We start from the raw sequence: 56,940 nt of genomic DNA, 5'->3' as shown, positions 1-56,940 counted from the left end.
CAAGACTGACACTTCTGAATGACTTAGCATATGTAATTGCTCAGTACATAAGTATATGTAATTGCTCAGTACATAAGCATATGTAATTGCTCAGTACATATAAGGGAATTCCTAGGTGGTTCTGTGTTTTGAACTTTGCACTTCCACTGCAGAGGGCACAGGTTTGATTCCTGGCCGGGGTACTAAGATCCTGTATGCTGCCTATGGCACGGCCAAATAAAAAAGGAAAAAGAAAGACACTTAGGGCTAAAAGAAGCCTTACACAAGACAGTATGTACTCTACTATCCCTTTATATAAAGTTCTAAAACAGCTAATCTATAGGAAAAAATTTTCAAAACAGTGGTTGCCTGTGGGAGGTGTCACAGAGATTAACTGGGAAAGAGCATGAGGAAAATTTGTTGTGTGATGATCTATATCTTGAAAAGAGAGTTACACAGGTGTATACATTTTCCCAAACTCAGCAGATGTATACTTAATGTTTGTGCATTTCACTGAAAGTAAATTTTGCCTAAAATATTGTAAACAAATATCGAACTTTATTTAATGGATATGTATGCTTGAGTTTTTGAAATGCATTGGTCTATGCAGCTTATTTTCTAGTTTTCAGCATACAGATGTTGCACATATTTGTTACATTTATCTCTTAAGATTGCATGTTTTAATGCCATTGTAAATAATATTGTTTTCTTAAGATCAAATTAAAATTCTTTAATACCATATAGAAATGCTATTTAATTTTGTATATTGGCCTTGTATCCTGCAACCTTGCCAAACTCACTTTTCTTGGTAGATTTTAAAAGATTTTCTACAGAAACAATCATGTCATCTGCAAATATAAATGATTTTGTCTTCATTTCCACTGTGTATGGCTTTTCTAGGAGAAGGGGTCCTATTGCACTCCCTAAGACCTTCAATACAGTGGTTAGTAGAAGTGGTGAGATCAGATACTGTTGCTTTGTTCCCAATTTTTTATTATTAAGTTTGATGTTAACTGTAGATTTTTTTGGTAGATGCCTTATAACAGGTTGAAAATATTCCCTTTTATTCCTAGTTTATTGTGATAGCTTTTATCAGAGTGGATGTTGGATTTGTTTATTCAATTACTTTTTCTGTATCTATGGAGATGATCATATAGTTTTTTTCTTTTAATCAATTGATATAGTGAATTACAGTGATTGATTTTTAAAATATTTATTATTTATTTGGCTGCATTGGGTCTTAGTTGCAGCATGCAGGATCATCTGTTGTGGCACTTGGGCTCTTCCTTGTGGTGCTTGGCCTTCTCTCTAGTTTTGGTGCAGGCTCAGTAGCTGTGGCACATGGGCTTAGTTGCCCTAAGGCATGTGATATCTTAGTGCCCTGACCAGGAATTGAACTCCCGTCCTCTGCATTGGAAGGCAGATTCTTAACCACTGCCCCACCAGGGAAGTCCTACATTGATTGATTTTTGAAACAAGAACTAGCCTAGCATTGCCAGAATAAATCCCACTTGGTTATGACATCTTAACCTTTTTATATGTTACCAGATTTGGTTTGCTAATAGTTTGTTAAGGTTTTTTGTTTGTTTATGTATTGATGTTTCAGGGATTTTAGTCTATAGTTTTCTCATGATGTCCTCATCTGGTTTACATATCTAGGTATTGACCTTACCAAAACAGTTGGGAAATGTTTTCTTCTCTCCTATTTTCAAGAAGAGTTTGTATAGAATTGGCTTTTTCTTTTTTCCTTGCGTGTTTGTTAGAATTCATCATTGAAGCTGTGTGTACCTAGAGTTTTCTTTGTGGAAAGATTTTTAATGACAACGTCAATTTATTTAATAGATACAGAGTTATTTGGGCTATCTATTTCTTCTTGAATGAGCTTTGGTAGTTTGCCTTTCAAGGAATTTGTTGATTTCATTTAAGTTTTCAAATGTATGGGGTAAAGTACTTTGAAATGCATAAAGAATTTAAGATGAATTTGTGGATGGATAATGGAACAAATAGATATGTGATAGGGTAAATATAGTAAAATACTAATTGTAGAATCTATACAATGGTGGATATATAGATATTCATTGTAAACTTGTTCATCTTTTCTATATGTTGGGAAATATTCATAATGAAATGTAGGGGGGAAAAGGAGAGGAAATATAAAATAGTGGTTTAAGGACATGATGGTAGAACCAGACTACCTGGGTTTGAATTCTTAAGCATTCCCATCTAAAAAATGGGAATAATAATAGTACCTATTTCGTACATTGGTTGAGAGGATTAAATGATGTAACATATACAAGGCACTTAGAACAGTGACTGCTAGATAGTAATTATCTTTTAAGGGTGAGTTATTATCTTTTAAAATAAAGGGAGATTTGGGCTTACCTTGAGAAATTTTTGCCAAAAGAAGGATCTGCATGTAGACAGTGGAGGAAAAGGGTTAATGTTCGGAGTGGGATAAGCATAAGATGGTTGCAGAATTGTCAGCCACTAACTCCATGAAGGAAAGCAGTGAAAATTGCACTTTGTAGTAGCTGGCAGCAGCAATACAGGTGTGCCTGTGCCCATGCATGCCTCTTCTTTTATATTCTGAGGGAAGGACATATTGGCCTCCTAATGTCTGTTAGATGAGCTAAGTAGGTCTGCTTAGATGCTAGGCTTTTAGACATGTGGACGGCCATCCACGAGGCACTTTGTGCCCATTTCTACCCCTGCCAGCTGAACTCACCTTCCCCTCAGACATGGGAAAAACTTTTAGCATGGGTTAGGATTCCCCAGCTCAGCTGGCTAAGCAGTTGTGATGGTGGCTATCTGAAATAGGGTTGAGATCCTGCTCATTATGCCCCCTGGAAGTGGTTGGGAAGCTAACTGGCTCCTATTTGGTGCTGTTAAGAAAACTGAAATCAGCACACATCTAAATCTTTAATGCTTCATGCCAGTTAGTTCTGCATATATATATATATAAAACTATTTCATTTAGCAATTATATGAGATATGTTATAATAGGACCCCATTTTCCAGCTAAGAAAGCTGAGGTCACACATCCTTCAAGTGGTGAGGCCAGGATTTGAACATAATGATTACCAACATTTGAGTGTCTACTGTGTGCCAGGTGCTGTTCTAGGTGCTTTACATGTATCAACTCACATGGTTGTCAAAGCAATCAACAAATAGATACTGTTATTATTATGATCACTATTAAATAGCTTGAGAAAATGAGCTAAGATAAACTGCTAGGTAGTCTGCCTGAGGTCACACACAGTGTGTGATTTGAATCCATGTAGTGTAGCCTCCTGGAGAAGGCAATGGCACTCCACTCCAGTACTCTTGCCTGGAAAATCCCATGGATGGAGGAGCCTGGTGGACTGCGGTCCATGGGGTCGCTAAGAGTTGGACACGACTGAGCGACTTCACTTTCACTTTTCACTTTCATGCAATTGGAGAAGGAAATGGCAACCCACTCCAGTGTTCTGGAGAATCCCAGGGACGGGGGAGCCTGGTGGGCTGCAGTCCATGGGGTCGCATAGAGTCGGACATGACTGAAGCGACTTAGCAGCAGCAGCAGCAGCAATGTAGCCTCTGAGGCCAGGCTCCAAGTTGTGCTACATTGCCTCTCCATAAGCTGATTGCAAAGCCCATGCCCTCTCCAGTCTGGCAGGATGCCTTCTAGCAGTATAACTTCACTCAGGCACCAAGTTCCTACCATAATCAATCCTCATCCTCAACAAGTTGTGGAGATAACTGCCTCTTTGATTTGAAGAGTGCATACAATTTACAGCAACCTAAGTGGCTCGGCAGGGAAAATAATGTAAGGTGACACTGGGGACTTGGGGAGATTGAGAGTTGGGACAGGACTTTGTTTGCTTTGGACACTGCTATTTACTGAGCACTCCCCATAGGGCTAGACAGGGAATGGACAGGAAATCCTGGCTCCCACTGTGGCTGAATGAGTAATACTGTCTTTGAAAGCAGGGACATCTCACAAGGGCGTCAGGCACAATCTGAAGTTGAACAAGTGGTTTTTGCTGCTCTAACTTGACAGGTACAAGCAGCGAGACTGTTCTGGTTATATGAAAGCTGTGAAACCTCATCTATTCTATGGCCACTAAGATCCCTAGCCTCCTACATGCCAAGTGCTGTACTAGGCATTCTCTGCACACATCCCATTTTATCCTCACTCCTGGGAACCCAGCAAGGCTAGGTAGCACAGTCCTTATTTTCCAGATAGGAAGTTTGAGGTCCTGGGAGGTGACATAGCTGCTCTCAAATAAAAAATATCTTAACCAGAGTGACTGACAACCACATCTTACCTACAAAAGGTAGTAAAGTGTTTTGTTTTTTTTTTTTTTTACTGAGGCAAAGGTTTAGAAAAAATTGAGGTTTAGAAAAAATTGCATTCCCAATGGACTAAGTTCTGAGTCTCTAGGTAGAAGGTATGCAATGCTGAAATCAGAGAGTATGTCAAAGGCAAATTTTCATTAGGCTTGGAGGTAGGATAGAAGGCAGGGACATTTCTGCAAGTGGCATATGCAGCTTGGGCTGCAGGGAAAGAATGCTTGGGCAAAGCCCTTATGGATAAAATGCCCAGGGTGAAAAGTCTGCTCCTGTAATATGGGGACTGTGGCACCCAGCACACATGTTCCCCAGAAATGAGCCCACCTCAGCCCCTTTCAGCAGATCTGGGAGGAGGAGGAAGGGCCCCTACAGTACTGGGGTTGGCTGGTGTGCATGTTCACTAGCTGCCTCCCCAGGACAGGGTTGCAGCAGCAGGAGTTCTCAAAGTCATCTCAAGGGCTGCAACGTCCAAGAAAATGCTTTCTATGGTGGAAAAGGCTAGAAGAATGAGCAGGTCCACTGGGCAGAGCAAATAAAAAGATCTTTGCAAGAGCCAGAACAAACAGCAAACATGCTAAACTGGTTTTTAACATGGTTTGGGAGGGGAGTAGAGAAAAAGGGTAATTCAGAGTTTCTAGACCACACTGCTGAGGTCCTGAGTGCTATCTTAGACTCTGCATGGTCCCAGCAGTGCAGAAGGCCTCCTGACAGAAAGGTAGCCCTCTAGGTACATAGTTCTCTACCCTGCATAGGAGAGTAAAAGGAATCAGCTGGGGGCACAGGGGTGGCACCTGGCCTTGGACAGGCTCCTGACCGGTTCACAGTTTTGAAGCCGTCTAGATTACCTGGCTGCTCAGAGCTCCCTAACTTATCAGAATTTTGCTTTGCAGGAATTTCCTGGGGACAAATGGAAACCAATAACAGGAAACAGGAAGACCAGCCAGTCAGGGAGGTAAGTTGACCACTCATGGAGTTGGGTAAGTTAGTAACTCTGAGGTTCTGTGGAAATTGATAAGGTTTTCTATTTGCTCTGCTTCGTTTGAGGAACCTGGTCTGGTGTCAATACCAAGGGGTTGACGTATAGATGGAATCCAGCCTGCCCCCCAGGCAGCTGGGCTATAGACCAAACTGACTGGTAGCACATTTTGGGATACATCATAGTCAGAAGTGTTGCAGGACATTATGCTTATCAGCTCGGAGGCCTGAGGCAAGTGCCCAGGCACAAGGACATGGGGACTAGATCATGCTGAAACAGAGATGGGAAGGCATAAAAAACTATGCTTACCTTCCCAGTGGCCACTGGGTGATTGGAGGGGCCAGAGAGGAGGCAAGGCTGTCCAGCTACTGCTGTGCCTTTGTTTCAGAGTGTTTCTTGTGTTCTGCCACCTTTCTTTTTATAGGACTCATTGAGAGCTTCAGGTCTGCTCACTAAAAATCCAAGGCAGAGCATGCTAACAATAGGTTAGAATTCCTGAAGAAGGTAGAAACATTTTTACAAATAGTATATGTAGCTTGGACTGGAGGGGAAAGAGTTGCTTGGGCAGAGCCCTTAATAATACCTTTAATAGTTTATACTAATTTAATAAAAGGCAGAGCCCTTAATAATGCCCAGAGTGGAGACTGCTCCTATAATGTGGGGAACATGGCACCTGGCACTCATGCTCCAAAGAGATGAGCCCACCTATCATAGTGATCACGACGAGGAGATAATTACCTCCTCCAGGGTCCTCTCCATCAGCCTGGTTGGAACCCCTCTTTTGTGACATTTCTCTTTTATCCAGTGATATACTTTTCAGCCAGTTCTTCTCCAGGACAGTATTAGATATTCAACACAACCCCTTTCCTCAAAGAGCTCACAGTCTAGTAAGGGTGCTCAGTCACATCTGACTCTTAGTGACGCCATAGACTGTAGCCCACCAGGCTCCTCTGTCCAAGGGATTCTCCAGGCAAGAATACTGGAGTGGGTTGCCATTTCCTTCTCCAAGGTATCTTCCCAACCCAAGGATCGAACCCACGTCTCCTGTATCTCCTGCATTGCAGGCGTATTCTTTACCTGCTGAGCCACTGGGGAAGCCAAAATTGTACTGATTCTTTTACTCAAACTCCACAAATGAAGGACAGGCAGGGAAGATGGCTTTTAGCTGTGCCTCTGTGGGGGCACCTAGGGAGAGGACTAGAATCTGGGTCTCTTGATCTCTGAAAATCCCAGGGTTCTTTCCAGGGCTCCACATTGTCCCCTGTGATTTGGTAGTCAGGCAGAAATAATTTTGGTTTTCTTCTGACTCCAAAGTCTGGGAAACCTGTGTTTTCCAGTTGGCAATGGAAAGAGAGGAAGCCAGCATTTATTGATCATCTACTAAGTGTCATTCATTGGGTTGGATCTTCTTATACCCATAATCTCGTTTTCCACAACAGTTAATTGTACTACCTATTTTATAGATGAGGTCTAAAGAGGTTATATAACTTAGCTGAGGTCACATATCTAGTTAAGTGATGGAGCCAGGATTCAGACCCAGGTTGGTCTGGTCCCAAAGTTCATGCTTTTTCCATTATAACTGCTTCAATCAAGATCCCAGAGGAAACCCTTCAAATGGACCCCTCATCATAATTTCTCAGGAATCTAAGGCCTGGGTGGGAATACTATGGGATTCTGTGGCTGGTCTTGATTCCCCACTATAGGCTGACTTGTACCATGTTCTTGGAGAACTTTCACCATGTTCTGGTGGGTCTGCTGAGTTTCCCATATTAGACTGAGACTGCTGAGAAAGGAGACCACACCTTGGTCATAGATGCCTCCATGCCTAGCACAGTGCCTGACACAGAAAAGCTGCTTGAGATATTGTTGTCATTTGCTTACCAAATGAAGAAGCAGAGCCTCTTCCACCATTGAATGGGTGAAATGACACAAAAATAATAATGCTGACTTAACATTTCTTGAGCACAGTGCTCGATTCTAGGCAGCATTCAAAGCACTTTGGAAATATTAAATATCACCATAACCTTAAGGGGTATATACTATTAATTGGAGAGCCAATTGACAGAAGAAACTGAAGCACACACAGATAAATTTATTTGCCTAATGTCCCAAAGCTAGACCACAGTTGTTTTTATTCGCTAAGTCATGTCTGACTCTTTGTGACCTCATGGACTGCAGCACACCAGGCTTTCCTGTCTTTCACTCTCACCCAGAGTTTGCTCAAACTCATGTCCATTGAGTTGGTGATGCCATCCAGCCATCTCATTCTCTGTCTCCCCATTCTCCTCCTGCCTTCAATCTTTCCCAGCTTGAGGGTGTCTTCCAATATGTTGGCTCTTCGCATCAGGTGGCCAAAGTATTGGAGCTTCAGACCAGGTATTCTAACTTCAGAGACACTATACTATGCTATGGTGCTTCTCCAAAATGGCTCTCTTACTAATCAGCCAGACAAATAGGAGGATTTTATTTAAAACCTGGTGTGTATAATGCCTATTTTGAAGCAAGCAGGGAAATATTAGAGAAAAGCATCAGGAAGCATAATGCCTGCCCATCCCTAGCTTGAGCAAGGAAGACTAATCTATACAAAGTTAAGTAGCAGTAATGATAAATTACCATTTGCAAGACAACCTAGGTGCCACCAGCTAAGTTATACATACTCTGTTTTATCTTCCCCAAAACTGTCAGATAGGCATTGTTATAGGCATTGGTTCTCAAACTTGTGTGCATTAGAAACACCTGGAGGACTTGTTAAAAAAAACTGGGATAGATGGTAGTTCCCACCCCACCCCCCAGGGAGTGTGATTCAGTAGGTATGGAGCATGGCTCAAAATGTGCATTTCTAACAAGCTCCCCAGGTGATGCTGATGCAGCTGGTTCTGGGATCACATTTTGAGAACCATTGACTCAGATAAAGACTCTGAGGTTCAGTGGAGCTAAGTAACTTATTCAAGGTCTCACAGCTATTAAAGGGACAGGCCAGGTCTTCAACTCAAGCCAGTAGCTATAAGGTGAAAAGTGGTTTAAACAAACAAGAAAAGCCTGACGCATGATAACAGGCCAATACATGTTAAGTATCATTGTGCCCTATTTAAGTTCACTGGGGGTTAAGAAAACTGAAGGCTGGAGTCTAAAGAAGGAAAGGACCAGAGAGGACACTAAGCAGGCTGTATTGCAGGAATAAAGCCTGCTGGTTGTTAAGTGTTCTGGCCTTGAAGTCAGTCTGTGTGCTAAGTTGCTTCAGTCTGACTGAAGTTGCCTCATATCTGACCCTTTGGGACCCCCTGGACTGTAGCCCACCAGGCTCCTCTGTCCATGGGACTTCCCAGGCAAGAATACTGAAGTGGGTTGCCATTTCCTTCTCCAGGGGATCTTCCTGACCCAGGGATTGAACCTGTGTCTCTTATGTCTCCTGCATTGGCAGGCAGGTTCTTAACCTGGGAAGCCACCTGGGAAGCCCTTTGAAGTCAGTCTGCATGGGTTCAAATCCAGGCGTTCTGTTCTCTAGCTCTGTGAACTTCGCATGTGGCTTTCTCTCCATGCTGCCCCCCACACACACACACACCCCTTTCACTCCATCCCATTGGTTTCCTTATTTCTGAAATGGGCTAAGAGTACTTACCTTCTATGACTGTTGTGTGGATTAACTGAGTTAATATATGTAAAGCATTTAGGACAAAATATGGCACCATAAACCTTCAGTAAGTGTTAGTTGTAAAGAGGAGGAGGATGAGGAGCAGCAGCAGCAACAGTAACAGTAGAGAAAATGGGTCAAGAGTGAAGTATTGCATCCGGATAGTTAGGCCTTGAAAACTAGATAGGATGGCAAATATGGAGGCGATTGAAGATTATTGGTCAGGTAAGTGACATGGTAAATATGGCACTTTAGATAATTTGGCAGCATTTGCAGCCTAGATAGGTTGGAAGGAGACCAGGTTGGGGCAGTGATCCAGACATGAAAGAGTGTGCCCCTGTATTGGGAAGGTAGGGTACAATAGAAGTGGAGAAGAAGGGACAGATAAATATGTGTGATATTTGGGGGGGGGATGTTTATTGTGAAAGCAATATTACAGGAAATTAAAAACAGAATAAAAGGTATCCTAATTCTTACCACCCTAACACCCTGATTGTTTTCATTTCCCTGCCAATCTTTATCTATAGGTATAAAGGATTGGCAGGGGTCTCATGATTATAATAACTGTGTAGATATAATTTTGTGTGTCCTGTTTCTCTTTTTCCACTAGACATTTCTTGGTAAACAGTTTTTCCTGTTGCCATAAAGGCTTCCTCAGTAGTTATAAATTTTAATGGCTGCATAATATTTCACCAGCTTAATGTGCTCTAATTTGCTTAATCATTCCCAAATTAGTGGATAATTAGGTTTTTTCCAATTTCTTGCTGTTATAAAGTAATGCTGCTGAAAAATTTTGAGCAGCTATAACCTTTTTCTAATTTTGAATTATCTCATTAAAAACAATTATACAGAGTTGTGATTACTAGTTAAAAGAAAATGAACATTCTTATTGTTCTTGATTTATTTCCTAAACTGCTTTCCCTGGAGGTGTTTTACTCTGCCATTAGCAGTATATGAGAATACCAGTTTCCCCTAAAATTTGCCATCATAGAAAATTTTCTAATGAAGTAGGTTTAAATGGTACCTATTTTAATTTTAATTTGCTTACTTTGATTATTCTGTTTTGAAATTTTTCATGTATTTAATATTTGCATTGCTTTCTATGTGAATTGTTGGTTCAGATTATTTGCTCACAAATACATAACAACTTTTGAGGAAAAAAAAAAGTAGAAAGAACTCAGTGATTAGAACTTGGGAAGAAAGGAGTTAAGCTAAAAAATAATTCTGAGCCCCAGTGACTTGGAGAAAATTATTGACATATTGGGGACAGTTGAGAAGGGTACCTGATTTGGTAGAGATGGTAAGTTTGAGTTGGGATATGTTGAATTTAAAGTTAGCGAGGAGGACAGGGAAATGCTTTTGAGCAGGCTTGTTGATCACCTAGCCAACGAGAGTAGGATGAAGAAGAACAGCCAGCAAAGGAGATTGAAGGAGCAGGCATCTGGAGTGGTAAGAAAGAGAAGTATGCCAGGGCACCATCACAGAAGATAAGGAGAGGACTGCTCTTGAATTTGACAGTTTGGACTCACAAGTGAGCTTCAAGAAAGCAAACTTAGTAAAATGATGGGCATAGAAAGTAGAAGGCATGACGGTCTGTAAAGGGAATGCATGGAGAAGAAATGCACACAGCTTTACACATCCTAAATTCACCCGTTTTGAGTGTACAATTCAGTGAATTTTGGTTAATTTGAAAATGGAAGTGTTAGTCGTTCAGTCGTGTCCAACTCTTGCAACCCCATGGCTCCTCTGTCCACGGAATTTTCCAAGCAAGAATACTAGAGGGTATAGCCATTCCCTTCTCCAGCAGATGTTCCTGACCCAGGGATCAAACACTATGTAACCATCAGCACAATCCAATTTTAGAACATGCCCATCTCCCTAAAAAGATCCCTTTTGCTCATTTCTGAAGTAAAAGTGAAGTGTTAGTCACTCAGTTGTGTCTGACTCTTTGCAACCCCATGGACTGTAGCCCACCAGGCTCCTCTGTCCATGGAATTCTACAGGCAACAATACTAGAGTGCATAGCCATTCCCTTCTCTAGAGGATCTTCCTGACCCAGGGATTGAACCCAGGTCTTCTGCATTTAAGGCAGATTTCTTACCATCTGAGCCACCAGGAAAACCCCTTGCTCATTTCTAGTGACTCTCTATTCCCAACCTCAGCCTCAAGAAACCACTAATGATTCCATTTATATGAAATGTACAGGATAGGCAAATTCATAGAGATACAAAGTAGATTAGTGGTTGCTTGAGCCTGAGGTTAGAAATAGAGAGTGATTGCTCATTTCTAGTCACTGTCTATTCCCAACCTCAGCATCAAGCAACCACTAATCTACTTTCAGTCTCTATTAATTTGCTTATCCTGTACATTTCATATAAATGGAATCATATAATATATGGGCTTTTGTGTCTGGCTTCTTTCACCTAGCATGCATTAGAAGTTCATCTTTAGTGTAGAATGTAACAGTATTTCATACTCTATTTTTTTCCAAATATTTCATTGTATGGACATACCACATTTTATTTATCCATTCATCCATTAATGGACATTGGATTGTTTCCACTTTTTAGCTATTGTGAATAATGCTGCCATGACTGTTCACACACAAATTTCTATGTGGACCTCTGTTTTAAATTCTCTTGAGTATTTAGGAGTAGAATTTCTGGGCCATATGATAACGCTGTTAACTTTTTAAGGAACTGCCTGTTTTCCAAAGTAGCTGTACCATTTTATACTTCCAACAACAAAATAGGAGGGTTTCAGTTTCTTTTCATTAATTTTAATGAAATGATTATATATTACTGTTTGATTTGGAAAATAGTTTAAAATAAGATGCTTGAAAAGATATATCTTCATGTGAGAAATATCAGTAACTTCAGATAGGCAGATGACACCACCCTTATGGCAGAAAGCAAAGAGGAACTAAAGAGCCTCTTGATGAAAGGGAGAGGAGAGTGAAAAAGCTGGCTTAAAACTCAACATTCTGAAAACTAAGATCATGGCATCCAGTCCCATCACTTAATGGCAAATAGATGGGCAAACAATGGAAACAGTGACAGACTTTATTTTCTTGTGCTCCAACATCACTATAGATGGTGACTGCAGCCATGAAATTAAAAGACACTTATTCCTTGGAAAGAAAGTTATGACCAACCTAGAGAGCATATTAAAAAGCAGAGACATTACTTTACCAACAAAGTCTGTCTAGTCAAAGCTATGGTTTTTCCATTAGTTATGTATAGATGTGAGAGTCGGACCATAAAGAAAGCTGATTGCCGAAGAATTGATGCTTTTGAACGGTGGTGTTGGAGAAGACTCTTGAGAGTCCCTTGGACTGCAAGGAGATCAAATCAGTCAATCCTAAAGGAAATCAATCCTGAATATTCATTGGAAGAACTGATGCTGAAGTTGAAGCTCCAATACTTTGGCCACCTGATGCAAAGAGCTGACTCATTAGAAAAGACCCTGATGCTGGGGAGGATTGAAGGCAGGAGAAGTGGACGACAGAGGATGAGATGGCTGGATGGCATCACGAACTCAATAGAGTTTGAACAAGCTCCGGGAGTTGGTGATGGACAGGAAAGCCTGGCATGCTGCAGTCCATGGGGTCACAAAGAGTTGGACATAACTGAGCGACTGAACTGAACTGAAAAGACATTTATACATTTAAAACTGTCTAAAAAGTTGGCTAAGAAAAGGAAGGAGAGAAATGGGGCGGTGGTTAGAGAGGGAAGAAAGGTTTAAGTTAGTGATTCTCAAAATGTAGTCCTAGGGCTTCCCTGGTGGTCTAGTGGTTAAGAATCTGCCTGCCAACGCAGGGGACATGGGTTCTATCCCTGATCCTGGAGGATCCCACATGCCACAGAGCAACCGAGCCCATGTGCCACAGGTACTGAGCCCATATTCCCTACAGCCTGTGCCCTGCAACAAGAGAAGCTACTGCAATGAGAAGCCTGCCCAATGCAACTAGAGAGTAGCCCCCCTCACCATAAGGAGAGAAAGCCCTCAGGCAGCAACAAAGACCCAGCACAGCCAAAAGTAAATTAATTAACTAAAATATGTAGTCCTAGGACCAACACCCTCAGTATCACCTAAGAACTGAAGTAGAACTGAAAATTATTGGCCCCTACCCAGATCAACTGAATCAGAAACTGGGGCAACATGGCCCAGAGATGTGTGTTTTACAAGCCCTCCAGGCAATTCTGATATAAGCTAAATATGAGAACTTCTGGTTTAAGTGAACTTTTGATCAGGATTTGGGAAATTGGCTTAAGTTTAAAAACAGAAAGGGGAGGTCAATGGAAAGGTCATATTGATGCTGAATATGGAGCTGGCAGATCATAGTTTATGATCTCCAAGGAAGATGAGAAGGCCTAAGAAAGGTCAAGGGCAAAGATGACATTTAAAGAGATATTCTGATGGAGCGAGCTTCCACTTACCTTCCTCAGACTACACACACATTTTTAACTTTTCTTATGTCCCTTCTACCCCACTCCAGTACTCTTGCCTGGAAAATCCCATGGACAGAAGAGCCTGGTAAGCTGTAGTCCATGGGGTCGCTAAGAGTCAGACACGACTGAGCGACTTCACTTTCACTTTTCACTTTCATGCGTTGGAGAAGGCAATGGCAACCCACTCCAGTGTTCTTGGCTGGAGAATCCCAGGGACGGAGGAGCCTGGTGGGCTGCGGTCTATGGGGTCGCACAGAGTCAGACACAACTGAAGCGACTTAGCAGCAGCAGTAGCAGCATGTCACTTCTATCACAAGTAGAATGATGAGTATAGGTGGGAAAATTAAATGTATATTCTTGAGCCACTCTGCCTGGAAGCCTGCAACAAAATTTAATTCCAGGTAGTTGTGCTCTTGGTTGTCTCCCTCCACTGTTATTTGGTTTGTGTACAGAGAATACAAATGCATTTTAATATTAGTAGGAGGGGAAAAAATTGGCGAGTAGCTCTGCTGGGAGGAAAAGGTACATAAATGTGACATATTTAATAGTTCAAAGAAATTATTTTATGGATTATCTCTCTTGGTTTTCTGTACTTAAAATTGCCTCCTGTGGTCTTTTCCATTTTTCCACTTTGCACAGACCTTTAAAATGTGTGGGGGGTATATACACATATATAGCCACAGTTAATCCTCACAGCAACTCTGTGTGGTTAAGCCTTATTTTCCCGATTTGACCGATAAGGAAGCTAAGACTCAGGAAATGTATTGCTATACTATTATTAATAACAACAACAAAATGTATAATATCTAACATTTGCTAAGTGTTTATTGTATATCAGGCACTCCTATAAGCATTTTCATGTGAATTATTTTATTTATTACTAATCATGACCCTATAAGATAGTTACCCTTTACTGACACAGTTTTAAAGGTGAAACTTATTCTCAGATAGATTAAAGTCACTTGCCTAAGTTCAAACAAGCATCTGACTCCAGAGCCCATTACTTCTTGAATTATACAGCAAGTACATGACAAAGTTGGAGCATTACCCAGGTTTTTCAGTTCTAGGCCTAGGGCTCTCTTCCTTCTTTTTATCATACCACATCACAAGCAGAGTGCGGACCATCCAGTACACATTTCCTGTTTGCCAATTGAGTGAAAGAAAATGGATAATTGAGAATTGAATCTCATTTCATTAGGTAGAGTACACTTTTCAGGAAGGCTTATGAAACCTTCAGAGGCAAGAAAGGATTTGTCAAAGAGCATGACAAAGTGAATTTAAATACTTGGGTATTAATTTAATCCTGGCCACACAAAACTTATTCAAGGAAAATTAAGAAACTCTAATAGGAGAAATAAAGACATGAATAAATGCATAGCTATTCTCTGTTTCAATTTGGGAAGACTAATACAGTAATGATTACTCCCTAAGTTAATGTATAGATTTAATATACTACCGATTAGAGTCACTGTGGGATACTTTATAGAACTTGTCAAATTCATAGTGAAATTTATCTGAAAGAAAAAGTGGGCAGGAAGACCAAAGAATACATTTATTTAAAGAGGTAATGGTGGTAGACTTACCCTATCAGATTTTAAAGTTTGCCATAAAGTGACAATTATTAAAACCATATGATAGTGGGTTGAAAAAATGTCAAACAGTGAAATTAAATAAAAAAGAGAGATTCTAGGAACAGATTCTAAGACTACAGAGCACACTGGAGGCAACTGTGAACTGCAGAAAGCAATCATCTTTCTTCAATAAATGTTGGGAACTGTAGGTATCAATATGGAGAATAATTACCTTAGAGGCGCAGCACATACAATACTCTATAGTATAAATTTCAGAAAGCAGACCAGTGGAATAGCATATTCATTCCAGCTATGGATGAAAGATAAATTTGTGCCTATTAAATGGAGGATATCATCAGAGACAAGATGGATGATTGTTATACAAAAGTTGGGGAAAGAAACTTTTGTACAACAAAATGTAATAAAAAGCTAAATAAGAGAATGAGAAAAATGTCTGGGGTCAGCATCACAGATAACAGTTGACTGTCCAAAAAATATAAAGAATGGATACAGATTATAGAAGGTCAACTTTCAGATTCAGCTTCATAAAGGACAAAGAAAATAAACAGCCAATTTACACATGAGGAAATAAAGACAGTAAAATCATTGCGTGGAAAAGTACAACCTCGCTACCAATTAAATAAGTACAAATAAAAACAACTTCAGGGTGTCACAATCAGCTTATTAAATTATCAACAGTTGATTGAAATTATAAATAGAAATTACAAAACCCTATCTTGACAAGACTTGAGGAAACAGTATGTGTTTCATGGAGCAGTATAAATTAGTTCAGTTTTCTTAAAAGACAATCTAGAAATATGTGACAAGAGTTATAAAACTGTACATACTCCTTGATCTAGCATGCCCCCCAAGGACGTAACCTAAAAAGGGAAAAGTAAGTTGTTTAAAGATATTTATAGTAGTGCTATTTATAATCATGGAAAAGATTTACCAATCTAATATATCATCATGTTGGTATAGTATATAGCCATTAACTATGATGGGTATACAAACATTGGGTCTTGCACAGATTTGAATGTTTGTAATAATATTAACAACAAAAAAGGCTAAATTGTAAACCACATGTTAAATCTGGTAGTAGCCGTGTACAAAGAAGATTCAGAAAGGCATCTGGTAAAATGTAAACAGCTGGAGCTGAATGCATGTGGTGTTCTTTGGGTACATGTCAACTTGCTGGAATTCATAACAAAAAAGAAAATCTGAAGAAGAGGCAACCCACATCGATTTGATGTAGGCCTGCAAAAGTTAAAGATCAAGGGCTTTGGAAAAATCCCTGTACCAATGACAGACAGTGTTACTTAGCAGCCATGCTTGATCTCTCTGTTAGCTAGAATTTGTTTTGCTAGAATTCTCCATCAACTAGCATTTCTGCTTATCTGTCTTGACTTTTCTGAGGTGGTACATCACCAGACCTCTGTGAATCTTCAAATTTGTCACCATCACTACAACATAGAACCTCTCCCTCCACTCCCACTAATGAACATTTTATTATCTGACTTAGAGCCATTACTTTCTCAAGACCTTTACATTGCTCTTCACTCCATCATCAGCGCTAGTTGGCAAGTAGTTTGCATTACAGAGAAGCACTTTTTCTCTCTCCCAGGGTTACTGTGCACCTGTGTACCTTGACCCCAAATAGAGACCCATCAAGCCACATTGACATGCGAGTGCCAAGTGGTTGACTAGCCTCCCTCCTTTGCTTGGTGACTTGCCCTGCAAACCAGTATTATAATACCTTGCAAGTCAAATTCATACCCTTTGCATAATGATAAGTTACTACACTTCATGGACCTTTAGGGTTACTCTTAAAGGGTTAAAACCTCAAATGGTATATACATGCATGCTGAAGAACTACTCTATAATGATAATTGCCATTCATAACTCAGCACCCAGATTGCCTTTTAAACTATTTGAGATTAAATTATGTTCTTTGTAACTTTGGTATTAAATCTATTCCCCTGTCTTTGAAATTCAGTACCTTAATACCTGGTATCGGAGAAGGCAATGGCACCCCACTCCAGTACTCTTGCCTGGGAAATCCCATGGATGGAGGAGCCTGGTAGGCTACAGTCCATGGGGTTGTGAAGAGTCGAACACAACTGAGCGACTTCACTTTCACTTTTCACTTTCATGCATTGGAGAAGGAAATGGCAAGCCACTCCAGTGTTCTTGCCTGGAGAATCCCAGGGACAGTGGAGCCTGCTGGGCTGCCGTCTATGGGGTCACACAGAGTCGGACACAACTGACACGACTTAGCAGCAGCAGCGGCAGCAACACCTGGTATACATGGGGATTCAAATATACAAAAATTGCTCTCTCCCTCTAGCACATCCATTGTTTAACAGTGGTGGGGCACTGAATTTCCTTAAATAGCATCAAGATTCCCAGAGCTATGTGCACTTCCAGTATACTCATTTTATTTTGTAAATCTTCATCCCACTTGTCACATGGGTGGTATGTATATAGTTAATTAAAATTCCTTTTTAAGAGTTTTTTAAAATGGGTTTAGACCTGTTAAGATACCCTAGTAAGTTGGGAACCTGGAAGATAATGACTGATTAAAGCAGTGTATCTCAAAGTCTGATTTGGGAGCAGCAGTACCATCATCATTCTGAAAATTGTTAAAAATAAAATTTCTACACCTTGCCCCAGATTTACCAAATCAGAAATTCTGGGGATAGGACTGAGCCACCTCTGTTTTAATAAGCCTTCCAGGTGATTCTGATGCATGTTTAAGTGTCAGAACTACTGGCTATTAGAGAATAGAGCCTCAATAACCTCAGGCAGCCTAGTCCTCTGTTAAATTGTGCTGGTGGATATCAAACCCTCCTGACCTCTCAATGATACATTATGTGCACTTAAAATGTCTTTTATTAAATCTCTTGAGAAGGTTATGAGAATGCTGAAGAGTCAGCATGTTGTGCGGGCATAAACCATGGGCATTGGAGTCAGATGGACCTTGGTTGTAACTTCTCCTGGCTGCTTACGTTGTTTAAGCTCCCTGAGTCTCATTTCTAACATGCGCAAGATAATGCTCAAGCCGCAAGATTGTCTCAAGGATGAAATGAGATTGAGTCTGTTAACTGTCCAGCCCTGTGCCTGACACATGATGGACTTTGAGTAAACAAGAGCGATCACTACCCTCCTTTAGCACCATGTTTGTGACACTACATAGAATTCAGAGGAATAATGGGAAAACCTTCTTGAAAACTCCAAGCTGGGGTCATTGGAGAGAGGGATCTAAGCTTCACCCAAGATAGCCACAATAAAGCAAGGACTTCTCAGATCTCTTCAAAGGACACTTTGCACCAGACTCCTGGGGGCTCTGTAAGGCTCAGGGCAAATCGTGCCACTTGTGTTTGCTGTTGCCAGACTAATTGTTCCTTACTTGAAGTTCTGTGGCCCCAGAGGCAGAGAAGGGTGGCAACAATAAGCGTTTTGGGCCCTTCTCCCTCCCTGTGTAGCCTCCTTGTGTCTCACTTCCTGGATCTTGCAAATATTTCCTTCAGCAATAAGCTGGGAGTGGCTGTTTCTTTTGGAGCAGTCGTATCTTTTGGCTGCTGAGAAAGGGGGAAGGGGAGATGGAGCTGGAACTGTGCCATCTTGCTGCTGAGATCCTGGAATGCCAAGCTATTGTGGTGAGGTTAAAAATAAAAATCCCAAACAAGAAAGCTTCAAAAGGCCAAAGGAGGCAGGCGGAGATATTTCAGCCTCTGCAAATATTGGTTTTCATTTTCAATTACTATGAACCCCTCCCCAAAAAAGATTGTAACAAAAGGGGAAAATCTATTTATCAGAAGCACAGTCTACCTGTGCCAAGAGGAAAAGAGAATAACAGCCCAGGACTTGGCACATGATTTGCTTTTGTTTTTGAGATGTAGTCTCCTTGGCTGGTGTCAGCAAAGCCCTTTCTCAGACTTAGCTTTCATGCTTCCTCCGCTCTCTTCAGCAAGGAGCCAAAGTCTTTGAGAACACCTTGTGATGAATGTAGTGCGAGTACCTTTTGCCTCACTCCAGGAGTCCTTGCTTCAATGTGATTGTCCCTTGGAGCCAAATAAGGCAAGTTCCAGTCTAGACACTACTACTACTTAGTAGCTGGTAAAATTAATTACCCTCTTTAAGCTTCAGGATCCTCATTTTCAAACCCACAGTAATGGTATAGTTACTTCAGTGAGCTTGTGTGAAAAGTAATAGAAATACATAGGCAGAAGTGCCTACAACAGTACCTGACACATAGTAAGTAATAAGTAAGAAACCATAGTTCTTTTTCCTTAATGAAGTTCCTTATCCTCCACTCTAGGAAAGAATCCTTACTTGGTCTCAAAGAAAACTGTAGATTTCTATGCATATAGGGCCTCTAGAGAACACTGTTCTTGGCTTGAACCTGACACACTTCAGTGGAAGCCTCCCATTCACCAGTCTAGGGCTTCCCAGGTGGCACTAGTGGTAAAGAACTCACTTGCCAAAGCAGGAGATGTAAGAGACTCAGATCATGATCAAACCCATGTTCGATCCCTGGGTCAGGAAGATCCCCTGGAGAAGGGAATGGCAACCCACTCCAGTATTCTTGCCTGGAGCATCCTATGGACAGAGGAGCCTGGCGGGCTATGGTTCATGGGGTCGCAAAGAGTCGGGCAGGACTGATGTGACTTAGCATACATGCATTCACCAGTCCACTTCCGTTGTTAGTGCCTGGAAAGCAAGGACTATGGGTTTTGCTCCCCTTAGATCTGGTCATCTTGCACAGTGTAATACTGAATGACAGCTTGGAATGACGTATATACACATTGGCCCAGCTGATCTCTTTGAGGGCAGTCTTTCCCCTTTTCTAGAGTCTTGCCTATTTCTGCTCCCCTCATGTAAGTGACTCTGAAAAGTTTAGGCTACCCTTACACAGGCCATGTTGGCAGGAGGGATGTGCTTTTCAAATTAGAATTTATGCAGAGGATAGCAATGTCCAGGTTGCCTTGCTGGAGCCCTGTGCCACAGATAGTGTTATAGTGCCATGGATTGTGTCACTGAATGTCCCTACAAGAGTGTGCTCTTTTCTTCCAACTGGTTCTGGAGTTGGCTACTTAGAGTTAAATTCTGTAAGGCTGACATAACTGATTAATACCTAAACAAAAAACAACTTAGAATATCTAGTCTTCTTGATCTTCACACTGCTTTTAAGCCGAAACTTGGCTTTTTTTCTCTCTCCTTTTTAAGTAGTTGAGAAGAGTGAGTAAATGAACCTATGGTTAAAATCCTTGGTAATCTAGGGCCTCCTGGCTCAGCAACCATGTATCTGAGCTAAGACCCAAGGTCTCTTGGTTTCTTGGCTATTGAATAGGGCTGAACATTAACCAGAGGATGGTGCAATTCAACTCTCTTGATGAGAACAAGGAGTAGGGCTGAAGCATACAGCAGTGAAGGTTGTACATTGCAGTTTGTATAACCATATGCAGGGACCCTGAGTTAGTGACTTCACTCTAACAATAACTAGCCTAGTGTTATTCGCTCAGTCATACCCGACTCTTTGCTACCCCATAGACTGTTCCCCGCTAGGCTCCTCTGTTCATGGAATTCTCCAGGCAAGAATAGCTTTCAGTTCAGTTCAGTTGCTCACTTGTGGCCGACTCTTTGTGAACCCATAAACCACAGCACGCCAGGCCTCCCTGTCCATCACCAACTCCTGGAGTTCACTCAGATTCACGTCCATTGAGTCCGTGATGCCATCCAGCCATCTCATCCTCTGTCGTCCCCTTCTCCTCCTGCCCCCAATCCCGCCCAGCATCAGAGTCTTTTCTAATGAGTCAACTCTTCGCATGAGGTGGCCAAAGTACTGGAGTTTCAGCTTGAGCATCATTCCTTCCAAAGAAATCACAGGGCTGATCTCCTTCAGAATGGACTGGTTGGATCTCCTTGCAGTCCAAGGGACTCTCAAGAGTCTTCTCCAACACCACAGTTCAAAAGCATCAATTCTTCAATGCTCAGCTTTCTTTACAGTCCAACTCTCACATCCATACATGACTATTGGAAAAACCATAGCCTTGACTAAATGGACCTTTGTTGGCAAAGTAATGTCTCTGCTTTTGAATGTTATCTAGGTTGGTCATAACTTTCCTTCCAAGGAGTAAGCATCTTTTGATTTATGGCTGCAATCACCATCTGCAGTGATTTTGGAGCCCCCCAAAATAAAGTCTGACACTGTTTCCACATCTATTTTCCATGAAGTGATGGGACTGGATGCCGTGATCTTCGTTTTCTGAATGTTGAGCTTTAAGGCAACTTTTTCACTCTCCTCTTTCACTTTCATCAACAGGCTTTTTAGTTCCTCTTCACTCTTTGCCATAAGCGTGGTGTCATCTGCATATCTGAGGTTATTGATATTTCTCCCAGCAATCTTGATTCCAGCTTCTGCTTCTTTCAGCCCAGTGTTTTTCATGATGTACTCTGCATATAAGTTAAATAAGCAGAGTGACAGTATACAGTCTTGACGTACTCCTTTTTCTATTTGGAACCAGTCTGTTGTTCCATGTCCAGTTCTAACTGTTGCTTCCTGACCTGCATACAGGTTTCTCAAGAGGCAGGTCAGGTGGTCTGGTATTCCCGTCTCTTTCAGAATTTTCCACAGTTTTTTGTGATCCACACAGTCAAAGGCTTTGGCATAGTCAATAAAGCAGAAATAGATGTTTTTCTGGAACTCTCTTGCTTTTTCCATGATCCAGTGGATGTTGGCAGTTTGATCTCTGGTTCCTCTCCCTTTTCTAAATCCAGCTTGAACATCAGGAAGTTCACAGTTCACGTATTGCTGAAGCCTGGCTTGGAGAATTTTGAGCATTACTTTACTAGCATGTGAGATGAGTGCAATTGTGCGGTAGTTTGAGCATTCTTTGGCATTGCCTTTCTTTGGGATTGGAATGAAAACTGACCTTTTCCAGTCCTGTGGCCACTGCTGAGTTTTCCAAATTTGCTGGCATATTGAGTGCAGCACTTACACAGCATCATCTTTGAGGATTTGAATTAGCTCAACTGGATTTCCACCACCTCCGCTAGCTTTGTTGGTAGTGGTGGTTTCTAAGGCCCACTTGACTTCACATTCCAGGATGTCTGGCTCTAGGTGAGTGATCACACCATCATGATTATCTGGGTCGTGAAGATCTTTTTTGTACAGTTCTTCTGTGTATTCTTGCCATCTCTTCTTAATATCTTCTGCTTCTGTTAGGTCTATACCATTTCTGTCCTTTATCGAGCCCATCTTTGCATGAAATGTTCGTAGTTCTGTCATTTATGAATCACCTTTGCATGTACCTAGCATCATTGCTAGGTCCTTCTTATATGGTTAATCCTCACAGCAGCTTTGTAAGATAAATATTTTACTAAAACTGAGATAAATAAACTTTGCTCGAGGTCACAAAACTTTTAGGTTCTGGAGACAGATTTTTAAATTTTACTGGAAGTCAGACTCAAGTCTTTCTAAACACTGTGTTCTTTCCACTCTGCTTTGTTGTCTTCCCTGTGCCCTGGGAAGGAAAGAATGATAAATTTAGTGACTGTCACAGAGCAGGGTTATTTCTCACCACAGCTTCAGGACACTGACCCCACCAGAGCCTTTGGTGATGTTGCTTTCACCACCTGCATCTCATAAGATCTAGATTGGAGATGAAGGTGGGGAAAAGTGGGAGAGGCAAGGACAGAGGGTAGGAATGTGTGTGCTGAGGGTTGGGGCACGTACTATAAATGGGAAGCCAACCTAACTGAAACTAGTAACTCTATCCCCAAACCTCTTCCCCCAAACCACAACACTCTCATCTTTTTCATGCTGGATCTTTGTAGAAACAAAGATACTATAGAAATAGTATGACCCCTGAACTATTGATATTAGAATCTCGTGGGACAGTTGTTTATAGATTCCTGAGGTATTAAATCTCAATTTTTAGAGGTGGAACCAAAGAATTTGCATGTTAAACAGCATCTTCAGGTAATTCCAATTAAGTGCTACTTTGATTAGGAGCAACTTCCCCAGACCAATGGTTTCCAACTTTTTGGATCATGCACCCTTCTCAGAAAGGGTCTTTAGAACCTTTAATATATGTTGGTAGTTTATTAATAAATTCCTTATATCTACTAATGTTCTAATATTTCTGTTTTACATGCAAAATGATGAGTTTTGCATTAGTATTCTTCAATGAAAATAATCTCTGGTTTTCCTTTATGTATGTTCTAGTCGCTGGGTTTTGGTGTTGACGTTATACAGCACTCATTTCATCTCCCTTTTTTCTCTAGATTCCAAAATCTAGAAAGGGTAAATAGCATATGGGTTGTCTGATGCTTAAGGTTGATAGAATTAACACTGATGGCTCAGACAGTAAAGAATCTGCCTGCAATGCAGGAGACCTGGGTTCAATCTCTGGGTCAAGAAGATCCCCTGGGAAAGGGAATGACTACCCACTCCAGTATTGTATTGTTGCCTGGAGAATTCCATGGACAGAGGAGCCTGGTGGGCTACAGTCCATGGGGTTGCAAAGAGCTGGGCACGACTGAGTGACTAGCACTTTTACTTTCTTTCAGAATTAACACAAGACCATGGGAGTATAGGGCTTCCCTTGTGGCTCAGCTGGTAAAGAATCCGCCTGCAGTGTGGGAGACCTGGGTTCAATTCCTGGGGTGGGAAGATCCCCTAGAGAAGGGAAAGTCTACACAGTCCAGTATTCTGGCCTAGAGAATTTCATGGAATGTACAGTCCATGGGGTCACAAAGAGTCAGACATAACTGAGAGACTTTCACTTCACTCACATGGGAGTATGCTATTTTTTGGTCAAATTTATCAATTTTTTTTTCCTATGGTAACTGGTGGTTTAGATATTTTCATTTTTCTGCAATCAGTTTTGGTAATTTTTGTTTTTCTAGAAAACTATTCTAAGTTTTCAAATTTGTTTTCATAAAGTAGATCAAAGTGTTCTCTTACTCTTTTCATTTAGTCTGTAGCTGTGGTTATTTGTCCATTTCTAATTTTGTGCATTTAGGGTTTTTAATTAGCAAATGGATAATCTGTTTTATGTTTTTTTTCTTTTAAAGAAAGTTGTTGGCTTTAATTATTAGTTCTAACATTTGTTTTCTAGTGTATTAATTTCTGCCACTAGATTTATTTGCTTAGTTCTATTTTTGTGTCTCTTAACCTTCTTTTGTTGAAAGCATAATTCATTTATTTTGTTTTTATGTATTAATGTAAGTATTAAAGACTATCATTTTTTTCACCATTGCTTTAATCATCCGTATTCTCTCACTTCTGATATTTTCATTATTGTTATTTTCTAGGTAGTCTACAATTTTAGATTGTCTCCTTTTTGACTAGAGTGGAGGATATTTTCTCCCTTTCATTTTCTATGTGCTAGAAATATTTGTTTTTCATTAATTTTTAATGTTATTGTATTGTGACTAGATACAAGTCTGTGTGTATTAGTTGCTCAGTCGTGTCTGACTCTTTGTGACCCCATGGACTGTAGCCCGCCAGGCTTCTCTATCCATGGGATTCTCCAGGCAAGAATACTGGAGTGGGTTGCCATTTCCTTCTCCAGGGGATCTTTCCTCCTCAGGGATAGAAATCGGGTCTCCTGCATTGCAGGCGAATTCTCTCCTGCATTGCAGGCTGCATTGCAGCCTAAGCTACAGTAGTAGCTCTTCTGCTTCTACTTTTTGGTTTAACATGTAGTCAATAAAAAAATTTTAATGGGCCCTTGAAAAGAAAGTAGAGTCTGTTTTTGGTATATGAAGAAATTTAGAATTTTTTTACATTATCTTTTGACTATCATGTCTGTCATCAGCTGAAACAGTCTCATATTTTGTTTCTGCTTTTTGTACCTAGAAATTTTCTATATTTTTGCTTTATGAATTTTAATGCTATATTACTTGGTACAGGATAATTAGATCTTGTCTTTTTAAATTGTTAATATTATAGTGTCCTTCTTTGTCTTATTTATTACTTTTTGCCTTTAATTCAACATTTTAAAAATTATATGAGTATCAGGGCCCCTGGAATTTTTTAAATTACCTCATTTATTAAATATTTACGAATGCCTACTATGTGCCAGGCACTAGGTATCAGATGAATGACACACACAAGATCTCTGCCCTTGTGTGAATTTATGCTCTGAGAAAAACAAAACAGAAAAAGAATAATTAAGGATAAGTTGTCTCTATTTTAGATTAGGTGGTCAGGAAAGGCCTGTCTGCCTGATAGCATTTATCATCCTATTGCTTCCCACTCACCGTCTTGTTTGTTTGCTTCCTGACCAGGGGAAATGGCAGGTGGAACAGTTTGTACACAAGGAATTTTTATAATCTTAAGAAGCTAGAGATGGGCTAAGGTCCAAATGAGAAGAGAATGGGGAATGTGTGGCTGTGAATTTCTGATCCACATGAGGGATGAGCTAGCCAGGATGGGGACTGGGAATGAGGGGAGTGAAGGAGATTTTGCTTTCCATTCTATCTCATTTTGGCCACCATTATGTGTATTATTATTTTTAAGGAAATATTTTCAGGCTCCAACATGACTACTGAATGGGTATTCTGTCTGACGGTTTAATTCAACTGCTGGAATTTCCTGTCAGGAGGCAGTACTTAGCATGATGCTGATTGCTCACAGGCTAAAGCAGGAAACCAGATTTTCTGGCTTAGAGAGTTTAACTCTTCAAACTCTGAGACTAAAGAGATGTCCTTTGCTTTGGTCATTCTTTATTATACCGAAGTTTGACTTTTTAACATATTTAAGTAAACCTGGACTTCTTTTCCTTGGATATACTCTTCTATTACAAGATTAGAATTTCTTATTTCACTTCACAAGTGGCAGCTTTTAAGTTTTCTGATAGTTTTTTTCTTATAAGTATATAATATATACATATATAACACATATATTAAAATTTTACACACATACACACACCCTTAACTCTTGAATCTGGAATTTATTTTGATATATAATATATGGCACAGCTTCATATAACACTGCTCCTCTGCTATTGTCTCAAAAATATATTAATACATCTTTATCTTCTTGTTATGGAAGGTGAATTACACATTTTTATAGTTTGATATTAAATATGCTCTGGACTTTCAATTCCATTCTATTAATCAGTAAAGCACTGTTTTAATTACAATTGCTTTATATTATGCTTAATGCTTTACTTAGCTCCCATGTCTTCTGTAGCAAAGTATACATTTTGTTATACAGTAGTCCCTCCTTATCTGTGGGGGATGCATTCCAAGACCCTCAGTGGATACCTGAAAACATGGATAGTGCTGAGCCCTATATATACTATGTTTTTTTCCTATACATATATACCTATGATAAAGTTTAATTGGGTGGTATGTGTTAGTCACTCAATTGTGTCCAACTCTTAGAGACTCCCACTGTAGCCTGCCAGGCTCCTCCATCCATGGAACTCTCCAGGCAAGAATACTGGAGTGGGTAGCCATTTCCTTCTCCAAGGGGAATTAGGCAGAGTAAGGGATTGACAATAATAATTAATAATACAATAGAACGTTATAGAAATATTCTACAATAAAAGTTATGTGAATTCTGTCTCTTGATCAACTTCTCAACTCTGCCAGAAACATGGCAGTGGCTTCTTCATTGGCAGATGCAGCCTTTCCAGTAACTTTTATGTTTTTCAATACAAACCTATTCCTGAGTCTTTATAACCATCCCTTACTTACAGTAGTCACTTATTTCAGGGAATTCCTTGCTGAAGTCTTCACATAGGCTTCCTGTTTTCTGGTGCAACACGTTGCTGTCAGCCAGAACATGTTTTCCATTCATGTCTTGCATCCACAAATTTAATGCCTTTTCATCTTAACTAAACCCTTCTCATGCACTGTGGCCACAACTTTTGCACTTTGAGTTATGATAGCAGAATTAGCACAATTTTTTTTCCCCTTTTTCATAATTTGACAGATAGAAGATTCATTCTTACCATAGATCTTAGCAACCTCAGCATATGATTTGTTCCCTTTCTTTATTAGGTCAAGAACTTTCACCTTTTCACTTAAAGGAAGATCTTTATGGTTTCTCTTTGGCAGATCTCAATTGCCAGCATCACTACTCTTGGGCCTTAGGGCCATTGTTAAGTAGAATAAGAGTTACTTCTACACAAGCACTGTGATACTGTGACAGTCCATCTGATAACCTAGATAGCTACTAAGTGGCTAATGGGTGGGATCCACTGGACAAAGGGATGATTTACATCCTGGACAGGATGGAGCAGGACAGATAGAGATTTCATCACACTACTCAGAATAGCACACAATTTAAAAGTTTTGAGTTGTTTATTTCGGGAATTTTACATTTACTATTTTTTGGACCGTGGTTGAATATAGGTAACTGAAACCATGGAAAGTAAAACAGTGGATAAACGGGGATTGTTGTATCCTTCTTTATTTTGCAAGTTAACAAAAAAAAATTCTACAGTTAAAAATTCCTGTTGAAAATTCTGTTTGGAATTGCATTAGAAGGGTATATTTAAAGTCCAAAATAGCAGATATTTCTGAATGGCCTGCTTGATGTTTTTTGGCACGAGAACATGGACAGAAAGTATACATGCCAAATTCAGGATATAGCTTGCATGTAGAGAGGCAGCAGGGTTATAGAAGTAGGGGGTGAAACAAAGGGGTATTATTTATTTATTTTAAAAATTCACGAGGAATTCCCTGGTGGTCCAGTGGTTAAGACTCTGCCTTCCAATGCAAGGGACATGAGTTTAATCCCTGGTCAGGGAACTGAGATTCCATATGCTGCACTGTATGGTCAAAGCAATAAATAAATAAAATTTAAAAACTAAAAGTCGTGAAACATAGATGGCAATGTATTAAAATATCTTAATTCTGGGCAGTAGGTGGGGATATTTATTATAGCAATCTCTGTATGTTTTAAAACATTTGAAATGTTTCACAGTTAAAACAAAAACAACAAATATAGCAGGATAACTACACTTGCAAGCCCCAGAACACAGCACATTCAGTCTGAGTGAGTGGGATAGTGTGTATATCCAGACTTTGGAGCAAGACTCTCCATGTTTAAATCCTAGTTCTGCCACTTACTGCTAATGGCTCTGTGACCCAGAGCAACGACTGGGTTATAATTATAATAGCTACTTCCTAGGCTTGTTGTGAGGATTAAAGAAGTTAAGACATGGAAATCGCTTAAAACCATGTCTGGCACCTAGATGTTAGCTATCAATGTTATATATCATATATTAGTATTACTAATATTATTACATTTACTACCTATATTGTATTGGTTTTTTTTTTTGCCATTTTAAAATTTACATAAATGAGGTTATCTAAAGTTATGGGACCATCTGCAGTGTGCTTGTTTTATCCAGCCTTCATCTGCTGTTTTGCAGGGAAATGGCTCATTCCAAGGCTAGCTTTTCATGGGCAACCGCATTCCATCCTTGCCTTGAGAACCCAGCACTGGACTTGTCAAACTACCGAGCAGTCTCTTCTCTTGACCTCCTTGGAGACTTTGAGCACTCCTCCAAAAAAGCAGAGGAAACCTCCGTTCATGAGGGGGAGAGCTCCCTCGCCTCCATGCCTCGCCCGCTGCGCAGCCGTGCCTTCTCGGAAAGCCACATCACCCTGGATCCTCAGAGCTCCCCGGCCTGGGAGCAGCACAGGAAGGAGCTCTTCAACAAAGTTGATGAGACCCAGCCAGACGCTCTGGGGGCCAGGAAGAAGGCCTTTCCTCCTCCTCGCCCTCCTCCTCCCAACTGGGAGAAATACAGGCTCTTCCGTGCAGCCCAGCAACAGCAACAGCAGCAAAAGCAGCAGCAAGAGGAGGAAGAAGAGGAGGAGGAGGAAGAGGAAGAAGAAGAGGAGGAAGGGGTAGAGGAGGAGGAGGAAGAAGAGGAGGAAGCGGGGGAGGAGGAGGAGCTGCCACCCCAGTATTTCAGTTCAGAAACCACTGGTTCTGGTGCCCTCCATCCTGAGGAGGTTCTGGAGCAGCCCCAGCTTCCAGCCTTTGGCCACCTGGAGGCCCCGAGGCAGGGCTCACAAAGCCTCCCAGCAGAGCCAGAATCCTTTGCTCTGCGATCCAGTGATTTCCTGCCTCCAGTAAGGGGCCACTTGGGATCTCAAGCTGAAAAGGCTCAACCCCCTTGTTACTACGGCATTGGTGGGCTTTGGAGGACATCAGAGCAGGAGACCACTGATTCCAAGTAAGTGCTTATGAAAGACGTTAGGTCCCTGAAGAGGGGGCAGCATGAGTTTGAATTCCATCTCCACCATTTGCCAGCTATATGACCTTCGACTGGTCAATTAAACTATTCCCAGTCTCATTTTTTCTCACCTGGAAAATGGCCATGATTCTACCTATTTCACGTGGTTCTTGTGAGAATGAGGATAATCCACATAAAGGACATAGCCCCATGCTTAGCACATAGTAGATGCTCAGTAGGTGGCTCAGACAGTAAAGAATCTGCCTGCAATGCAGGAGACCCAGGTTTGATCTCTGTGTCAGGAAGATTCCCCGAAGAAGGGCATGGCTACCCACTCCAGTATTCTTGTGTGGAGAATCCCATGGGGTCACAAAGAGTCAGAGTGACTAACTGAGCGACTAACCCTATCCCTAAATAACACTATTGAGATACTGTATTTATTGTTTCTAGTTTGTCTTTAAGGTACTCATCAGTTTCTGGCCCCTGAAGGAGAAGGCATTAACCCTTTGTTGCCTTTTCCAGAAGCCTGGTTCAAGTCCTCTTCTGCCTTTTCTTTTGCTTGTTCTCTAGAATAAATTGCCAGCTCACAACCTGACTGCCTGGGCTTCTAAACTCTTCCCCTGTGCCCAGTATCAAAGATGTTCCTGGAGTTGACCATTCCTTACAACAGCCAAAGGCATTCTTTTCACCTTCCACTTTATTCATCACCCCACCCTTATTTCCTCTGCCTCTTTCCTCTGAAGCATTTGCTTCAGTGAGCAAATGGTACTACCAAAAGCGGTAGTTGACAGAGTTCGCTGTCTGGGCAGAGAGGCTGAAGCAGGAGTAGTCTGACTGGAGAACTGTTCTCTTCACCGTGCCAGTGCTCAGCAGCATGCCCCACACCGTGTGGTTGTCCTCTGTGCTCCAAAACAAAAGAGCTTTGACTTTCAGTTCTGCCAGTCCTCCTGCAGAGAGCTGCACCCACTCTCTGCTGCGGGTGGGGATAAGGGGCAGGTGAACCAATACAATATTGTAAAGTAAAAAATAATAATAATAATAATAAAGTGCTTTCCTTAAACAACATTATAGAAGGAACTTGCCTGAGTTTTGTTGCTATTAGAAGTACCTTGTTATCGTGTCTTTTACTGATGGACAAATCCATTAATTGATTATCTGGAGCTGCTGCTGCTGCTAAGTTGTTTCAGTCGTGTCTGACTCTGTGCAACCCCATAGACAGCAGCCCACCAGGCTCCCCCGTCCCTGGGATTCTCCAGGCAAGAACACTGGAGTGGGTTGCCATTTCCTTCTCCAATGCATGAAAGTGAAAAGTGAAAGTGAAGTCGCTCAGTCGTGTCCGACTCTTAGCGACCCCATGGACTGCAGCCTACCAGGCTCCTCCGTCCATGGGATTTTCCAGGCAAGAGTACTGGAGTGGGGTGCCATTGCCTTCTCCATCTCTGGAGCTAGCTAAGAAGTTTTCCAGCCGCACATGCCACAAGCTCAGCACTTACAGGGCCTGGCTCCCAGACATGGAGATCTCTTATCAGATCTCTAAAGGCTCTTTCTCAAGCTGCCCATCTATCTGAAAGCATTGTTACTGTAATTAGAGAGCATCATGGAGTTTCCATGATCTATAGTGAACTTTGTAGGAGTAAGAAATAAGGTTTTATCATTTTAACCCAATGAGATTTCTAGGTTGTTTATTTATTGCAACAGTGATGTAGCCCAAAGTTAATAATACAACACAGATGGGGTTTTGATCCTGAACCCAAGTTCTAGTATTGACCACTTGATTCTCCATCTCACTGATTATGGTAGAAATTGCAGCTCCTTGAATAGCTAAGGCTACTCTAAAATCGTGTGCTCTAGGTCCTCTAATAGTTTTGTAAGTACCTAATATTCTATGAAACCCCATTCTTTGAAAATACACAAAAGAAAGCTTTGTGGAAAGTGACTGGATTGTTATCTATCACAGCAAGGAAAAGGTAAGCCAACATAGCACGTAATCGACACAATATTTTGGAAGAGAGAATGAATACATGAATGAATGAACATGTATTAAGCATATGCTATATGCCAGACACTGCTTGTCATTTTATATCTATTGTTTCATTGAATCCTCCCAATGACCCTATGAGCCTTTATCCTTATTTGACAAATAAGGAAACTAAAGCTGAGTAAAATAAGGGACTACTTAACTCTGAATTACACAGAAAAGACTCAAAGCCAGATCTGACTCTAAAATCTATGCTTCTTTTGCCATTCTGGGCAGCCCCTCTCAGGGAGCTCTGGTTCCTGCAGTAGCCAGGCCTTCACTTAGATCTCATGTCTCCTAGAAGGCAATGTGCACCAGAAAGGGAAGTCACTCAGTCGTGTCTGACTCTTTGTGACCCCGTGGACTGTAGCCTACCAGGCTCCTCTGTCCATGGGATTCTCCAGGCAGGAATACTGGAGTGGGTTGCCAATTCCTTAATGTGCACCAGAGGTAGTAGTTAAAGGCCCCAGGCTTATCCCTGCCAGCCTCCTAGTCCTTCCTCTTCTATGTACTTCCGTTCACTGTGGCACCTTGTCCAGAGAGAAGGAAATTGCTAGTACTAGGGATTTGATAACTTATTCCACAGATTTGTTTTTTCTTAATGACTGTGGGATGTGAGGGGAAACATTTGCACAAAAGCATGGCTTGTGGTGGCAAAAAATCAATTATATATGCTTCTTTAAGTGATGGAGATTTAAGGAACATCATTCCCAACATAGCTAATATTTCACTGCCTGTTCTCTATGGGCCAAGTATTGTTCTAAGCACTTTTGTGTATTGACTGACTTAATCTTCACAACAAACCTATGAAATAGATACCATTAGTCTCCTATATTTTTTTTAGATGAGGAAAGTGAGGCACAGGGATATAAAGTAAGTTGCAGAAGATCATAAGTAGCCAGAACCCAGATTGTCTGGCTCACTGTGCCCACTGCATCACCCCCAGGAACTCCTCAAGAAGATCCTATTCCAGACCCTCAGAGAGCACAGAGTTCTACCCAGCAGGAAGTACCTTTAAGGTTTTATAAGAGAAAGTAGTACTAAGGGCAAGTAGATGTGTAATATTTTGAATCTAAAATGTAAAAAAAAGACATCCTAATTTCAGCCAAGTTAAACTAGAGTATCTCTATAATCGACATACTCTTTTGTTAAAAAAAATGTCAGGATACACATAGAAGCAGGTGAGTGGAATTATCGAGTGTTGGTTAAATCCAATAACTGATTCAAGTACAGGTATAGTTTGCTTTATGGACTCTATGCATTTCTTCTCAGTAGTCTGGAGAAGGAATCTGCTTTTCATATCAAAGTTTGTTATCAAAGTCAGATTATGATCTTATAGGTCTCCAATAACCTCTGCCCTATTAATGGAGTGAATGAGGAAAGGAGCCTAGAACATAGTGCCTGATATGATACACTATAATATAGTACAGGGCCATGTCTGCTAGGGAACTGAGTCACATCCACTTCCAAATTTTTTCTCCAGTTTTATTGATATATAATTGATGTATAGCTGCATCCTTTAAAAAAATAAAACTTCTGTGCTTGCTTTCAGTATTTCATAACTCTGAAGCCACACACATGCCCTAAATATTTTTCTTATATAATTCTTTTAGGAATTCCCTAAGTTCATACATTCATATTCCCTCTAGAACATTCTCTCTTCTCTGCTAACATATAATCCAGCCAGAAAATTCCTTACATGCAGGGTTTTATATGATGTCAAGTTGTCCCTTTGGCAGTATAATATAGTGGCTAAAAGCACAGATTCTGGAGTTAGGTCACGTGGGTCTAAATTTTGAATTTGCCATTTACTGTCTGATGACCCCGGGAAAGTCACTTTACCTGTTAGTGCCTCATGTTCCTTATCTGTAAAATGGTTGTCATGAACATGACATTTTATATCTATATTTACACACACACACACATGTCTTAGGACAGCTCCTGGGCATAGTAAACACTATGTGAATATTAGCTAGTAGCAGTCTTTTATCCATGCTGTTAGCTTAAAAATCTACACATAAAATGAATACCTAGGACGAGGAATATTGGCATGCCTAAATTTCTTTTGTATGATGAATTAGGAGACAGCATAGTGTGAATCAGTAAATAGCTGTGGAGCCTTTTACCCATTATTTTTGACCTTTATCTAAGAGCTGCAAATAGCTGCAAAAATGACTAATGCGTTTCTCCTACTTTTCCTTTCAAATTGCTAGAGGTTAGTGAAGGGGCAGTGACACAGACAGGTGTGGCTGGGAGGCAGCAAGAACATAGTGGGTATGGGTCTCCCCCTTACATAAACCGTAGACGGAATTATTTGCCTTTCCATTACTGAACCCTAACATTGAAGCGTTTCTTTTCATTTCTTTCCTCACATCAGACCAGAAGCTTTGATGGCGGAAGAATCCAAACCCAAACCAGCATGGAGCCAGAGCTACTTCTTTCCTGAGGAGCAGTTCTCTTTCCTGGGCTGGGGCTCGGATAAGCAACACCTCAACACTGCAGGCTTCAGTGAACGCAAGACAACAGGGTTTGCTATTACACTTGTCAAGTCCATGGGCCCTGCTTGTTCTGTTCCCATTTCATTCTGCAACCATGGAAGAGGCTGGGGCCATTGGGGATATACCAGAAGTGAAGAGATGTTATCTGTTCTCAGGCCAAAGACCTGCGCCACATCAGGCAATCTCAGAAGAGCTCACGAGAGATGTTGTACACCATGACAAGTATCTGGCAGGGGTGCTAAACCCAGCCTCCAACATGGTGACAATTGCTGAGGTCCTGGGTGACCTCTTTGCTGTGGGAGAGCTGCGGTGTGTGTGGGGGGGTTATTTCCAGCAGGAGTGGCACCACCAAGAAAGAAGAAATGATGAGGGTGTCCAGGAAAGCCATGGGATTCCTTTGTAAGCCAGCAGACTAGATAGACCTGGGGGTGGGCTGGCATCCAGGATGGGTAGGAGGGAGGCCAACAGTCTTAAAGGATGAATAGCTAAGGTCTCAGACATGTTCTTACCATGTAGCCCCTTCCTAGGGATCCATATATTGAGACCATGAACCAAGGAGAATCACTGATGATCAGAAACCCAGAACTTGAGGAGACTTATTTTTTTTCTGGATTTTAGTAGGGTATTAATGATGAAACCCATTGATCTCTAAAGTGAAGTCTCACTAGCTGTGGAAGTCAGGGATGTAGAAATAGCCTTCGCATTTCTTCAAGTTGACCTTAACTTGGTTTCTGGAAAGAGCCTTCATATGGCCTGTTTATGTTTGAACAGGCCCTCCTAGTCCATTATTTCCTTATTTTACAACTCCTTGGTGAACCTGGGTCCCATTTTACAAATGGAGAAATAAAGAAGCAGGAAGGTCAGCAGATTCTCAACAGAGGTACTCAAATGTTCATTTTTTTGTTTCCACAGACAAGATTTTCAGCACTTCTCACCTCCTCAGGGGCCCCCAGGGATCCCTACCTCTTACTCAGCTTATTACAATATTTCTGTGGCCAAAGCAGAGCTGTTGAACAAGTTGAAAGACCAGCCTGAGATGTTAGAGATTGGCCTAGGAGAGGAGGAAATTGACCACGAACTGGCTCAAAAAAAGGTGACGTTTTTGGCATGCCTTAGAAGTTTTCAGCATTTGCTTAAGTGTGGCCAGAGGTTGACCTGCCTTCTACCTTCTCCAGAATATCTTGGTGCATTCCTATATCTTCAGTATAGAAATCAAATAGCCTCTCTGGGTTTCTCACAAATGCAGCTCCAGTCTCTCTTTGATCTAGTCAATAGCAGTAATAATAATATAGTAACCATCATCATCATCATCACCACAGTGTTGCTCAAATCCTAAAAACAACTCTACAAGGTAGGCATTACTGTGTTCTTTTCACCAGTTGAGAGGACCAGTCTACCCAAGGTTACAGACTAAGGGTAAATCCAGGACTTGAAGTCAGTGCTCTCTGACTTTCTACTCTGAAATAAGCAAGCCTTGTTAAATAACTTGTTATCCAAGGCACATCCGAATTTTTCCTAGTGAGCTCTAACCGGTGGCAGCAATTGATTGTATTCTCTGTAACTTTCTGGAGGAGAGAACAGACTGACCAAGAAAGAAAAGAAAAAAAAATTATAGGCCAGTCAACTTTAATATTTATTTGCAAGTATAATCAATTATCTCTTAAAAATACTAGACTAGATAAATGGAGATGATGTTGTTGTTCTGAAGCCTCCCCTTTCTTCCTCTAAGTACCCCTAGCGTGGGTTTCTAATCAAATTCCTGGAATCACTTTGCCCTCCCTGCACTTACCCCTTTTATTTCATAAGCAAACAGGGTTTCCATGGCAACCTCAAAGGCCCAATTTACTACTTGGTAGACATCTGAGCTCAATGTAAATTGCTCTTCTGCCCATATTTATTATTAAGGACACGACCTGTTCAAAAGCTCAAGGCCATTTGCAAGAGACCCCCACCACTTTTCAATCTGAAGCAAAGGGTCAGGGGAAGAATAGAAGGCATGGTAGAATCAAAGTTTTATTGATTCAGATGCCTGCTTCCTTGGATTCCATGTTTCCTGAGCATGACAGGGCTCCTCCTGGCTTAGCCAGGACCTTTTTATTAGGAGCAAACCTAATAAATGTCTGATGAGGAGAAGCGAGAAATGATCAGAAATGGCAAAGCACAGAACAGCAGATAGTGAACTGAAGTGATTGTGGGTGGGCTAGGACAGTTTTTTGTCTCTGAAGAACATAGGTGAGGAAGGTCACCAATCTGCAGTATCCCAGAACAGTCACTCAGCTCGAGCTGGTCTGTGATGACTCCACAGCTCTATCCACTACACTTTCCCTAGAGTTGAAGTTCAGGTTGCAAAGCCTGAGTGCTGAGAAACAAAGAGCTATGTCCACTTTCATCCCTCCAGGTCTATGGAACCTAAGAGCTGGGGTTAGGTAGGTGATTTTCCAAGTTGATCATTTGGCCCCCAGCCTTCCCTTGTCCTTGGCATTGAGTTTGTTTGGGGAAAGCAGAGGGTGTGGATATAACTGAGAGCCTCTTGGCATCTAATTGTGTTGCCTGATTCATATCATTGATCCTTAATTCCCAGTGGGTTTTGGAATTTTCCCTAAATGTCTACCTGTTACATTTTACATTAAGGTAATGGTGATCTCCTGACTTTTGACTGCTTCTGAAATATGACAACTGGCCCAGACCCAGAGCAGGCTCTCTTGTCCTTTGTCACTTTGGACATCTCTAAATAAATGACTAGAAAGGAATATGCTCTAGATAACTACAGGCCTATGGTCTGAGAGCTCCTGGCCAGGAAGAGTACACTGAAGCATATTTCCTATATACAAGACAATATTCTAAGCATGTAGCATGTATTAATTATGTTATATATTTCATTCACATAACAACCCTATGAGTTAGTAATACTGTTACTCCATCTTTTAGATGGTAAAATTGAGGCACATAGAAGTTGAGTAATTTGCTCAAGTTCACACCACTATTTTGTGTCAGAGCTGGAGTTGAAACCCATGTAGTCTGGCATCAGAGTCCTTGCCATTAACTATAATGTGATACTGACTACAAAGCCTGAGGGCAACCTGGGACAGGTCTATTCTTGCAGTGTCCTTGCAGCTAGACAGGTATCCCTTAGCTCAGAGTGCCTGGTGATTGTGGTGGCAGTTGTAGCAGCAGTAGCAGTAGTAGTAGTAGTAACAGCATCAATAAATATGTATCGAGCACTTAATGTACCAGGCACAATACTAAGTATTTTACTTCTATGATCTCATCTAACCCTTACAACAGTGGAGGGTTGGGGGCAGGAGACATACTTCTCCAATTTATAGATGAGAAAACATAAGTCGTAGTAGGATTGGCTATCTTGTCCAAGGTCACTCAGTTTGGAGGAGGTGGAATTGAAAACCAGATATCTCTTAACTCCAGAACACCACTCTACCATACTACCTTCCCATAAGTGCAGTTCCACAACTGGTTACACCTATGTGAAGTGAAGTCACTCAATCGTGTCCGACTCTTTGTGACCTGGTGGACTGTAGCCCACTCAGGTTCCTCTGTCCATGGGATTCTCTAGGCAAGAATACTGGAGTGGGTTGCCATTTCCTTCTCCAGGGGATCTTCCCAACCCAGGGATCGAACCTGGGTCTCCTGCATTGCAGGCAGACGCTTTATCCTGTGAGCCACCAGGGAAGACAAATCAGAAGACACATATAGTGCTTCCCTTGAGAAACTTAGCCAGTAGTAGGAGAGGGATCAGATGCACACACAGGAAACAGAAAGTCAACAACTTCAAATTACACTCTCAAGTGCTCTCATTTCAAAAGACTGAAGAGTTTAGAAAAGAAAAAGATAATTGACAGAGGAGTTATGGGGACAGGAGCTTCCAGTAGGGAGAGTGGGTCAAAGCTGGGCTCTAAAGAAAGAATGGGAATAGCCAAAGTAAAGGAAGAGATAAAGAGTTAGCAGAATTTCATAAGCAAATCAGGAACATAAGAGTGATTGTTGTGAACACAGTGTGAGGAGCTAATCCTCAGAGGTTCTGAGGAGTGAGATTAGAATGATAGGGTGAGGCCAGGCTGAATAATAATAGCAGCTGGTTTTATTGAGTACTCAGTCTGTGCTAAACCTTTGGCATGCATTATCTCACTGAACCCTTATTACAATTCAGTGAAATAGGTACTGCAGTTACCCGCATACTACAGATAAAATAAACCTCCATGAAGAAATTCACCTAAGGACTTCCCTGGCAGCCCAGTGGTTAGGACTCCATGCTTCCATTTCAGGGGGCACAAGTTTGATCCTTGGTCAAGGAACTAAGCTCCCGCATGCTGTGTGGTATAGCCAAAAAGAGAGAGAGAAAGAAAGGAAGGAAGAAAGAAATGCATCTAAGGTCACATAGCTAGGAAGTGGCAGAGCTAGCAGTCAAACTTAGTCATTATAACTCCAGTCTTAACCAAAAGGCCTCAGAAGTCAAGCTGAGTGGGGGAAGATCTAGCACAGTGCCATCAACATCAGAGGCACTAAAATGGAGTGAAGGAGAATTAAGGAAGCACAGGGAGATACTTGATGGCAGTGCTTTTCCAACCTATGCTCTCACAGACAGTCCTTTTTATATTTAATAAACAGCAAGTATTTAGTGAACTACACTTGGCAGATGAGAATTAGCCAGTGGGTACCACTCATCTAACACCAAGAAGTTTGGTGGTGACAGAGATTCCTAGCAGATCTGAAGGGATGGAGGAAAGGCACCCGTCCAGAAAACTGAAATTGCTCATGACTCTCAGGTTTCCTTCATTTCCAGTGACGAGGGTAGAGCCCACCATCTGTGACTTGAATCTCAAAACAGATGTTCCAGGCACAGATCTGTTTCTGTCAGTCCCCATTCTCATCCTTTGCTTTATTTCTCCTAGGTACAGCTTATTGAAAGCATTGGCAGAAAACTTTCTGTCCTGCGGGAGGCCCAGCGAGGACTGCTGGAAGACATCGCTGCCAATTCTGCCCTTGGGGAGGAGGTGGAGGCCAACCTAAAAGCCCTCTGCAAATCCAATGAGTTTGAAAAATACCGTTTATTTATCGGGGACCTGGACAAAGTAGTCAACCTGTTGCTGTCGCTCTCTGGTCGGCTGGCACGGGTGGAGAATGCTCTCAACAGCATTGATTCAGAAGCCAACCAGGAGAAGGTAGGGTTGAGGTCTCCAGGGTATGGATGAAAGGAAGTGCCATCTGCTTCTTCCCAGGACTCCTCCTTTCAGATCTGGCTAGTCTGGGAAGCAGTAGACCATAGTGTGAAGAATATAGGCACTGGCTTTTAAGTGGAAATTCTGGCTGTGTGATTGTGGGCAAAGTTACCTAACCTCATCCTGTCTCCATCTCTTCAAAAGTAGGATGACCCTACTACCTACCTCATGAGGTTGTGAGACTTAAATTAGGTAATCTATGTTAATAATTTAAAACAGAGCCTAGAACAAGGTAAATACTGAATCAGTGCTAGCTGCTAGTGATAGTAATAGTAGTATCAAGTAGTTGAGATTAGGAGGCTGTCCATTTCATAGGTTGGCGCATTCTGTGTACATTCCTGAACCCAAACTGCATTACCTCTTCCTGTCCACGTGGTTTTTAGATCCAAATTTGAATCCACAGTAAAAGGCACATATGCTTTTGCATACACACATGGATACATCCTGTCACACTCACAAACTATGTTGAAAACCATCATCACAGTGATGGTTTTTCACCAGATAGAACATGTGCCAGCTGACTTTGTCAGAGCCTTTCTCCACCCCAACCCCAATGGTGGTCCACAGAGTAAAAACAGTTTATAGAGATGAAAAGCAGAGATCACACATCCCCCTGTCCAGAACTGCTGTTGTGTTTATTTTCCCCTTACTACAGAAAGGGAAGGCTTTTGCATGAAGGTGGACTTCAGGGCAGGAAATCTAGACCTGATGACTGAGCAGAGGGGCTAGTGGGTTTGTGGGAGCATCCTTGGTAGAGTACTGCATTGATCAGATAACTGGATTGGGATGGCCCTTATTGGTCTTCTGCTTTCCCAGTTGGTGCTGATAGAGAAGAAGCAGCAGCTGACAGGGCAGTTGGCAGACGCCAAGGAGCTGAAGGAGCATGTGGACCGCCGGGAGAAGTTGGTGTTTGGCATGGTCTCCCGCTACCTGCCTCAGGACCAGCTCCAAGATTACCAGCACTTTGTGAAGATGAAATCTGCTCTCATCATTGAACAGCGAGAGCTGGAAGAGAAGATCAAGCTCGGGGAAGAACAGCTCAAATGTCTCAGGGAGAGCCTGCTCCTGGGGCCCAGTAATTTCTAATTTCTACCAGCAGACTGCCTACACCATCCCTGCCCCACCACAGTGGGAAGTGCTTTCAGTCCTTGTTAGCAGTTTATTAGCAAAGTAGATAGCAGTTAGTTAGCAGTTTGTTCCATATTCTCTCACTGCCCCTTAACCTAGTGGTGTTCCTAACCAGCTAAGAAGGCCTGGGGAGGCCCCAAGCTTCTACCTGAGAGAGAGCAGAAGCAAGAAGTAGGAGCTGAAGCAAAGTGTGATCATACAACCACACTCTTCTTCTCAGGTTGCACTGCCAAATACTCACCCCACAACAGAACCAACAAAGTGCCTTCATTCTTCTTTGTACTAGGATACCAGGAGCATCCTGCACTCACCACCCACCCAGACTTTGAAGGCTCAGAGAGCAGTTGCCCATGCAGCTCCACTCTGTCCCAAGGCTTGTGGCCCAGACATTTCCCAGGGAGATCTGATTGTCTTGAGGACTTTGTCTACTACCAGCTTTAGGGTTTCACTGCAGCTTTGCAGTAGGAAGCACAGACGTATAGATGACATTTAACAGAACGTGAGCAATAGTTGAGAATCCCCAGGTACCCTGCCAGAAGGACTATGCTTAAACAAGCTGGCTCCACTCCCACCTTCCGCAGCATCTAACTGAGGGGTAGGAGGCCTATTTTTAGCCCTGGCTAGTGTGGCCCTCCCCTTGTACTAAGGCTTTGACTTACCACTTCAGGTTTCATGTTGCCTTTTCATTACTGGAGGTTCCAAGTGCCTATCCTAAAGGCTTCACACTATGGGGAATAGCTCTACTAAAGCTATCTTCTCGATACACGTTTTATTATTGGGGGAGAAAGGATTGTTATATTTTAAATGGCCTTTCAATTTTATTTATTTTTATGTCTTTATTATTTTTTTTCTTTTTTAAACTAACAAGGTAAGAGGGGAGTTGGAGAGGGGGAAGTTAGCTGAGAAAGAAAGTATCTTCTGCAGATCAGCCTGAATCCACCATCACTAGGTAAGTGGGCACCAAGGCCTTGAATTCTTCCCACCATAGCTGACAAGAGTCTGAGGGAGGAGTTCTCACTTCCAACTCAGAGCTGTGGCCTGGCCCTATATTTCCCTTGAAGTCTGGATGACCATGAGCTTAGAGTTCCCCAATAGGCTTCAATTTTTTTCTTGCTTACTTTTTCTCGAAACCAAAGAAAGGGACAAAGTTTCACTCATTTCTCTGCCATTTCCAAGCTGAGGAAGGCGTAGAGGTGAACTCAGGAAGAGCTCCTCTATCTATTGTTTTCTTAGCCTGTGGCCTGGCTCAAGGAAGAAGTTCGTTGATAGCTGGAAGCTCCAGCCAGGGCCAAACCCTCAGAACACGTTATAATCAAGGATCTTAGGCACAAAAATAATGAATGCTGCTCCTATGGTGAAGGTCCTATCACCAGTAGCCAGTTTCTGTCCTAGAAATGCCCCCAGGTGAGTGATGGCAGGAAAGGAATTGTGGCCAAACTCTGCCCTGTTATCCAGCCCAGTTACCTGTTCCTCGTTAACTGGGGCCCATGCTTGATACTGTACAATGCTGCTCAGACAGCCCAGGTGTCGCTTCTAGTTACTGCTGAGTTCCTCCGGGTCCTTGGAGGTTAACTGTAGCAGCAGAGGTGCCTCATTCAACCAAAGAATTTGCCAAGGAACTCTGCTGCTGCTACAAATACTGGTTGCTAGCTTCTGTTTCCTCTTCATTGTATTTGGAAACAATGGAAGAATCCTTGCCAGCAAGGTGTCCTGGGGGAGGGGGGGACCTGAAGTACACTGTTGCTGTCAGAACCACTGTTAAAATATCAACCTGCCATTCTCCCATCAAGTGGAGGATTATACGTTATTCAGGATGGCTGATGGCTTATGAAAAGGCTAGGTTTATCTAAGCCAAGGTTGAGGAATATGGGGGAGTACTTCAAGTAGAGGCTGTGATTGCCATCTTTGTTCTTTTTAACAGGCTCTTAGACAAAGAGTGAGCAGGCTGAGATGTCCTACAACTAGGGCAATGAAGCCAATGTAGCCCATTATTCTAAGATTTTTTTTTTTTTTAGCCAGAACAACTTTTTGGGAATAGAGCCCAGGGAAAAGAGTGGCCACTAACATGGACACCATGACGATGGTCTGGGCTTTCATAGTCAGCTTTAGAATGCTGTGTGCTGTGCCTAGTTGTGTCTGACTCTTTGCGACCCCATGGACTGTAGCCCACCAGCCTCCTCTGTCCCTGGGATTTCCCAGGCAAGAATACTGGAGTAGGTTGCCATTTCCTTCTCCACAGCATTAGAATGATTGTACCTTAAATGTACCTTAAGTATATCAGACTAAAGTGGTGTTGGAGAAGACTCTTGAGAGTCCCTTGGACTTTAAGGAGATCCAACCAGTCCATCCTAAAGGAAATCAGTCCTGAATATTCATTGGAAGGGCTGATGCTGAAGCTGAAACTCCAATATTTTGGCCACCTGATGTGAAGAACTAACTCATTTGAAAAGACCCTGATGCTGGGAAAGACTGAAGGCAGGAGGAGAAGGGGACAGAGGATGAGATGGTTGGATGGCATCACCGACTCAATGGACATGAGTTTGAGTAAACTCTGGGAGTTGGTGATGGACAGGGAGGCCTGGCGTGCTGCAGTCCATGGGTCACAAAGAGTCGGACACAACTGAGTGACTGAACTGAACTGAAAAAGTACCATTGACTCCGGTTGTTTGTGTCCCTTATCCCACCTCCAATTATTCTAAAATTGGAATCAGAGCAGAAGAATGCTTTCTTCACACAGAGAGTCAATTTCCAAAGCACTTAATAAAAGAATCCCCAAACCGTATTGAACAGTGAAGCTTGGCAGACAAAGGTAAACTACCAGACAGGCACAGATGCCCCACACTGCTGATGTGGCAGGCTCATTGTGGTGATGGCACTACAAAGTTGCCAGTATTTATTGAGATGCAATGTCTCTTGCCTGTTCTCATTTCTTGGGCTCAGGCCTCCACCTGCCAGGAAGTAGCAGTTTGGAAGGCAGGGACTTCTCTAAAGACAGAGTTATTGGTCTTGACTTCTGCCTTCTCCTTTCAAATACCCAAACGGGCCACAGTGGATAATGGGTAAGTACAGTGGTTGAAATATAGAGAGGAATCAATGTAAGGAGCTCTGGGTAATTGAGTCTCCTTGAGTCCTACAAGCTGCAGACTCAGCCAGGGTGGAGCAGTAAATACTCAAGGGGAACCCAAGAGAAAGGACAGAGACACTGAAAATAAAGCCCCAGAAAGGGAGAGAAAGAGACTGGAAGCTGAGGAACAGAGAGGGCGAAAAGATGAAAAGCCACTTTCAAGGGCCAGATTCAGGTTCTGTTCTCCATTTCACCTGATGTGCCAAAAAGCTGCCAAGGGGCACCAGAGCCTCAGCCTTAACCCCAGTCTCCCAAAAGGTGCTCTTCTGCCAGTAGCAGGCCCCAAATGGAGGAAGCTAGGCACACTTCTGGACTACTTCCTCCTGTCTAGGGCTTGGTGTCTCCCACCGTTTTTGCCAAAGGAGTTGTCTATGCCGGTAATATTTCTGTAACAGCGTATTATATTCTTTGCAGATTAGTAGGTCTTTAGAGGGGGGTGGGGCAGGGGCAATTTCTGTAGAAAAAGAACAAGTGTTTGTTGTACAACTGTTGGGGGGGGCATCTATCCCATGTGAAGCTATTATTTTTCTGAATCTTATTGTTTCTGCATTTGTGTCCTCCACCAATCCCTTCTTGGCTGACATTGATAATGCCTGCCAGATTGTCATCAAGGGTCATGCTTCAATAAAAGGTGCTAAGGACAAAAAAAATAATTCTCATGTGTTTTGACTAAGGTGATGGAAATTCCCTAGTATTCTGCTGAAAAGTTTGGAAAGGAATTTGGTCACCTATCCATAGTCCTTCATAGATAACCATATGATCAGAGCCTTACCCACAGCCCTAAACCCTTACCCTGGCCCCTCAGAGATAGCACTGATACTTCATCATTTGTTATCCCCAGTACAATAATTGAAAACTCATAAAGAGTCAACAATAGGCATGATCTCAAGTGTAGACCGCAGCAGTATACAGAGTCCAGTTCTGGAGTCGATCCTGATCAGAGATGAGCCAATTTGTAGACCTCCTCCAGTCCTGAATTCTGTCTACTAGTATCATCTGACTTCTACCTGATAATTTGGTCTCATACCTTTACTCTTAGTTGCTGATCAGTTCTCCAAGATAACCTCAAAATTCAGACCCAAATGCACTCCAGGCAGGTCCTGTGACCCTGAAAAGCTTACTTGCACCCCCTCCCATCTGTATATTATTCATATCCCAACTGATCTCGTCCTACTCTAGATAGCCAGTGCAGTGGAGTGGAAAGAGCCCAGTTTGGGCATTAGAATAAACTGTGTTCTAATCCTGATTTTGCCACTTCTTCTGTGAATCTGGCTTATTTGCTCAGCTTCTGAGTTCATTTTCTTATCTATAAAATGGAAACAGTAATGTGTATCTTACAGGACTCCTGTGGCTTAAAAATAAGAAATGATAGCCACTAGCTATCTATTGAGAGGTTGTTAGAAAGGCAGGATGCCAGTTTGCATTCAAAACCCACTGACAATAGTCTACATTTTAACTAGACTCCCAGGAGATTCATGTGCATATTAAAAGATGAGAAGCACTGACTTATCACAAACAGGCTCAGTACATAGTAACTATCATTCTAGTCATTATTTATTCAACTCATTATTTTCTAATCCAGATATATCCTTGCTTTTCTCCTACTTCTCACAACTACCTGCCTATATGAATTTAGCAAGGTTGCAGCATACAAGATTAATATATAAAATAACTTCTGTTTCTGTACACTAGCAATGAAAAATCTGAAAACAATTCTATTTATAGTTGCATCAAAAAGAATAAAATACTTAATACATTTAACAAAAGTATGAGAATTTTATACTGAAAGCTAAGAACATTGTTGAAAGACATTTTAAAAATCTAAATATAAAGACACCCTATGTTTATGGATTGGAAGACAATATTATTTGTATCACAGTACCACTCATATTGACCTACAGATTCAATGCAAGCATTGTATTGGATGCTTTTGAGACTCCTAGCTGGCTTCTTTGCATAAATGGAAAAGTCAAACCTAAAATTCATTTGGAATTGCAAGGGACCGAGAATAATCAAGACAGTCTTTAAAAATAACAAAGCTGGAACACTCACACTTCTCAATTTCAAAATCAAGTCTCACTACGGAGCTACAGTAATCACGATAGTATGATATATGCACAAGGATAGGCATATAAAGAAATAGAATAATATTGAGAGTATAGAAATAAATCCTCATATTGATGATCAGTTAATTTTCAATAGTGGTGCCAAGACAATAGAATGGAGAAGAAGAGTCAACAGATGATGCAGGGACAACTAGATATCCACATGGACAAGAATGAAGTTGAATCTCTTCCTTACACCATACAGCAAAATTAACTTGAAATGGATTATAAAACTAAATGTAAGTATTAAAACTATAAAACTCTTAGAAGAAAACATAGAAATAAATCTTCCTGGCTTTGGGTTAGGCAATGATTACTTAGGTAAAACCCCAAAAGCACAAGTGACAAAAATATCAATAAGTTGGAGTATATCAAAATTTAAAACATTTTTTTTAATTTAAAACATTTTTGCTGCGAACAATAACCATCAAGAAAGTGAGAAGACAGTCCACATAACTGGAAATGTATATAATATTGGGCTTTTATTCAGAACATGTAAAGAACTGTTATGACTCAAAAATAACCAGTTAATAATGGGCAGACTTTTTTTTATCAAAGACATTCCTCCGAAGAATATATGTAAATGATCAGTAAGCACATAGGAAAATTCTCAAAACTAAGCAACTATCAATTGAAACCACAATGATATACCAATTCATACCTAGTGTGATGACTGTAATAAAGTCTAACAAATGTTGGTGAGGATATGAAGAAATCGAAACCCATACATTGCTTTTGGGCAAAATGTAAAGTTATGTGGCCATGTTGGAAAGTAATTTGCCAGTTTCTTTTAGTGTTAGACATAGAGTTTCCATATGACATAGTAATACCACTCTTCGGCATACACCCAAGAGAATTGAAAACAGGCATTCAAACAAATATGTACACAAATCTTCAAAGTAGCATTATTCATAACAGCCAAAAAGTAGAAACAACCTAAATGTCGATCAACTGACAAAGGGGTAAACATTGGTGGGTTATTATTCAGCCATAAAAAGGAATGAGGTACTGACATCTGCCACAGCATGGATGAACTTTGAAAATTTTATGCTAAGTGAAGGAAGCCAGTCACAAAAGGTCACATATTGTGTGATTCCATTTATATGAAATGTCTAGAATAAGCAAATCTACAGAGGCAGAAAACAGATTAGTGGTGACCAAGGGCTGGTGGGATGGGGGAAATGAGTGACTGCATGGGGTTTCTTTTGGGGATGATGAAAATATCCTAAAATTAGATTGCCATCAAGGTTACCCAGCTCTGTGAATATGCCATAAACCATTGAATTGTACACTTTAAATGAGTGAACTGTATGGTATATGCATTATTTCTCAAAAGTGTTGTTTTTTTTAAATTTTTGACTATTTCTATCAGTCTCATTCCTATTGACAAAAATCTGAATTGATGGTGAGCCTGTAGTTCATGTCTGAGCCTGAAAGATACAATTTTCACACCATTTTTATTTTAAGAGGGAACTTATTACACCCTTTCCCTTGCAGACTTGGCAGACCCAGCAACACAAGAAGTAAGAGCAGTCTCAGCTCTGTCTCGTGACTTCAGTGCGAATAATAGGTATGGGACCTATAGAAGAGGGCAGTCTTTCTAGACAAGGAGTAGAGCAGAATGGATAAGGACTTCAGCTCTTTAGGCAAGTAAATCAGGTTTTAGATCCTGACTCCACCAACTTACTATGTTACCTATACAACTTACTTGACCCCTCTCAAGCTTCATCTCTAAAAGGGGGCTAATAAAAAGTACCACCTCAAAGTGTTATGAAGATTAAATGAGATAATCCATATGAAGCACCCAAAATAATGCCTTCCATAGAGTAAGTATTCAATAAACAGTAGCTGCTAGATTTATTATTTTTACTGAGGTGAGTTTGAAGCAAAACAATGTAAAGAAAAGTAAGGGCTTCCCTGTAGCTCAGATGGTAAAGAATCTGCCTGCAAGGCAGGAGATCCAGGTTCAATCCCTGGATTGGGAAGATCCCCTGGAAAATGGAATGGCTACCCTCTCCGGTGTTCTTGCCTGGAAAATTCCATGGGCAGAGGAGCCTAGCTACAATCTATGGGGTCACAAAGAGTCGGACATGACTGAGCAACTAACACAATTCAAGGCACCCTCAGCTTTGGAATCAGACTGCTCTGTTAATGTGACCTGGGGAAGTCACTTCATTTATGGAGATTTAGCTCCTCTGTAATAATAAAGATCATAATTCTCCTCTAGGGAGGCAGTTTAAAGCCTTGGCGTGGGACCCCACACTACCTGGTTTTGAATACTGTTTCCACCACCTACAAGTTGTGTGACCTGGAGCATATTTTACTTCTCTGTGTCTGGGTATCCTCTTCTGTCCACTGGAGGTAACAAAAATACTTATACTTCCTTGGGTTGATGTGAAGAAATACGGAATTAATCCATGTAAAGTGCCTTGTACTTCCCTGGTGGCTTAGACGGTAAAGTGTCTGCCTACAATGTGGGAGACCCAGGTTCAATCCCTGGGTCGGGAAGATCTCCTACAGAAGGAAATGGCACCCCACTCCAGTACTCTTGCCTGGAAAATCCCATGGACGGAGGAGCCTGGTAGGCTACAGTCCATGGGGTCGCAAAGAGTTGGACATGACTGAGCAACTTCACTTTCTTTCTTTCTTTCCTTAAAGTGCCTAGAACAGTGTCTAGCATGGAGTAAGTACTCCAATGTTAATGGTGTTATAAAGCTAAACTAGAAAACATATGAGATCCTTGGTAAAGCTAGGCATGTAGTAGGTCCTCAGTTAAAGGTAGTTCCCTTCCTCACCCATCCTGCTCTGTGCACCAGGTCAAGATTTCCTTGGACTAGCAGAGAAAATGTTTCAGACTAAGATCTTCATAGTAAGTGAGAATTTTCTGGCTGGCTCAATATTAGCATCTAATGGGAACAATGTCATCTCTAAGCTGCCTGCAAGATGACCACCTGTATTCCTCAGAACATACCCAACAGAGCAGAAGGGAAATAATTATTTTGCCTGTGGACTACTTGGGCTCCAATTTGAGGATGGCTTCGGGATATCTACTCAAAATTTCTCTGTAGATTTGGCATAAACGTAAATGTAATTGAGTTCCCTATCCTAGGCTAGGCACTTTTACATATCTGCCACTATTTTTTCCTATCTAGATATTCAATTTTTAAACAAAAATTCTCATTTAATCTTTACAACATGTCTGTGGCTTTTAAACACTTGATTTTTATTCAGAAGTGAACAAAATAGGTAAATTGTCTATCTTCATGAGGCTTCCATACTAATGAGATAATTCCATAATATTTTATATATAGAAATACATACACATAGTCTTTTTTTTTTTTTACCCTGATGTTGTTCAGTCAATCAGTCATGTCTGACTCTTTGTGATCCCATGGACTGCAGCATGCCAGGCTTCCCTGTCCTTCATCATCTCCTGGAGCTTGCTCAAACTCATGTCCATTGAGGGTGATGGCATGCAACCATCTTGTCCCCTGTTGTTCCCTTCTTCTCCTGCTTTCAATCTTTCCCAGCATCAGGGTCTTTTCCAGTGAGTCATCTCTTCACATCAGGTGGCCAAAATATTGGAGCTTCAGCTTCAGCATTGGTCCTTCCAAATGAATATCTAGGCTTGATTTCCTTTAGGATTGACTAGTTTGGTCTCCTTGCAATCCAAGGGATTCTCAAGAGTCTTCTCCAACACCATAGTTCAAAAGCATCAATTCTTTGGTGATCAGCTTTCTTTATGGTCCAACTCTCACATCTATACATGACCACTGGAAAAACCACAGCTTTGACTATATGGACCTTTGTTGGAAAAGTAATGTCTCTGATTTTTAACATGCTATCTAGGTTTGTCAGAGCTTTTCTTCCAAGGACCAAGCATCTTTTAATTTCATGACTGCAGTCACCATCTGCAGTGATTTTGAAGCCCAAGAAAATAAAGTGTGTCACTGTTTCCATTGTTCCCCATCCATTTGCCATGCCATGAAATGATGGGACCAGATGCCATGATCTTCGTTTTTTGAATGTTGAGTTTTAAGCCAGCGTTTTCACCATTCTCTTTTACCTTCGTCGAGGCACTTTAGTTCTTCACTTTCTGCCATAAGCATGGTGTCATCTGCATATCTGAAGTTATTGATATTTCTCCCTGCAATCTTGATTCCAGCTTGTGCTTCATCCAGCTCAGAATTTCTCATGATGAACCCTGCACATAATTTAAATAATCAGGGTGACAATATACAGCCTTGATGTACTTCTTTCCCAACTTGAAACCAGTCTGTTGTTCCATGTCTGGTTCTAACTGTTGCTTCTTGACCTGCATACAGGTTTCTCAGGAGGCAGGTAAGGTGGTCTGGTATTCCCATCTCTTTAAGAATTTTCCACAGTTTTTTGTGATCCACAGAGTAAGGCAAAACAACTTTGTTCCTGGATTCCATGGCTATTAACAATAGGCTAATAAATTCATGACTTTTTGCTACTGAAATAAATATTTTTATGTTACTTTTTGGCAGCAATATTATTTTTTGACTGAATGGAATTTGTAATGGGATTTTTATTTTTTAATATTTATTTATTTTTGGCTGCTGTGGGTCTTTGTTGCTGCATGTGGGCTTTCTCTGGCTGTGGCAAGCCGGGGCTTCTCTCTAGTTGTGGTGCTTGGGCTTTTCACTAGGGTGGCTTCTCTTGTTGAAGAGCACAGGCTCTAGAGCACAAGCTCAGTAGTTGTTACACACAGGCTTAGTTGTCCCAAGGCATGTGGAATCTTCCTGGACCAGGGATCAAACCCATGTCCCTTGCATTGGCAGATGGATTCTTAACCACTGGACCACCTGGGAAGTCCTATAATGGGGTTTTTTAAAAATGCCCAGCAAAAGGATAGCAAACCACTATCCCTGAAGAAGTTGATTTAGGGATGGTTTAGACACAAAGACTAAATTCCACTGTTAATAAAGATAACTAACATATCACATAGAAAGTGCAAGTGAAGTTGCTCAGTCATGTCCGACTCTTTGCGACCCCATGGCCTGTAGCCTACCAGACTTCTTGGTCCACGGGATTTTCCAGGCCAGAATACTGGAGTGGGTTACCATTTCCTTCTCCAGACATATCACATGGAACTAGTGCCTATTTTGTGCATAGTTCAAACATAGCCACTGACTAAAGGTTTCTTGACAAAAGCTTCTCTCCTACTGGGCAACGTAAAAATCTTAAAAGATCTGTTTGTAAACTACGTTTCTTAAATATGTCCTTCATCCTGGATTTGCTCACTGCTGCTAACTGAATAAAATAACAAGGTTTGAATTCCCATTTTCCTCCCAGCTACTGATTTTCCGTCTAAAAAGGATAATTAATGGAACTCACTTCCTTAGGTACTGAGTTGTTCATATTTTTTGCAGAGGAAATAATTTGGGAAAAGGCCATGAGTGATAAATCTTTCCAACTTGAAAATGCATTAGGTTAAATGTGAATAAGTCAAAGTGCTGGAAAAAATAATCTGATTTGTCCACATTTTTTAGTTTAAGAAAAGTAAAATAGCAGAACAAACCAACTATTAGATGCAACAAATGATAAATTATAATTGAATGAAATCTCTTATTTGGGCTAAGCTTAAAGAGCTACTGTTTAGAAGTCTCATTCATGACTATATACTTAAACTCCTTTTACAATAGGAAAACTTCATTTTTCTTTCAAAAGGAGGCCATGGTAAGAGTGAGGAGAGGCAGATATAGAAGAGTAATGAAACTGTGGATAAATTAGATAATGCAATGCATTTAGTACATAACTTTGGTCACTTTTGCACAGTCTGATATTAATAAGTCTGTTGTAAGAATCAGACAAATTCAATTTTGACAAAGCATAGTCTAAACCATGTCTGTTACTGAACAATCTGAAAATGAGAAAAATCACGTGTTTTCTGGACCTTGCTGTAATGGCAATCAGACCCTTAGACCTAGAGCCATCTCTGCCCTCCCTCTGAGACCAAGTGTTCCTTTGTCAGGTCTGTGGAGGGGATACTTTGTGGTTATTAAACAAGTAATATCCTTCCTGGCTCCAGGCTCTGAGTATAGGGTGCATGTAACACCATTCTCCACACCAGGCTCCCAAATGGCATGCATGGCCAGGTCCCTCTAACTGACCTCACTGCCCGCAGGATAAAGTCCTGACTCACTGCATACATAGCTGTTTGTGATTTATCTCCTGTGAATCTATCTCTTCTCCAGCTAGGACTCCTGACACCTTCTCATATTCATTGTCAGCTCTATCCAATTCTCCAAACATGTCATGCAGTCTCATCCCTCTGTGTTTTCACAGAGACATGTTCCTCTCCCTGAAAATCTCTCCCCTGACTTCCCCCAAGTAACTAATTTCAGCTTGTCCTTTGATGTCAGCTCAGATTTCACCTTTTCCCAACGTATCCCTTTATTATACTAATCAGTTCAGTTCAGTCGCTCAGTTGTGTCCGACTCTTTGCGACCCCATGAATCACAGCATGCCAGGCTTCCCTGTCCATCACCATCTCCCGGAGTTGACCTAGACCCACATCCATTGAGTCCGTGATGCCATCCAGCCATCTCATCCTCGGTCGTCCCCTTCTCCTCCTGCCCCCAATCCCTCCCAGCATCAGAGTCTTTTCCAATGAGTCAACTCTTCGCATGAGGTGGCCAAAGTACTGGAGCTTCAGCTTTAGCATCATTCCTTCCAAAGAAATCCCAGGGTTGATCTCCTTCAGAATGGATTGGTTTGATCTCCTTGCAGTCCAAGGGACTCTCAAGAGTCTTCTCCAGCACCACAGTTCAAAAGCATCAATTCTTCGGTATGATATTTGAATAAGAAAATTTTTATGCTTTGTGTCTTTGACTTTAGGCTGTGGGCTTCTTGAGAGCAAGAAATAACTTATACCACTAATATTTATGACAGTGGCTCTGCTGCTGCTGCTAAAGTCGCTTCAGTCGTGTCCGACTCTGTGCGACGCCATAGATGGCAGCCCACCAGGCTCCCCTGTCCCTGGGATTCTCCAGGCAAGAACACTGGAGTGGCTTGCCATTTCCTTCTCCAATGCATGAAAGTGAAAACTGAAAGTGAAGACGTTCAGTCGTGTCTGACTCTTAGTGACCCCATGGACTGCAGCCTACCAGGCTCCTCCATCCATGGGATTGTCCAGGCAAGAGTACTAGAGTGGGGTGCCATTGCCTTCTCCGACAGTGGCCCTAGCTCACTGTAAACACTTCAGAAATACAGGGTAGTAATGTTTTATGAGAGTGAGGCATTCCTGAAGACTTTACTGTGAGCCTCATATTCTGGAAATATACTGGCTTCTCCACCTCAACACAATCATTAAATATTGGAGTGTCTTAAAACCTGATGCCAGCCTCTCTTGTTTTCTCACTACATTCTCTTGTCCCTCTTGTGTTCTCACTTCCCTTCTCTTCCATCAGAAGATTCACCCATCCCATGATTACAGTTTACCTCCCATATAAAGCTGCCTAAATTTGTATATCTAGCTTAGATCTTGTCTTAGTTCCAAAGTTTTATATCTATCTGGATGGCTCAATGACATTTTAAACCCCAGGTATGAAACTGAATGTAACCTTTCCCTCACCAGACTGGTTCCCTCAAGTGTTCTCTATATTTCAGTGAATGATACCCCTATCCAACCAATCAGGAAAGCCAGACTTCTTAGATCATCTTGGACATCCTACTTGCTTTCACTCCTTCCACATGGAATCCATCACAATGTGCTAGTTTTGTCTCCTAATTTTGTATCAAATCTATTCACTTCTTTTTTAAATTAATTTATTTTTTAACTGAAGGATAATTGCTTTATAGAATTTTGCTGTTTTCTGTCAAACCTCAACATGAATCAGCCATAGGTATACATATACCCCTCCCTTTTGAACCTCCCTCCCATCTCCCTCCCCATCCCACCCCTTTAGGATGTTACAGAGCCCCTGTTTGAGTTTTCTGAGACATACAGAAAATTCCCATTGGCCCTCTATTTTACATACGGTAATGTAACTTTCCATGTTATTCTCAATGTATATCTCACTCTCTTCTCCCTTCTTCCCATGTCCATAAGTCTATTCTCTGTGTCTGTTTCTCCACTGATGCCCTGCAAATAAATTCTTCAGTACCATTTTTATAGATTCTGTATATATGCATTCAGTTCAGTTCAGTCGCTCAGTCATGTCAGACTCTTTGCGACTCCATGAACCAAAGCATGCCAGGCCTCCCTGTCCATCACCAACCCCAGAGTCCACCCAAACCAATGTCCATTTAGTCAGTGATGCCATCCAACCATCTCATCCTCTGTCGTCCCCTTCTCCTCCTGCCCTCAATCTTTCCCAGCATCAGGAACTTTTCCAGTGAATCAGCTCTTTGCATCAGGTGGCCAAAGTATTGGAGTTTCAGCTTCAACATCAGTCCTACCAATGAACACCCAGGGCTGATCTCCTTTACAATGGACTGGTTTTATCTCCTTGCAGTCCAAGGGACTCTCAAGAGTCTTCTCCAACACCACAGTTCAAAAGCATCAATTCTTCAGTGCTCACCTTTCTTTATAGTCCAACTCTCACATCCATACATGACCACTGGAAAAACTATACGCTTGACTAGATGGACCTTTGGTGACAAAGTAATATCTCTGATTTTTAATATGCTGTCTAGGTTGGTCATAACGTTCCTTCCAAAGAGTAAGCGTCTTTTAATTTCATGGCTCCAATCACCATCTGCAGTGATTTTAGAGCCCCCCAAAATAAAGTCAGCCACTGTTTCCACTGTTTCCCCATCTATTTTCCATGAAGTGATGGGACCGGATGCCATGATCTTCGTTTTCTGAATGTTGAGCTTTAAGCCAACTTTTTCACTCTCCTCCTTCACTTTCATCAAGAGGCTTTTTAGTTCTTCTTCACTTTCTGCCAAATGGGTGGTGTAATGTGTTTCTGAAGTTATTGATATTTCTCCTGGCAATCGTGATTTCAGCTTGTGCTTCTTCCAGTCCAGCGTTTCTGATGATGTACTCTGCATATAAGTTAAATAAGCAGGGTGACAATATACAGCCTTGACATACTCCTTTTCCTATTGGGAACCAGTCTGTTATTCCATGTCCAGTTCTAACTCTTGCTTCCTGACCTGCATATAGGTTTCTCAAGAAGTAGGTCTGGTGGTGTGGTATTCCCACCTCTCTCAGAATTTTCCACAGTTTATTGTGATCCATATAGTCAAAGGCTTTGGCATAGTCAATAAGGCAGAAATTGATGTTTTTCTGGAACTCTCTTGCTTTTTTGATGGTCCAGTGGATATTGGCAATTTGATCTCCGGTTCCTCTGCCTTTTCTAAAACCAGCTTGAACATCTGGAAGTTCACGGTTCATGTGTTGCTGAAGCCTGGCTTGAAGAATTTTAAGCATTAAGTTACTAGCGTGTGAGATGAGTGCAATTGTGTGGTAGTTTGAGCATTCTTTGGCATTGCCTTTCTTTGGGATTGGGATGAAAAGAGACCTTTTCCAGTCCTGTGGCCACTGCTGAGTTTTCCAAATTTGTTGGCATATTGAGTGCAGCACTTTTGCAGCATCATCTTTCAGGATTTGAAATAGCTCAACTGGAATTCCATCATTTCCACTAGCTTGTTCGTAGTGATGCTTCCTAGGACCCAATTGACTACACATTCCAGGATGTCTGGCTCTAGATGAATGATCACACCATCGTGATTATCTGGGTCATGAAGATCTTTTTTGTACAGTTCTTCTGTGTATTCTTGCCACCTCTTCTTAATATCTTCTGCTTCTGTTAGGTCCATACCATTTCTGTCCTTTATTGAGCCCATCTTTGCATGAAATGTTCCCTTGGTATCTCTAATTTTCTTGAAGAGATCTCTAGTCTTTCCCAATCTATTGTTTTCCTCCATTTCTTTGCATTGATCACTGAGGGAGGCTTTCTTATCTCTCCTTGCTATTCTTTGGAACTCTGCATACAAATGAGTATGTCTTTCCTTTTCTCCTTTGCTTTTTGCTTCTCTTCTTTTCACAGCTATTTGTTAGGCCTCCTCAGACAACCATTTTGATTTTTTCCATTTCTTTTTCTTGATGGTCTTGATTCCTGTCTCCTGTACAATGTCACAAACCTCCATCCATAGTTCATCAGGTACTCTGTCTATCAGATCTAGTCCCTTGAATCTATTTATCACTCCCACTGTATAGTCATAAGGGATTTGATTTAGGTCATACCTGAATGTTCTAGTGGTTTTCCCCATATTCTTCAATTTAAGTCTCAATTTGGCAATAAGGAGTTCATGATGTGAGCCACAGTCAGTTCCTGGTCTTGTTTTTTGCTGACCTTGAGAGATAAAGCAAATCAAAACTACAATGAGATATCACCTCACACTGTTAAGAATGGCACCATCAAAAGTCTACAAACAATAAATGCTGGAGAGTGTGTGGGGTAAAGGGAACACTCTCGCACTGTTTGTGGAAATGTAAATTGATACAGCCACTATGGAAGATGGTATGGAGATACTTCAAAGCTAGGAAATAAAACGACCATATCACCCAGCAATGCCTCTCCTAGGCATACCTGAGGAAAACAAAATTAAAAAGACACACGTATCTCATTGTTCATTGCAGCACTATTTATAATACCTAGAAATGGAAGCAAACTATGTCCATTGAAGATGAATGGATAAAGAAATTGTGGTACACATACACAATGGAATACCACTCAGCCATAAAATGAGTGCATTTGAGTCAGTTATAATGAGGTAGATGAACGCTAGAGCCTATTATTCAGAGTGAAGTAAGTCAGAAAGAGAAAGATAAATGTCATATACTAATGCATATATGAACAGTATGAAAAGGCAAAAAATTAGGGCACTGAAAGATGAACTCCCCAGGTCGGTAGGTGCCCAGTATGCTACTGGAGACCACTGGAGAAAAAACTCCAGAAAGAATGAATGGATGGAGCCAACGCAAAAACAACACTCAGTTGTGAATAGGAATGGTGATAGAAGCAAGGTTCCATGCTGTCAAGAGCAATATTGCATAGGAACCTGGAATGTTAGGTCCATGAATCAAGGCAAATTGGAAGTGGTCAACAGGAGATGAGAGAGTGAACATCAACATTATAGGAATCAGCAAACTAAGATGGACAGGAATGGGTGAATTTAACTCAGATAACATAATATCTACTTCTGTGGCAGGAATCCCTTAGAAGAAATGAAGGAGCCATCATGGTCAACAAGAGTCCAAATTCAGTACTTGGATGCAGTCTCAAAAATGACAGAACGATCTCTGTTCATTTCCAAGGCAAACCGTTCAATATCACGGTAATCCAAGTCTATGCCCTGACCAGTAACACTGAAGTAGCTGAAGTTGAACGGTTCTTAATGAAGATCTACAAGACCTTCTAGAACTAACACCCAAAAAAGATGTCCTTTTCATTATAGGGGACTGGAATGCAAAAGTAGGACGTCAAGAAACACCTGGAGTAACAGGCAAATTTGACCTTGGAGTATGGAATGAAGCAGGGCAAAGGCTAATAGAGTTCTGCCAAGAGAATGCACTGGTCATAGCAAACACCCTCTTCCAACAACACAAGAGAAGACTCTACACATGGACATCACCAATGATTGACAACGAAACAAGATAGATTATATTCTTTGCAGCCAAAGATGAAGAAGCTTTATAAGGT

The 56,940-nt window shown here is 41.4% G+C and overlaps 1 protein-coding gene across 1 annotated transcript; it reads left to right on the top strand.

Moving 5' to 3' along the window:
- Positions 1-5,201: 5,201 nt before the first annotated feature.
- On the top strand, positions 5,202-42,397 carry LOC102181106 (protein Shroom4; the record flags this gene model as incomplete). Its single annotated transcript, XM_018043917.1, is given in 6 exon segments — positions 5,202-5,263; positions 28,341-29,153; positions 33,548-33,697; positions 34,581-34,761; positions 38,576-38,845; positions 39,719-42,397. Coding segments are annotated over 6 exon segments (1,746 nt in total), but the record flags the coding sequence as incomplete, so codon positions are not given.
- Between the last annotated feature and the right edge of the window lie 14,543 nt (positions 42,398-56,940).

This window comes from Capra hircus (genome assembly GCF_001704415.2).
Source record: "Capra hircus breed San Clemente chromosome X unlocalized genomic scaffold, ASM170441v1, whole genome shotgun sequence".
NCBI lineage: Eukaryota > Metazoa > Chordata > Mammalia > Artiodactyla > Bovidae > Capra > Capra hircus.
The sequence above is the reverse complement of the archived record's forward strand: the minus strand, read 5'-3'. Positions and strand labels throughout refer to the sequence as shown.